Source organism: Platalea leucorodia (genome assembly GCF_965183815.1).
Source record: "Platalea leucorodia genome assembly, chromosome: Z".
In the NCBI taxonomy this organism is placed as follows: domain Eukaryota; kingdom Metazoa; phylum Chordata; class Aves; order Pelecaniformes; family Threskiornithidae; genus Platalea; species Platalea leucorodia.
Window position 1 is genome coordinate 49,761,835 of NC_138858.1, and position 72,089 is coordinate 49,833,923.

A 72,089-nucleotide genomic window follows, 5' to 3' on the forward strand; every position below is an offset into this window, starting at 1 on the left:
TTTACTCTGAAGGTGTTTACTTATTAGACATGGCTCTTTGAGTGGCTTAGCCAAGAATAGAATGGGAGCAATGCACTGCATCTTCATTTTATTTTTGTTTTCTCCCCTATTCCTTACAACACTTCTCGTACAGAAGCGTTTGTACTCACAGCCTTTTCCTTATGGCTGATGTCCCTATAAAAAGAAGATTAAAAAGAATTCTGATGCAGGTACATAAGCTCTATTGAAGAAGTGTGAGACTGACTGTTTTTAAACAATCAGAAAACACCTTAGATTTCAAGTCATAACAGGATTTATAGCACAAATGTTTTAACCAGAAGAGGAGTCTCTCTAACAACAACAAGCTGCTTCTTCTGTACTTGTTTTCCTGCTTTGAGTTCTGTCCTTGGGTTGACATATAAACTTGATGCAATAACACCATTAAAAAAAAAAAAAAAAGTAACTAAATGTTCATTTTGTTTTAAATCTGGCCCTGTATGTAAATCTTTCTCTCTCTAGGATATCTTTTTGCTTACATTCATGCTTTCTTTCTTTCCCATTCCTGCAGGTCTTCAGGGACAACCTTCAGCTGAAATGGAAAACTCAATCCTATAGACCTGTCGTCTTCTTTATTTTAGCTCATTTTATGATCAGAATACAAATTTAATCGGGAGCTCCCAAGAGTTCCAGTGGTGCCGGTTAGCTAGTGTGTATCTGCATATTTATTTTTCCTTCTGGATAAACAACAATGACAAGACATTGCTAAAAATGTATTGTCTCCTTTGAAATATTGGAACAGTAGCAGGAATTTAAATTCATACACTTGAATATCCATCTGTTAGAATATTCAATAACAATGTCTTTTTAGTCTGCAAAAGGTGCTATTAAAACGTCAGTATTTGTTACAGCTAGCCACTGTAGCAGTGCAGGTACTGCTCTCTCACTGCTGTGCTTTCGTTAGGTATTTTGGGGCAGCTCTGGGTACCTGAAAATCATGGGATACCTGGTGAGAGTGGGTAGAAGAGGGGATTAGAAAGATGTTGACTTGAGTGTTAGTCCCCTCTGCTACAACTGTGTACTTGTTCCTTTGAACAGGCTGTGATGGGTTTCCTTCTGCCAGCTGAAGTACATCCTTTGTTGAAAGACAAGGGATCTGAATTTCAAAAATAACATCCAGTTTCCCATCCTAGCTTGAAAACCAAATCCTCACTCCCCAGATATCTTCCTGTGGCTATCCTCACTGTTCTCAGTAACATGGCTATCAGTGTCTATTCCACAGATAAACAAACTGAGGCTCAGAGATGGAATTTGTCCAGTCAGATTGTAATTTATTTATAGAGATGCCCATAAAGCAAAGGAACACCACCAGCTCTTGGCAGTAATTTTTAGGTTAGAGTTGCAGTATTTTTTGTGCTCTAAGTTATTCCTTCCATTATCTAAAACTTCAAAGGCAACAATCTCTGAAAAAGTGAGCTAGCTTTTTTCCTGTTTGCAATAGCACTAATCTTATCTGGAGCACTGAAAAGGGCTGGAATCTTCCTCAGAGAAGATAAAATCTGGCTTGTGTGATTTAGCATTCCTTGATGTGTGCAGCCATTTGGATTTCATACTAGTGAGAAGCTCTGCCATAAATCATGGCTGTCTTTAGTCAAAAATAAGCAGATTCAGTTCAATGATTGCAGCACTTCTCATAAGCGAAGGTGTAGTTCCTGCAAGTTTGGTGTCCCAGGGGAGTTGCTGAACTTCAATCTGCAAGGTCAGCTATACTGTTGCAATGCAGGCTTGATTGGCTTTGATTACTGTGAACTCTTTTTCCCAAGCATATTGCAGTTGGTTTTTTTAATCTGTAAACTATTGGGGGTTTTTTGTTCATTTTTTTTTCACCCCTTTTTCTTCTGGAGAAATAAGGGGGAAATGGAGTATTCAACATGAAGAGAAAAAATGGTATTTCCTGCAATAAGTGTGCTTTACAGTAACTAGCTATACAGGCAGGCAGACTCAGAAATTAGAGCCTACCTGTTAGTCATTCTTGATTCTCATTGCAGGACGTCTTACATGGAGTCAGCACGTTCACAATGAACCAGAGCTTTTGAGCTTTTGCATTGTTCCAGCGAGGTCAAATTCAATTCCTCAGCAGTAATCTTGCACAAGGCTGTGCGCTGTGGGTGTCCTGCAGTGCCATTGCTGAGGATGGATCATTTCATAGGGTAGAAAGAGAGGCACAAATCAAACCTGTAGGTCTCTTTTCCCCCTCCCACCATATCAGGATCCTTATAGCCCTCAGCCCCTTTCAGTCCTTTGGGATAATCATTCAGTCAGGACTTATTCAATGTTTTTCATTGTATTTTTCTTACAAACTCCTTTGCATTTACTACTCAAGATAGTGGGAACTTTTGGATGAGCAGGCTTCCTGCAGGTTTTCTCCCCATCACTGTATAAATGTTTGTAATCTGGTGGGTGGTAGGAGAGGTTGTTGCTGTCGTTGTGATGGGGGTGGTGCTATCCTAGGAACACAGATCCTTTCACACAGATAGCTCTTAGATTTCACTTCCATGAGATCAGCATTATCAAACTGGACCTATATGATGGTGAAGTTTTCCTCCTGCAGAAATACTGTAGAGAGTATATTGTCTGCTTAACAGTGAAGTAAAATAATCAAAGATAGAACTATCAGTTCCACATAAATTCCACATAAGAGATTATTCCTTTTGTTTTGTTTTGTTTTTTGTTTTTTTGTTAGGAAACAAAGACAAACACACAATGAGTTGTAGCCATACACATGAGGGAAGTAGGTTTCATTCCCTTGTCTGCAGAGAAGGATGTTCTTCCAGAAGGTAACTCTTAATGGGATCTTAATTTAGGTGCTTTACACCAATTCCAGGGAGAGCTGTGCTTCTTTTGAACTCAGTCTCCCAAGTTATACTTAATTTAGGTTCTCGCATCAGCCTGTATGCACCAGATTGCCAATATTCACTCATGGTGACAACTTGAAGTAAAATTGGCTGAGAATTACACTGTAGTTCATGGACACACAGGAGCAATAAAATAAAAAAAAGTTCAAATCTCTTCAACACTTCAAACACAATGCAGAAAACCAAATGGCACACTTGTTACTTTATTTGTCTTCTCAGAGGAAAACTAAGTATTATATAAGTGCTGTGGGACCAACACTCCTCATTCCTGCTGATTGTGTGTTGTCTCTGTGGGATGGCAGACGTTTTCCTGTCCTGATGTGTTTAATGTAATTGTTCCAGGAAAAAGTTTTGATCCACTAATCAAAGGGAGATGTTATGTGTGCTACAGACTCCAGCTCCGTTCTTTTTTTTCAGTTTAAATGCAAAAAGATACAAACTGCAGCCTCATTAGAGAGCTGCTTGCATTTTATATTTTCACTGTCTGACATCTGTATTGGCTCAAATATCAGGGTATGTGGGATGAAGGAAAAAGGAAGGCTATTTCTCCCTGGTGGAGTTAACCAAACCAAAGTGGAGGAGTACCTGACTTCTCTCAGGTACTCTGGCAACAATCTGTGTTGAAACTTTTGCAGCCTTACACCCAGGCCAGTGCATCTGACTGCAAAAGGTTAACTGAAATCTCAAGTGTTTTGCAGAACTTTTCTCCAGTAAACATAGAAAACCTTTTATTTTTGTGGGGCTGGCATGAAGGAAAGAGAATGCTGTGGAACTGTAGCAGACTTTCTATACCGTGGAAAAGCTAAGCCAGACTCTGTGATGTGCAGAGCTCTCAGGTGCTGTAAGTCAGTGGTACTTGAATGAAGCTCAGCAGTTCTAAGAACTTGTTCCCTCAGTAGTATACACATTTCTCTTGAGCTCTGAGCACCCAACCCTCTTTTATGCACTGCTCTCTAGCACAGTGTAGTGAGTTTTGAAGTCTTCAGTAAATTATACCTGCTCACTTCAGACAAAGGACACTATCTACAATTTCATGAGACAAGGGTTCCACCAGCCCCATGCAAATGCAGTCCAGACCTGCAGTTACAGCAAGAAATGGCTTCAGTAGGCCTCCTAGTAGCACACCAGAAACCTTGCCAGTACATGTAGTCCTCTGCTGCATGGTGAATGTCACTAATATGAACCTGATTCCAGTATATATTGGATTTTTACTGTCATCCCGCTCTTTAAAATGCCACCAGTACCTTCCTATTACTCCAACTGTGACTAAAGCTAGCATCAGGGAGAAGAGTATTTTCATGTACAGCTGCCATGTCTCTAGCTAAAGAGCTTTTACCAGCTGGGTCACCACAGATGACTTTACCTTGGAGGCTCTTTATGCACATACTCCTTTTCATCTGCTTTGGCAACAGTCCTGCATTAATTGCAGAGTGGGTAGAAGGCAAGAACGGTTCGTGCTCTTCAGTTTTTAGAAGACCTTCGATTCCCCAGGCAAAAATGTAACAGGTCTTTATTACACAGCGGAGAAATTAATAATGCAGCTGAAACTTTGTAACTTTTCTAAGTCAGAAGAGTAGAGTGAGAGACTAATAGTTATTTAATGGCTGGTTTTCAGGGTTTATGACCCATATGCAATTATAAAATATGCCACTGTAATGAAATCATTGTATCTTTCTTACAAAGCAAGATTGGATTTTTCTTTTGAGTAACAGTTTAAGAAAGGGCTGATCTGATTGTGGTATGGATTAGAAGAATGGGACAGCTATCCATGCAATACTGTCACATGGACAAGAGGTGATAATGTGCCAAAGGGGGCAAAGCAATTGAGAAAACAGGCTTACAATAAAATCCCTTTTGTTTTCCTTCCCAATTAATTCTCTGCCTACGCAGAAGCTGGCCTTGGCCTCAACTCATGTAGTAATGGTACAAGAAAAGGGAGGCAGGGACGCAAATGTTCCAAATACATACTTTGATTGTTCATATACTGCATGCTGGTTAGCAGCATAAGACGACTTAGGGTTATAACTTCTCTTTTATCAAGAACCTTTTTTTATATGAAGACTGCAATTAAAGTTTTACCCATTTCTAGCACCTGCTTCAACCCAAGCTCCTTTCAGTAAGATCTGTTTGAGCTCCTGCAGTGGCTGGTAGCTCTCACCTGGTGAGGATTCCGTTATCTAGTTCATCTGTTTTTCAGACAACAGAAGACTTTGTGTCCTGGATTCCACATATTGCAATTTGGTAAACCATGGTTTTTCAATAGTAAATGCTGAATAGGTCTGCTGTTCTTATCCAGTGCTTTACAGAAGGTTGAAAAGTAATGTCTCAACATAGTGAATACAACACAATGTCATTGCCTCAGAGAGCTCTTTATTTTCTTGGCAGTGTGTGCTGATGCTAGACTAGTTCAATGACCTGTATGTTCCTGATGGACCTTCAGAATCCCAGCTTCCAGTTCTGTTTTTCTTACTATATTGGATGTGCATAAAACCAATAAAAAGCAGTGTATCTCAGTTTATTCAGTTTCTAGTTTGTATTTTAGCCTCTTTCTATGTACATAAACTAAAACACTGAATGAAAGAAGTATTTACTGGCACCCAGATCTTAAGTGGCAGCTCTTCTCTCCCATTTATCAACTCTGACTTTTCTAACAAGAACATCATCATTGATCAAACAAAAGGCAAACTGAATTTTCTTCCATGTCCCAGCTTATTTTAGAAATGTACGAAGTAAGCCCAGGTGAAGGAAAATGGTTGCATGTCACTTTTTAATCTACAAAGGATGATTATGTTTTCATTAGGAAAAAGAACAAACTTGCATATACTATTGTACATATTAATGAAAAGAAGGATACAGTATGCACTTCCTTATGCCATCAAAGCTTCTGTTGAGAATGGGATTCTAATATCTGTACAGAAAGGATTACGTCGTGTAGTATCTTAAACAGCACAGGTTGGACTCCATGACCCAGAAACTCTAACGATTTTTGTTTCACTGAGATGAATGGGAATTTTCTTGCATACTTGTAGCATGTTCACAAGGCCTATATTTGGCAAAAACTAGCTTGTATAACAACAGCAGCTCATATAGGAATATGAGAGTAACAGACAGTGTGGTGTACTCAGTTCACACACTGAGGGAGGGTTTGCCCAGATGGTGACTGTTGTCTGGATTAAACAGCACCTGGGGAATTACGAAGAGACCCCCGAAGCAAAGAAAGAGTCAACCTAAAAAGAAGTCTAGGAGAAGCATGAGAGGTTGCAGTGGTGGAAGGGACCTTGGTGTGGGAACAGATGCAGTTAAAGCTCAGGGTAATGCCACCTGAAGTCACCTGGGTGCCTCCCCACCTCTGCCTGCCCAGGCAGTGTACCTTCCTATGGGGTGCCTTGAGCAGCCTCTCCCACTGCCTGCCAGGTCTGAGTGCTGGGGGACCAAGAAGGACCCATGCTGGGGTGCTGGCTGGGACCTCGCATGGTGGCTCTACCCCAGGAGGGTGTGCAGCCAGGAATCTCAGGAGGGGTGCGCACCCGTAACCTGGGGGCTTCCCCAGAGGGGGCTGCAGGGGATTGCACATCTTGGGATTAGTTACAGAGGGGTGGTCAGAGATTTGGGGGTGTTTATCAGCATTTTCTAAAGGGCTTCTGATGTGGTTTATGGGTTGCATTGTTGACACTGATCTCAAATGGGTAGATCACTAATTGCCAGTTAATTACATGTTGTTAATAAATCAATAAACTGCTTCCATCCTGATTTGGTTTAACAACATGAACATTTTTTCCTTGTGATACAGGGTTTATTCAAGTAACTGAGCAGAACAAAGGCAGACACAAAAAGCCAGGAAGCCTTTTGGAAGTTGTATATGCATACACTATGTATAGCTGTAAACAAGCTAAATCATTGCAAATGCAGAAGTGATGTCTCTTTGGACATCAAAGGTTGTATGCCAGCGATTTTTGCTATAAGCACGTCTGAAAGTCTGAGTTCAAGGATGGAACCTTTCAAGGGAAGATGCCTGATATCTGCAAAATGCACTTTCTTATTGTGATGTCCTCCAGCACTTTCCTAAATCTATCACAACGTAACGGACTTTTGGATGGACTTGGCTGACAAAGCCAGTGACTTGCAATATGCAAAAAAATAACGAGGACATTTACAGTTCCCTTCCCTTCCCCTCCCCTCCCCTCCCTTCCCCTTCCCTTGCTCTCCTTCTGTGGCCTTAGGTGTTTACATACTGGTCTGCTTCCATACATGTTGTTGAAGGAAGAAGGATATGGTGGGTTTTATTCAAGGCATAAAATAGGTATGACAAAGTTTTTCTGGTAGCAGAAGCCTGAGGGGTCTGCTTAGGTACTTCTCAAGCAGCGTGTGACTAGGTTTTGGGTCAGGCTTCTGGCTGCCACAGCACTTGACAAGGATAAAGAGTCACTGTTTAAATTTGAGTTGTCTCTGATCACTCATCCTTTCTGGCATGTTCCATAGGTTTTTGTTTTGCTTATTTTCTGCCCACCTGTGTCCTCACTTGTACATTTTTATATTGTGTCTCTTTGGACCTGCCTAACAAAGCTTAATGAAGGAGATGATGATGGTAACATTATCAGTCAAGCATGCCAGATTATTTCTTTCTGGTCCTTTTCTTGCCTGTATCTTCCTCCTGGTTTTTATTCTTTACAGCTTCCGCTGCCTTAATGACATTAGCGTTTATTCTGTGAAAGGAAAAGCTTGTCTGATTCAACAGTACATTCATTTAGGATTTGGTTAAATGTTACACAAATGTACTTGTTTGGTGAAGAAGTATGAATAACAATGGCAGAAAACTGGCAACAAAATACTATGAGGGAGGTGGGGAGAAAACTGTGGTGCAATGCTTAATTAGGGAAAAAAAAAAAAAGGGGGAGGATGGGAGAATAATAGACATTGTAACCTCCTCCTTACTGGAAGTTGAAGTGGGCCCAGCCATGAGGAAGAGGGTACCATTGCTTGTGCGAGCAAGAATGCAGATGCAGTGCAGATGATTTACAAGTAAAAGGAAGCATAGATTAAAGGTAGAGAAAGTTTTTCTGGAAAAAACATGCATGTGCTGTTGAATGTACACAGCTTAGAAAGAACTTCTGTCTACATCCACAAACCTTATTTTTCCTAATCCATCATGGCTTCAACATCATTAACACTACAATGAAGAAAAAGGTTGTCAATAGTTAAAGCACTTAAGTATGCACGTCCAGCCAAAACCTCTGGATTTACTGGAGTGTTTTATGTTTCTTATGCTCCTATTGTTTGGTTTATCAAGGGGTAAACACGATTGCTTTTGAACAAGCAAACTGGCACTGTTGTTCATGTAGCAGTAATTTAATGACACAATGGTCTTGTAGTAGGGAAAAAATCCTAATCTTTAAATAAAAAGAACATCAAAGAACAAAAGCCTTAGACTGAAACCAAGGCAGAAATTTTAAGATAAACACTAAGAGAGTATTTCTTTTTGTAATAAAACTGAAGTGATACCATCCTTTTGTGAAAGGTTCATTCATGTCTTGATGTGTCTCTGAGTTATCAATGAAGAAATTTCCTTCTTCAGTATTCAACTATGAAAAATGCTGTCACCTATTAGATTAAAATAGTTCACATCTAATAGCAAATGCAGTTCTTGAAATGGAAATTCAATGCCCCTGTGTCATTCAAAGTATGGTTTCTCTGTTTTAGCCAGTGACTTCTTTGCTGAGCTATTTCAGAATTGGTATCATCACGCTGCAGCAACAACTTAGAAAGCAGTGGGATTGGTAGAAACAGGTGGTATGAACTTGGCTTACTGACTGCAAAGCTAGTCACCTGAGTGGAAATAACATAGAAGGAATACTGGCTTGCACAGGAGACTGTTCTGGTAAAACTGTATATAGAAAGCATCAGGGAAGCAAGGTATTGGTATTGCCTTTCTACAGTGCCATGGCAAACCACATGAAGCCCTGCTGAGTAATGAATACTAAAATTACCATTGACAGCAAGGCCTCTGACTATAGTCACGCTTCTGAAAATAAATAGAAATGTAATGGTTTTTCTTAATCATGTATTCTTCATCCCAGTGAGGCACTGTCTCCCAGAAATATTGTTTGGACAAGTCATTGAAGGGATTTTAAAAACGTCTATGTGCTATAATAATGTACTTGGCAACACATCAATAGATGATAATTAATTGTCTTTCACCTGTCAGCTTTTATTTCAGGGTTCTGAGCTAGTAGTATTAGTCTCGCTTCTTTTGCTGGCCAGAATTTTCTGTTAGAGGATTTTAATTTTAATTTTATTTTTGTCTTAGACACCTAAAAGAATGTGTCAGCCCAAATCCAAACAAATTCTTGGGCTGATCAATTTTCTTTTTTCCCTAAGTTTCACAAATTTCAGTATTACTGTAGTCCGTCAGAGTGGATACAAAATTGAAGAGGTAATACTGAAAAAAAGTTTCTGGGGTATTTCTGTTGTGATCCCAGATATCTGTCTTGAGAACTCTGAGAGACAACATTAATATTAATAGACTTAATAGAATAAAATAGAATTCTACATGACTTTGTGAATCTATGTCAGAACGGTGTTACATTTTATAACTGCAGAGAGATAGAAATCAAACTTCTGTACATATTCAAGTGGATTCTGTGGTACTCAGGGGTTTTGTCCTGCAGATTTCTAGAGAATTCTTTCAAAGAGAGATTTAGCTCCTTGATACTAAACTGAGCCCTGACTTCTCTTGTTTTATACCTTGGCATTAAATGTGGAACTCTTGTTAAAAAATGGCATCATGTCTTTAGGCACCTAACTTAAAACAAACAAAAACTTCATTCCTACACTGCATCCTTTTAGAGAATACTGCTATGGAGGTGGGTAGGGCAAGAAGAAAGTACCTATCACATGTTTTGAAGTATTTTGTGGCAGACATGCAGTAAATGTCTATGTTCCCCTCCTGTCCCCAGTGAAAAACACTGTATAAATCAATTTGCTTTCTGACAGCAGATCTGTTATGATGTAATGTATTATTTAAATAAATGCCAGGCAAGTGAAAAACATTCTATCTGCACTGAAATTTAGCAACACCGATCACTTTTTTTTTTTTTTAATGGTATGCTTTTATGATTTAATACTCACCATAGAGTGTGCTCCTGTACAGTAAGAAAGCTTCTTAACTGATCTTTTCCTATGGACATCAAAGACTGCTGGTCGAGAAAAAGAACTATACTTGGTTTATTTAGTCTTCCCCCCCCCCCCCCCCCCCAAGAGCTAGCTTTAGGTTTAGCTTTACAAAACTAAATGTTGATGCAATTTTACAAACACATGTTGTGGTCAACTAACAATGCATTATAGACTTAAAGGTTATTTATTTATAAATTATTGCAAATATTGAAACATATCCCAAGTTCTCTCCCATAACCATTGTGATCCCAATTGATGGGATCCTATGGCTGAAATAAACTTCTGGAATTTGTATCTTACCTGATGCTTGTTCTTTCTTGTTATCACCCTTAGAACAAACAAATGTATAACATGAAGAGTCCTTGTGCTGCACCTAAGTGCTGCCCTATCCTGTTTCTTGTTTTTGTTTTTGTTTTCGTTTTTGTTTTCAGTGCTCCAGTGATACGGAGTAGGTGAAGTTGCCAAATTAACATAGGATGCTGTTAGTGACTTAGTTTACTCTTCATAAACTGTTGAGGAACTGATTACTGCATCTGACAGTTAATCAAATGGCTGAGTGATATTTCCATAAGCTTGGAAAGGATTGTGTAATTACCTCAGTAGAGATTTTATATGCTGCACATGCCTCTGGCAGAATAGACTCTGTTATTGCCTTTTCAAATGAAATGCTACCTCTTCCCTTGGTTTCAATGGCAAAATAATACCTTGTGTAATCAGCTGACTAAGCACAGCAGTTCTATTGCAAACAAGTTCCATGGAGGATATTTAAAAGACTTGCTATAGATGCGTAACAATCTCTGGTTTATATTTCTGCAGTTTAAATGCATGAACAAGAAATGAAGAACTTGACTTGCTCTGTTGCCATTGCTTTGGAGAAAATTTGACTGTTACGGTAATCAATTTTTAATTACCCTTTTGGCACTATAATAACATGGTGATTAGTATTTCTGACAGAAACCTGGAAGACAATTATGCAACATGAATTATTCAGAAAAGTGAAGTTACTGTTTGAGAAACAAGTAATAGATCCAGGGTCTTCTCACCTGAAGGAAGATTGCAGGAACTTGGCTAGTGTATCCTGTAACTTAACTGTTGTACAGCTGTTTGAATCACGAATAACAAAACTTGTCTAAACAGTTCAAGTGTTTTGAAAATTTCTGTGGCTCTGACTTAGCTTTACTGCTTTGTGCAGTAAAAGCTGCTATTTGTGCTATCATCTAGAAAAGTTTGTATTAAAATATGAGGAAAGATTCCTAAAACTTGGTTAAAGTTTTCCTCATGATTTATATTCCGGTTACATGTAAAAAAAAAAAAATTAGCAAATTCAGTCCTTTTAGAGTGTCTTTCTTCTTAATTCTTTTCTCCTCAGTAAGGCAAAACTCTAATTTGTTAGTGGATTGTTCTTCCACAAAGCAGGTAACTTTCTGCCTTCTAGGGGACTGTTGAAATCAATTTGTCTTATGCTACCTTTACTTCGACATAAGGTGGTGTACACATGCAGTCACCATCACTCTCACTGATGCCATGTGTAGTTTATAAGAACAGTGATTGCTCCTTTTCTAACACAAGTATGGTTTTGTGTCTGCCTGTACAAGTAGTAGCATAGTGAGTTTGTACCCAATTTTAATTATAAAGCCATAATAGAAGCAACTATGAATCAACAAAATCTGAAATTTTCATTAATATTGACTTTCCTCAGCTATGGGTTTCAATGAACTAAGGTGTTATGGACCTAGAGACAGAGATGTGCATTTTGAATTGACAAGAGCTCCTGTGTAGGAGGAAATGTTGTCCAGATAACATGTACTGGGATGCAAGCAAGGGAATGGTGGCTTTCAGTCTGATATTTTAGGAAAGGTTTTGGTATCAGAACAGAGGATTGTGGACCAGAAAATGACACATAGAAATGATGTCTCTTAAACTTGGAGTATTTGCTGTGCATGTTCATATTTCACCTGTGTTGTGTCAAATGAAATCTCAGGGGACAAGCTGCTTTACTTCTCTAAACTTCCTGCCTGCCCCAAAGAAAAAGATAATTCCTGTTTCTCAAGCGTGTTAATTTCTTTACCCCTGTCACACAACGTATTGGATAACAGAACTTCCAACTAATTTTAAACACTTTTTTTTTTCCCTTCCGATTTTGTGAAAGTATGGAGTACTTTATAAGCAGCGTATATAGAAATGCATCAAGCGATATGGCAGCATCATAGGATCATAGAGTCATAGAATGGTTAAGGATGGAAAAGACCCTTAAGATCCTGTCCAGTCCTGAAGGGCAAAGCAGTCCAGGAAGGCTGAATGTTATTCAAGGAGGAAATCTCAAAGGCTCAGGAGCAGGCCGTCCCCATGTGCCGCAAGTCGAGCAAGCAGGGGAGAAGACCGGCCTGGCTGAACAGAGAGCTTTGGCTGGAACTCAGGAAAAAAAGGAGCGCTTACCGCTTTTGGAAGAAGGGGCAGGCGACTCAGGAGGACTACAAGGATGTTGTGAGGATATGCAGGGAGAAGATCAGAGAGGCAAAGGCCCAGCTGGAACTTAAACTGGCCACCGCTGTTAAAGATAACAAAAAATGTTTTTACAAATATATCAGTGACAAAAGGAGGGCCAGGGAGAATCTCCATCCTTTGTTGGATGCAGAAGGTAACCTTGCCACGAAGGATGAGGAGAAGGCAGAGGTACTTAATGCCTTCTTTGCCTCAGTCTTTAATAGTCAGACTGGTCATCCTCGGGTTTTTCAGGCCCCTGAGCTGGTAGATGGAGATAGGATGCAGAGTGAAGTCCCAGCTGTTGAAGAGGTGGCAGTCACTGACCTGCTCCTCCACCTGGATGTGCACAAGTCCATGGGGCCAGATGGGATCCACCCGAGGATAATGAGGGAGCTGGCAGAGGAGCTGGCCAAGCCACTCTCCATTATTTAGCAGCAGTCCTGGTCAACCAGGGAGGTCCCAGATGACTGGAAGCTAGCAAATGTGACACCCCTCTACAAGAAGGGTCAGAAGGAGGATCCGGGGAACTACAGGCCTGTCAGCCTGACCTCGGTGCCAGGAAAGGTCATGGAATAGATCATCTTGAGTGCCATTATGCAGCAAGTGCGGGACAATCGAGGGATCAGGCCCAGCTGGCATGGGTTTATGAAAGGGAGATCCTGTTTCACTGACCTGGTCTCCTTCTATGACAAGGTGACCCGCTTAGTGGATGAGGGGAAGGCTGTGGATGTCGTCTACTTGGACTTTAGTAAGGCCTTTGACACTGTCTCCCACAGCATTCTCCTGGAGAAGCTGGCTGCTCATGGCTTGGATAAGTGAACTCTGCGCTGGGTTAAAAACTGGCTGGACGGCCGAGCCCAGAGAGTGGTGGTGAATGGAGTCAAATCCAGGTGGCGGCCGGTCACAAGTGGTGTTCCCCAGGGCTCAGTGTTGGGGCCAGTCCTCTTCAATATCTTCATTGATGATCTGGATGAGAGGATTGAGTGCACCCTCAGTAAGTTTGCAGGCGACACCAAGTTGGGTGGAAGTGTCGATCTGCTGGAGGGCAGCAAGTCCCTGCAGAGGGACCTGGACAGGCTGGATCGTTGGGCCGGGGCCAACTGTATGAGATTCAACAAGGCTAAGTGCCAGGTCCTGCACTTTGGTCACAACAACCCCATGCAACGCTACAGGCTTGGGCAGGAGTGGCTGGAGAGCTGTCTGGCAGAAAAGGACCTGGGGGTGTTGGTTGACAGCTGCCTGAACATGAGCCCGCAGTCTGCTCAGGTGGCCAAGAAGGCCAATGGCATCCTGGCTTGTATCAGGAATAGTGTGGCCAGCAGGACCAGGGAGGTGATAGTGCCCCTGTACTCGGCACTGGTGAGGCTGCACCTCGAGTACTGTGTTCAGTTTTGGGCCCCTCACTACAAGAAGGACATTGAGGTGCTGGAGTGTGTCCAAAGAAGGGCAATGAAGCTGGTGAAGGGTCTAGTGCAAAAGTCTTATGAGGAGCAGCTGAGGGAACTGGGGTTGTTTAGCCTGGAGAAGAGGAGGCTGAGGGGAGACCTTATTGCTCTCTACAACTACCTGAAAGGAGGTTGTAGCGAGGTGGGGGTCAGTCTCTTCTCCCAAGTAACAAGCGATAGGATGAGAGGGAACAGCTTCAAGCTGCGCCAGGGGAAGTTTAGGTTGGATATTAGGAAAAACTTCTTCACCGAAAGGGTAGTCAGGTATCGGAACAGGCTGCCTAGGGAAGTGGTTGAGTCTCCATCCCTGGAGGTATTTAAAAGATGGGTAGACATGGTGCTTGAGGACATGGTTTAGCGGTGGACTTGGCAGTGCTAGGTTAATGGTTGGACTTGATGATCTTAAGGGTCTTTTCCAACCTTAATGATTCTGTGATTCTATGATTTTTTTTAATAGAGAAAAGAGTTGGTGGGATAGTTCAGTTATATGTGTTGCAGCAATAAAGACGCCCAACTTATTCCTAATTTATCTAACAGACTAGATCCCCACTCAGGAGTCCTTAATTTTGCATTTTGGTTATGCCCTTGAAAACTACTTCCTTTGCATTATTCTTACATGTTGAGCACCACTGAAAACACACTAAATGATGTTCACGGTACTGTGCTTCCTGTAACATTTAGTGTAAGAAGACTGTATGGTGTCTGGAAAAAAAAAAAGAAGATGCAGAAGACTCTTACGACAAAGAACCCTTCAGGGAAAAAAAAATTATGTGGCTAATACATCTGGTGAATGACAGAGTTTTCATGCACACACTGGAAAAATTTTGGTCAAAAAGAGTTATATCAAAGAAAATTATGACTTAGTTTTAAATTCTGCCACTGTTAAATATTCTAGCTTCCTGATATACAGCTAGGGTTTATTAGCAGTCTTGATAAAGCGCAATACCAACCCATTAAGTAAATGTGAGAGGCATGATTTTGCACAGTTGTTACACTGCAAAATCAGTGCTCAATCTCATTCTCAGTCCGTTTTGTAAATATGGAAACACTGGGATGTCAGAGGTCATTTAGGGATCTGCAGGCTGACTTGCTGATTCTGAGCATAATCGAAGAAGTAGGTTAAGTTTACTTAGCCCAAACAAGCTGAAGTCCTTGACGGAATGTGTGATTTAAATGTGATCCTTGTTTAAATGATGCAATGCAATGTGAAAAGTGTTTAGAATCAGGTTGGATGTTGAAATGAGACGACTACTAATGCATGAAGTTAGATGCTTGGAAGGGATTTTTTTTTTTTTTTTTTTTTTTATATTTTCACATAGTATATAAGCATAAAACTATACATAGAAATAATGGGATGAAAACACAAAATAAAATTTGGGCTGATTGACAGAAAACTTCTGACAATGAGATTTCTGAGACTACTGAACAGCCTCCTAAGGAAACCATCTGGCATTGGCAAGGAGATTGGCACAGTCTTTGGCAGGGTAACATCCATCACTTCTGAGCCTAATGACTCAATTTTGTTTCTTTTCTTTCACTAATAACATGGTGTTCTCCTGCAAATGTGAGTAATGTCTGGTCTCATTTACTGCCTTATGGTCAAATGAAAGTATATACAAGAACAGAGTCTGGTCATTTGATAGACATAAGAAATCATGGTTGACTTGAGACTCCATCATACAGAGGTATCTGAAAAACAATTTCTTAGGATGAAATTATCATCGGTGAAATTCTCATTTTTGGTAATGGGATAGACAGCTTTTGCCATCCAAGCACTGTGTGATGCCAGCACCAGGTGGTAGATTCCATGGCACAAACTTCCCAATTCTGTTGTATGGAGAAAAATGTTCAGAATCAGAAGCACATGCCTTTCTGGCTGGTGAATTCTGAGATTTTAATGACAATATGTGTTAGTATTCCTGTATGCACTACAGGCAAAGCTAGTTCTGGTTTAGCATAAACCTCTTACTTTGAGGACAAATAATGTAAAATACAAACTGAAATGAACATGACTTCATAGGCCAACAAACTTCCTGACTCTGTTAATTTTTGTAGTTAAGCAGACAACTTCTTTTAAATAGGTCCAGCAGTTCCATCTTAACAGTTTGACTATTATTCTATTAAATCAGATCACATGCCAGCTTACTGACATTAAAAAATACCAATTTCTCCCCTTTTCCCAGTGTTTCCTTATATATAACCTTGGACCCAGGTAGCAACTTAAATGGTCTCCATGATGTTTCCCATCTAGCTGATACTGTTTGAGAGCATTGCAATCCATGACATTATTACAGTAGACTTCTAGCAGTTTTATTGATCTGGTGTCTGCTGTGTTCAATGTTTCTCAAAACCAGCATGCAGCAGTTGGAGTCTGCACATTGTTGCAATGTCTTTACATTGTTAATGTCCTTCTCCACTAAAGTAATGTGCAATGCTGTGATGCTGATCCTCAGTTCTCAGACACTCATTTCATAACCAAACTAAATGTCAGACAGACAGTATAACATTTGTCCTAGCTGTCAAATCTCATTTTGTTTCCAGCAGCCACCCTAAGAGTGGCATAAGTGCTCTTAAATCCCAAGGATATAAGAGAGAATTCAAGCTCCTCAGAGGTCAATGGGCATTACTGTCATTGTTTATTTTATTTTCAGACCTTTAAATTGATTCATGAGGAATATAGATGAATGTAAATTAAATAAATAAAGGTAGAATTTTTTTCTTACTCAGTGCTTGTACTACCAGTTCTCAAAAGACTAAATCTGACACAAGCTGTGTTATTCAGGCTACACAAACAGTATCTTTAGAGTATGGTTTGTCTGAAGTTCAGTGTGTGTGAATTTATTTAAGCTTTACTTGCTATGCAACCTATCAGGTAAATAATTCCTCCCTAAATATACTGGCTCTATCTTGGCTGAGGATAAAGGACAGGTCTGAAATGGTGAAGTCTCAGCATGAGAATCTTTTACTACTTGACCTGAAACACATTTATTTAGGCAAGCTTAGATATTCACGTCTGTAAGATACGCAGAATAACTTTTGGTTAAGTGATGAAGGCCATGAAGTATGTGTATTTTAGTCTGATTGAGTGAGTTGTTATAGGAAACCAGAAAAAAAAAAAGTCTGCGATCTCAGGCAGAAATCCACATTTTTTCCCCCCACTTAATTCAGTCTTTGGACAAACATCATGTTCTTATATAAATTTGTACAATGTCCCAGTACAGTTGTTGCCTCTGGGCCTAGCTGTAATTTAAATAGCATACTAACTGATAAATCTTTGTTATCAGCTTGATTTACATCATAATAGGGAAAGTTGTCTCCTGCTCACTGACAGTGGATTTTTAAGGGTCAGTTATAAAGCCTTGTCCACTAAATTGTGAAATTTCTTCACCTAACCTTTAGCAAATATTCCTGGTTAAAATGTTCAGATGTATACAACAAATGAATTGTTCTCTGACCCTTTTAAAGTGGTTCTGAAAGTTAGCCAGAAAAAGGAAGAACAAAAGCCTACAGTCTGAAGTGTGATTTATATTTTCATGTTGCTAGCACACTTAGTCAAATGTCTTGATAAATAGTTCAGTGTATGGGTGGTTTCAGCATATTTTTGGCAGTTAATGTTTCATACATGAAACTCTTATTGTCTTTCTTAGGTAAGTAGATTGTGAACAATATTGGAAATTATACAGTTGGGTCTAGCTGGCAAAATGAGGAGTTATGCTGCCTTTCTTAGTCATCCCATTTGAACTGTCTGTTGAGCAGTTGAATATCTATTTACAGTGCTTCCTCTCTTTCAAAGTGCTGCCAGGTCTTTTTATCTGACATCTTTCAAACTACCCTACTTTGATTAGTTTCCATGCTTTCTCTGCACTGCAGCATGCAACTTTCATTAACAGGCATTTCTGGCATGAAAAGAAACTCCTGCTGTTAGGTGACTTGGAAAGCTTGTATAATGCTCAATTACATATGCTGAAACTTGGCTAGAAATGAAACCTTCATGTTCCTGTTATGTCAGCTCTGTTCTTCTAAAAATGGAAGATATTGTCCATCCAGCCACTTTACCCATTTCAAAATGAGCTTTCATGTATTCATGGAATCTTTTATAAAACCATTTTGCTTAGGGAGAATTCATCTCTGAACTGCAGGTCCACAAGTTCTCTGCTGGCCACTTAAATGCTACTGGAATGCTACGTACTGCACAAATGATGCAGAATCTCTACAGAAAGGTTAATTCTGCACCCTTCAAGTTGTGGTCATCTGAGCTTGCTTATGAACATACATTTTAATAAATTGTTGAGCTACAGGCTTTTGTTGCAGAGATTGCCTTAGCAAGGCAATACACAATACCTGTGCAACGTAACAGTTTAAAAGGATTTTTCATTTCAGCTGTGATTTGGTTGACAAAACAACACATCATTAAACATCATCTGACAGAAAAATATAATAATTTGTAGGATTTCAACATGCCTAAGAGTGATAAAGGGCTGTAGATACCTATCTTGTGGTCGTGAGCTCAGCTCAGGCTGAGTCTGAGCTGTTACCATATAAGGATCCTTTCCTGGTCTTTTCAGAAATGACTGAGTGGTTTTATGGCAAAAGTCAGATGTCTACTGGAAAATGTACCAAATCCTAGCAGTAGGGCCAAAGTGGACTGGGCGAAGAATAGGTCACCAAAACATAGTTCATGTTCTAGGTAGTGAAGGCAAAGTGTGCAGGTGTGCTTAATAAATAAAAAAATCTACTTACACAATAGTTGTGAGCCTCGAATTTGCCTAAATGAAGTTTTTGTTATAGTCCTCTCCCTTTTCTGGAGTGCTAAATAGTATCCAACTATAGTAATCTTCTTTCTTATTTCTTCTACATTTATTACTAGTTCTTCAATTTTATAATTCTTGTATAATGGAACGGGAACTCATTAAAAACTGCATGCTGAAATTTTAGGGGAAAATTAGCAATGAACTATGAAGGAAGAGGACAAAAATATGCTTGGAATTTCTATGTGAACTATGTAGCTTGAGAGTCTAGTGGAAAACATGATTGTTAATTTTGACTCTGACTTGACGAGAGGAAGACTAAAACTTTTTACTGTCATAAAAGTAAAAACCTGGTAAGGGCTAAAAACTATGGGTAGGTGTTCATCAGCTTTGCATTTCATGAAGTACTTAATTTTAAACAATGTTTTGTTGTACAGAAGTATGAATGGCAGAAAGGCAAAAGAAAGTATTCAGAGACAAAAAAAAATTGCAAGATGAACAGATGGGTAGCACTTGAAAGGAAATGGAAGAAGACATGGATACAGGAAGTATGTAAGATCAAAATGCAGGAGGAGCATTCTTAACAACCTGGAAAAACATGAAGACATGAGAAGAAAATGGAGAACAGATTGAAAGGGAAGAGTAACCTAAACATTTTTTAAAAGAAAAGTAAGATTCAGTGAGGCACTTAGTAAAGACAGAATTGCTCAAGAAAACAGCAAGCCTGAGGGTTGTAACTGAAAGCACCACTGTCAATTGCAGAAAACTGAAGGACTACCAACAATTTGTTGAAAACATACAAGGAATGTAGGCTAAAAAGGACTACCATTTTAACTGAGTGGGTAATCTGCCTTCTAAATCTCAGAAATTTGTAACTGCTTGCCATTTTAGCTGTCATAGGTGAGAGGGTTTTTTTGCCTTTGAGTTTGCTAATTCACCACGCATGTTTGTGTTTTGAACATCTTAAAATAGGTAGTTGAAGGACAGTAGCTTGAAACACTGTTAACAGAGGACACATGCATTGATTTCAATGTGTAAGAAAACATAAATTGTTGGATCAACAGTACAACATGCTTTACATTACCTCCTCTTGACTGTTTCCTCCTCCCTGAAGTAAACTTGAGCATATTTGGTCTTATAGAGGATGATGATACTCATAAAAACTAGACATGCTCTGCAGAGCAAAAATAACTGTGGCAGCAAACAGGAGGTTTGGAAGATGGACACAGGCAAAGGAAACCGTTGACATCCTCTCAGGGATGAGATGGCAGTTGCACACTACAAAGCGGTGCTCAAACTGGCCTGAACAACCAAATTCTCACTAATTTCTGGGGGACTGGGTGTGTGTTGCGTTTATCTAGTCACTGCTTATGGAGGGAAATAAGTGTAGGCATTTTGCATTTTGACAATGGGTATGTTGTATAAGATGGCAGAGTAAGGAGTAAGCAAGACCCTTGGGTAAAAGGCAATATTTGTTATTAAAAATAAAATACCAGATTGCATCTTAATGTTATCTTCACTGTTTTGGGAAATAACTGGAAAATCAAAGGGACTTATGAGACTCATCATTGTTAGCGATGACTGTGGCTTGTGTTAGTTTCTTTCACAATATAGATTTTGGCAAAGTCTGTCCCTCCTGCCATGGAAGAGACCCTTATGTAGGTACACAGTGCCTAGTCCACTTTTCTCACAGCTTCATACCTGTGATTGAAGTGGTGCTCGCTCTTGTCACAAGGTTCCACAAACTAATGCAGCTATTGCCACTGGGAGATGAGGTCCATCACCAGGGTTAACCCAGCTCTTTTGCCATGAGCAACCCTTCCACTTTGTGGGAACTTCCTCAGGAAGGGACTGGGGGTGTGAAAGACCTTCAGCAACTCTGTCGCTGCAAATGAGGAGGCTTTTTGCTTCCTAAGCACTTGTGTAGATGAGCATGCAGGCAGGGTAGCTTCATGGCTGAGTTTTTTGATTTTTACCAACAGGTGGAAGCAGAGAGCTCTTTAACTGTTCCCGGGTAGAGGCACAGGGGTTACAGATGTTTCCCCATCCTCATTTTGCTGGCTTTTAACCTGATACTAGCTTTTAGTCTTGACGATTATGTCTCACAGTAGTTGAAAACGCAAAACAGGAGCATATTAGTTGCAGAAACAGAGTAAATTACCACCTGTCTATATATACTTACAAGTAGAAGGAGCTCACATCTAAAACCCAGATTAATGCAGTTCTTAAAGTACTGTGTATTATACATATACCTAAATTAGTACAAAAAGACAAACGTGTAACCAAATAATCTGTAATGGATATTTAAAAAAATGTTTCATAACCAGCCTTTGTTGTAGTACAGGATCAAGGTTTGTGTTTTGGACAGACTGCTGGGGGTTTACAATTGTCCACAAAATGAATGACAGTTCTACAAGATTGAAGTAGCAATCCCTAGTCTTGATTTTTTTCAGTTCAGCATCAGATGTAAATGTTTGGTACTTAAAGGGTTTTTAAAAAGAGATCTTAAATTCTAGAATACCCCTACAGCTTCTCACAGTGGTCATATTCAAGATGTTTCTCACTTCAAAATAATGTTAATAACACTTAAATTCAAACCTGAAAAATAGGAATGTTTTTTTTCCCGTTACCTGCCTTACACTGGGGATATAATCTGTCCCTCTGATATTTCAGTCTATTGATGTGCATGACTCTACCAGATTCACAAAATTACCCTCATATATAAAAAGGCTCCTACACATAGAAGAACAATGTGTCCAAAGCTATCAAACACAAAGACACTATCCATAGCTCACAACATCCCTGGCCTGTAGATCACTGACAGATGCCAGTGTATACAGGGGCAGTGTCAGCATTTGACTCTCCTGCTGTTGTTCACCATCTGCACTTGCCCAGTGCTGGAGACTGTTCTGGCAGGGGTAGACTTTTGGTCTGAGCTGCTATGGGTCCTTCTGAGCAGACACGATTGTGAAATTGAGAATAGAAATGGCAGACGAATAACTAAATCTTCTCTTTACTACATATAGGCAGGCAAATGAGTTCTGTAATGCCTTTTGGCAACTGATATTGAAGGAATTAATTTGATAACAAATGCTTTTTGCTTATTAATGATCCCTGGCTAGAAAAATAAATTATGTATGTTCAGTCAAGCTTACAAACTAAATATTTAGTGTTGCTTTAGGTTTTATGAGCCGGGTGGAGTAGAAATTCCACCTTTGTAGTTAATATTTTCAGCCTATTATAAATCAAATGAAGGAAAAAATCTTAATATAAAAAATATAACAACTTTGTCAATAATTAAGCATGTGCATCACTTTGCTGCTTCTTTTAACTCAAGGAAGTTGCATGTTTAAGTTCTTGAAAGATCTGTCAGACTGGATGGTAGATAAAAGATATATAATGGAAACCTCGTATCCACTACAGAGTAAATGAACTTTATCTTTATGTTTTCATACAGATAGCTAATTCTTTTTATTGTTAGGCAGGAGTTACAAAGTGTTTTTTTCCTAATGTGATCTTTTCATGTTAAAGTATGCAAAAATGCATTCTGAAACCTGATGGACTGAACAAAACAAGAAAGAACCTTTGGGATTAAGGGTCATAAATTAATTCAAGAAAACATTGTGATTGTCCTTGAAGTAATTATATAACGGATGTAACAAGAATGGGAAGTGAAGCTGATTAAATGAAAACTGAATGTTAGGCACCACTACATTGATAAACATAGAACGATGCATAATTTTCCCAAGTTTTGCCTGTATGTTAGTTGAATTGCATCTTGCTAACATTTGAGTGTTCTTCTATTCTATTTTTCCATCATTATTCTTTTTATATGTACACATTACTCAACTATGAGAACAAAATCAGAAGTGTTTAAGAATCTGTGAACCACTGAACTGTATTCAGCTCAGCTGTAACTAGAGAACTGAGAACCTCAGTCCTCAGACCCTGAGGAAGTTTCATTACTGATAAAAGTGGAAGGGAGAAGACATCTTTTCCTAATCAACAAGATTAAAACAAACAAACAAACAAACAAAGTGCTAGAAAAAAAATGCCTGTTTCAGAAAGTCAAACCGCACAAAACCTTGATGCTCAACACTGCTGAAAACATCCTTCTCTCTGAAAGTATTGTTCTAATGTGTTTTTGTTTACCTCTGGTTCTGGGAAATGGGACGGAATGGAAATACATGCATTGTGGTGGAAGAAAACAGCTGAGGCTTTGTCTAGAACAGCACATGTCAAAACCAGTTATTTCCAGGTCATGAAACTCCTTAATATTCTGACCTTTTCATCCAGAGCTTACCAGCAAGCTGAAATGTTTTATTTTGTGAATTGAAAATATCAGAGAAATAGATTCCAGATTGTTGAAACAATTTGAATCAGTTCAGCCTGCACCTTTACTGAAACAGAAATGAACTTGAGCAAGTTTTATGCTTTGAGCATGTCCTGTTTGCCCTCCTGTCAGACAACATCTGCCAGATCACACCCTTGTGCTTTTCCCCAGAGGAAGGTCTCCGTGCATCTGTAGGCTTGTGGGACAAAAACTGGCACTTGTGGTTTAATAGTTAAACAGGTGGCAATATCAGCACGGAGATGTGTTTTTCCTCGTGGTAGAATTGCTATTCAGTGGAAATGGTTCTTCAGCAATGCAGGCACATACTGTAATTAACCGTAATGACTGCATAGAAAAGGAACCATTGCCTTTGCCTTTATTGTGAGAATGAAGTTTGGGGCCTTTCAGGGAAGCTACCATTAAATTTTATGAACTTGCAGAGTAATGGCACTTTAGAAACACCCTTTATGTATTAAGCAACAAACAAATGTGCATTAACAGTTGCTGGCTAAAAAGGCTGGAGAAAATAAGTGCTATCCTAGTTTTACAAGTGGGACTGAAATGCACAGTCTTGCCTAAGGCTGTACACTGATTCTGTGGTAGAGACAGCTCTTCCAGTCCAATGCTTTAATTACGGGAACAAATCTTCATTGCATCAAATGTGAGCTCACCTGAATCTCTTAAGAGGGAAGGAAGGGATTGATAGAAATGTAAAATGCATCAACTTTCTGATATTGTCTTTCTCTGGTAGTGGTGCAATCTCTGAAGAGCAGCTTTTTTTTATTTATTTTTGGTCAGTTTTTACCTGATGCATAAATAAAAAATTAAAACCAATTAACTCTTTTATCTCACTAAAGAGAAACATCCTGTGGCTGTTATTTTGTTTAGCCCAGTAGTTAAATACAGTTAAGGAATCACCAGCTGCAGTGAATAACCAAAAGAAGCTGGTATTGGTCTCACAGGAGTAAAACCTTACTCAGTGTTATGCAGTGAGCTTTTTCACTGAGTCTATAGGTTATAAAATACTAGTATTTCCTTTCCTAGTCTTTTGTAGAGGGCACTGGTTATATATGTCTCTCTGTGTGATTCTGATTGTTTTCTTGTTTGTGGATTTGCTTTACACTTAAGTCTTTTAAATGCATGTTGCTTGAAACAATATTCAGCTGTGTCAGGTATCTTATATGGTATTTTGAAGCCATTTTATTGCTGGGAGACATAGAATTGTTTGGACACTGAACTACCAATATTTGTCTTCAAACATTAGTATTTCAGTCATGAATCAGCCCATGTAGCTTTTTGTGAAGATGCTCAGAAGCACAAGTTCAGTAATCTAGCTGTTTATGTCCAAGAGAATATAATTCTTTTGGAAGGGCTTGCCACACTCAGAGTACTGGATGCGACCACTGCATGCTTAATTAAGATTGCTAAATCAAGTAAAGAGAGAGTAAATCCAGGGAAATTATTACTCTCTTGTAAATAAAGCATAATATGTTTTACTGGACAAGCATTTACTGAAGAGTTAGAAAATGCAACTAAATAACATCAACTGGGAACATTAATAGAGGAACATTCCATAAAGCAGATGGCATAATTCAGTAACTTATGCAGCACTGCGATTACACTTGAAGCACCAGCTGAAGTAAGGGTTGTCTGTAGTCCTCAGTTTTACACAGATATTTTTATGTTTGTGACCCTTCCTTGAATACCCAGTATTAGGTGTGTATTCTTTGTCAGGAGAAGATGTTGTGGTTGATCGTGGTTTTATAACAATGAATTTGCCAACATTATTTACAAAGCAAGACTACCTCTTTGCATACCACCCTCTTAGAGCATATTGTGCTAGCCCTTGAAGCCATGAGATTACATCATTGTTTATCTAAGAAAACTGTTTATAATCTCTCGTTTTTTTTTTTTTTTTTAAAGTCACTTTTCTGTCACAAAGGAGGATAGATTAATTGTTTGCAAAAAATGGTAGGTAGCAAAAGATTTGCTATTTTTTAAGACATGGTAAACCCCTTGATTTAGCTGTGCACTGAGAGTTTGATGGAAGCATAATGAATTCTTCTTGCCTAAAATTGCTCACAAAGGAATCTGACTCCATAATTCGGGCTTCTCCTGTGAGTAGATAGGGTGGAGGTAGAGCTTCTGGAGTAGTAATACAGACCTAGCCAAAAAAATAAACCTAGTTTTACTGTGCATACTTCCACTGAATTAGGGATTGTTTTCTCTCAGCTGCAAGTTATGAGAGGCATCTTTAGTTAGTCATAGGGTTGACTGTAGTGGTGACAGCACAATAAAATGCAACCAGATATTACTAGTAGGAAAGGCGCAGGATAGAATCTTTCATTTTGATTAATTCCACTGAGTAATCAATGAAATCACCATGAATGGTAGTGTTGCTTTGGGACCCTTTTCCAGCATTTCATACTGTGAAAATTGTTCTCTGTCAAAGGTTTTAGTGCTGATTTTTTTTCAGTTACCAAAATTTCCATTTGAATAAGAAATTTTTAAGCACCTAATCAGGCTTTCTTGTGAAAGAAGGAGATGGGAACTAAAGTGTGACTGTCATTCAGAAATAATAAACAAGCAACGCTGAGGATGTCTGCATTCAGACTTGGCCTTCTTGCATATCTGAGGCTTCAGAACAATTGGATAGATAATAATCTGATCTTCTTTGGAGCTGCTGAATATAATGAAATGTAGAATCCTCATAGCTGCTAGTTTTGCTTTAAATAAATCAAGTTTATATTTAGAAAGATAGGTCTAAGTATGTAGAACAGAATAAAAGGATTTTTATGTGCCCCAAAGGAGCATACTCCCTCGATGCTGAACAGGCACTAGAGGGAAACCCCACCTTTGCTAGCCATCGTGCAGATAGTGAGTTAGTTACTCAACAGAGCTGAAACATTTTTGAAGTTTTTCTTTTTTATATTTCTTGCTCCGTATTATAAAGGTAGATAAGCGGGAAAGATTGTCTGAGATGAAGGATACGTAGATTTATCTCTGCTTCCTTGGATTTAGAGTTCATTTACTTCTGAATTTGACCAGTAATTTTGCTTGGAGTGAAGAACTCTTCCAGAGAAGAGCTCTGCTGGTTCAGGCTCTTCCCTTGTGGTTCCGGGTGGGTTTGGTTGGGGTTTCTTTTGTTTGTTTTTTTGTGGTTTTTTTGTTTTTTTTGTTTACTAGGCTGGCATTTTTTTATAGAAATACCACAGGAAAGAAACACTTTGTCGGTCTCTGCTGTGGTCTATGATATAAACAGGTTAGCTGTTAGTGTGCATCTGTTCTCACCCCAGCCTTGGCACTTAACACTTGTAATATAATCTGTATTTGTTGTTTTACAGTGTGGTGTATTATGCTGTGTTAGCAGTAGGAAAAAACCAACAACAACACTGAAATGTTTAAATATCTAGTAGAGGGCTTTCTTCTTCCCCTTAAATAGACATAATACATCTGAGTGCTACATAGAATAATTTAACACTTTTCATGCTTCTGAAGCAGTGTTTGTTAGATTGTACTTGTCACCTACGTAACTGCCTGACATTTCTTCTAAAATAAGAAATGTGTTTAATTTGCTTTAAGAATGACTTCATTTTATTTTATATGTTGTTTATTAATTGAACTTGTTTTAAAGGGAAAGAGGCATCAGAGCTATCTATCATCTTTACTCTGACATGCCAGTTTCTGATGTGTCAGCATAGTTAATGTCAGTGGAAAGCCAGTGTATCTTCTGTACCATTCAAATGATGCTTTGCAGGGCGGTTGCCATAAATCCATATAATTTTTCCAGCTTTCAGTTCTTCAGTCACTTCCAGTTTTCATTATTGGTTCACTTCTAATAGAACTACTTCATTATTGTTTCTGCCTCTGTGCCTGTCCTTTCCCTTCATTTCCACACCAGCTTGTACCAGACAGGATAAGTACGCTGCTTGTGCATTATGTGTACTTTTCCACAAAACACATTGGAAAAATTTCAAATTTCGACCCTTGGTGTTTAGAGAAAGCCACGAGTCTTGCAGAGAGGGGGTCACTACAGAGTCCAGAATAGTTTCTGGAGCCAACTGGTCAGGGAAAAGGCAACTGACTATGTCAAACAGGAGCATATGGTCCTGTTATAAAGTTGACTGCAGTATAAGCTATAACCAGCTTATCAGGTCTAAGGGACCTGAACTTACATTCCGATGTCTAAGTGCCTGCAGGCCCAGCAGCATGTTGGTTGAGAAGGCTTCAGCTGAGCACAGCACATAAAGTTTTCCGTTATAAGCTAGCCAAAAAGGAATGGATGCATGTGGTGGGTGCTCTGTCAACTGAGGTGTCCCCTGAAGTTCTTGCATCCTCTTCGCATCTGTCCAAATTTAATTAATGAAGTCATTGCTAGCTATGCCAAGGGTGCAGAAAGAGCAATTAGATACTCTAGTTCTAGTTTCACTTGAAATTGAAAAATGAGTGTTGTCAAGAGGTTTGTTTGCTCTCCTAGAACTGGCCATAGTAAAAGATAGTTACATCTCCTACAGATGCAAAAGACTATGTACAAATTTAGCCTGCAGCAGGTCTTGATTTGTTTCATTATGTCATTTCAGAATGCCTATTTATTGTTCACTCTTGTAAACTACACCATATATTATTGTTCTCTTGATTTTGATGTGTTTTATCTACTGATAGTGTTGGAGAATGTCAACTGTATTTGTAAAAAATCTCCTTGAGAAGATATCATTATAGTGCTAATAAACCTATCATTGCACTTTTGCCACCCTTAATTTTCTTGCTGAAAAGTGTTTCTCGAGTCTTTATTGTTAACTCTGAGTAGTTGATGTGTTGCTGCAGACTGCATGCCTTTCTAATATACCTCTTGTGGTATTTGTGTGTCCTGGTTTCTCTATGGAAACACCTAGGGAAATAACACAAAAGTGTGTACAGCTATCATGTGGCACCTATAGAAGAGATTTGACTCTCTTCTTTGAGAAAGTATTAGCAGAGTTAGAAAAATATTCACAAGGAACACGCTGAAGCCAAATGTTTGTTGGCAATGTCTACCCTCCATATCAAATCAGTTTGAGCTTAATACATTCTTGGCTGTGCATGGTTTGTGTCAGACTCTCTTTTTGTCTCACCAAACTTAGATGAACCAATTGCAGTTCCCTCAAATGGACTGAGTTACTAAACATACCTTGCATGGCTCTTAAATTTCTCCACCTTCCTATAGATTATCAACAGCACATTGCCTGCTATATCTTATCTAGGCAAGGTGTTGGTTATTCTAATTTTGAAATTCAAGCAAACAGGTCATCAGGTTTCATAAGACCTGTGTCCCTTGATTGGAGGAACGGGGAGTGCTGAAGGAACTCAAATTCTCAGAGGATACAGAGGATGATGATTTAATTACACCTGAGAATGTGGACATAATTCACATGAACTGATTTAACATACATGCTGTGGGAGCTGAATAGTGTAGCTTGAAAAGTAGTAAGTAGCAGCAGCAAAGCACTTTGTGTGTGTGTGTGTGTGTGCGTGCACACATGTGTGCACACATTATGTTGTTATAAAACCCCTTCCAGTTCAGTGCATATCTTACCTCACTTAATGAACACCTGCAAGTCTCCATTTATTCTTTAGGATTCTTTACTATTAGACAGTATATTAGCTATATAAGCAGCTTATATATTTGAGGAATATTTGTATTGCTAGGTACGAAGTGCTAAGAAATAAGTCAGAAGAAAGCTTTTGAACGTTGTTCAGTACAACTTTCCCTTTTTCTTCTTCAACCTCCAAATGTTGTTTGATCTGAGCCAAGAACTAACCATACTTTTTTACTGAAGCCTTTCTGCTTCACATCAAAAGAAACACAGAAACCAGGCAACTGTACTAGGTACTGCTAGATACAGCTAGCTGTACTAGATACACTGATGCATTCTTTAACTCTTGGAAGCAGTGCTGGAATAATAAAACACAGCCAGCTCTGTAATCTCTAGACAAATTTTTAAACTTTTATGTGGAGCACCACCCCTCTCAGCAGTGTGTTTCACTCTGTCTTGCTGGCAGCATGCATGTGTGTGTGAGTGGTGTGTGTGTATAAAACATAAAAATTTATGAAGCCTTGGAGGATGACAATGGCCAAGCTGGTTAATACCATGTGGAGAAGACAGATTTCCTAAAGGTGTTCCCTGGTGTAAAATGGCTCAGTCAATCAACTGTGTTTACCTCAGGCCATATTACTGTCCACTGCTACAGTGACCTTGCAGATGACCATTACTTCAAACAAACCAGCAATATGACAACACTGATGGGTCACAACACAGAAATTACCACCATAACACTAAGTTAGTAGTTATCTATGAACTGCACTGGAGAAAAAAGTTTTGTTGTTACTTCCTTCCTGCCTCACAAAAATCAATTCAAATAGCTGTAGTACTTAGTTTCTAAAAGACAAAATGAGGTAAAAGACCTCTTATATTGAATGATGCATACCTTGTAGTGAAAAATGTTGAAAATTACATGTCATTTATGTAGCTTTGCTATGAATAGCAATATAAACTTCTCATTTTTATATAAAGTCAAGAAATCATCAGACATTTTAGAGCCAAACAAAAAATGAAAATCTGGCTGATTTTTACACTGAATATACATATTTATATGCATTTGTAATCAAGTATGTATTATGATACTGTATCATATAGGAAGTGCAGAACTGATGTTCCTACAGAAGCTGCAGGTCTGTCTCTGTTCTTGTGCCTGACTTTGGGATCCAAATTTCTTAGCAGCAGGCTGGTAATGATATATGAGAATTATATTCTTTCCAATAATCTTTGAGGTGACAAAATCACATGAAAACACATTTCTACAGAGGTGCACATGTACATGTACACATACACACAGGCACAGTCTGTGTGATCAAGCCAGCAAAGGGCTCACTAGTGCAATGCACGTGCAAAGGAGTAGTTAAGGTTCCTTTAAAAACTTGGTGTAGATGACTTTTTTTTTTTTTTTTGGTATAAAATGGTCTAATTCCCTTGAATTCAATGACCACATAATCCAGAAGATTAATCCTATTTTATGTAGAATTATGCAGAAAACGTTCCATGTAAAACACTTCCTGAATGGCATCATTGGTGGGTCTGTCTCTCATCAGGTCTTGGGGTATTTTCCATAAGGATAGTTTTTGTATCCTGGATGACATAAATGTAAGAAAGTTCCTGGTCCCAAACTCAGTAAGAACAAGAGGCAACAGCTGAATAAAGAAAACAGTGTGAGAAAAAGGTAGAGACAAAAAAGGAATTTTTAAAAAGAAGTCATATTAAGGCACAATGGTGGTGTAGACAGTAGGTCGGACTACAGCTTGCAGCCTTCCTATTTAGTTTCATTTTTATTTTTTCATTATACAATAGGTATCAGTGGTTTCATACCAGTCAATTTTTCCAGTCCTTTCCATGCAGGAGTTTCTCTTGCCCACTGTACTAAGCACCGTTAGCTCTACTGTGGCCTTCCAAAATTCTTTTACATAAGAGGTTTTGTAGAAAAGGTGTTTATGGAATGAAAAAATAAAAATCTGTGAACTAAACTGTACTTCATAAATAATAATTTTTAAATCTTTCTGCTTTGGGGGAAAAGTAATCACAAGTTATGCAGAGTTGAACTGGAATATAACAATAGGACACAAAACCTCTAGGGACAGACTATTTCAAGAGAGCTTTTGGATATCTATGCAAATCCTTACACAGCCAGAACAGCCACTGAGGATTTTGTATGTGACTTCCAAGACATCACCTCCTGTTTTAATCATACTTCACATCTGACTTAAACATCCTTAATCTGACACTCTTCTTCTTATCTCCATGGATTGAGATAGCAGCTTCTTTCGAGTGGGTCAACTCTGAGCAAAAAGTTTTCTGTTTTTAAAAAAGCAATTAAAAATAAATTATATTGGGTTTTGAGAAGAATGTTTCATTCCTTTGCCATTGAGATAAAACTTAAATTAAATTAGAAAGTGCTTTCTTGACTGCAATATCCTAGATAAAGCAGCCCCCTCATGAAAGACAAGAAATAAATTCTTTGTATTACATTTTACTTTTCTAGAGCTAGAAGCAATCTCTAAAGAATAAAAATAAAGGAATGGGAAATCATCTCAGAAAAATTAATTTTTTTTTTTTTAAAGAATCTGTCAAAACATCTACCTTGAAGAGATCACGTTTGCTTTTACAGCTTGTCCACTTTTCAAGAATGAAATTGATCAAATCTCAGTTATCCCCGAGTATCCAAGTTGTAGATCAATTGTGTTGTAAGGAAAGGTACTTCAGCCGTACGTTTGAGCTAGCTTGGATCTGGAAGAGAATTTGCTGATTTTGTGTAGTGCTATCCTAAATTGACTCAGACTTGTGCTAACTCACTTGCCTCTTTCTTTTCTGTTATGATCTTATTTTACTTCCTGGATAAGATAAAAGAACCTAGAACATAAACAGTATATGCCAGTTAGACTAGACCATCCCTTTAGGTTAGCATCTGTTACCCCTGGCTGCAGCTGCTAATTTTAGTGATTTCACAGTCTCATGAATCATGAACTCTAGTTCTATAAAGGCAATTTCTGTTCAGAGAAGTTGTTAAATTCTGTGTCTCTTCTTTATTCCAGTCTTCTTCATTTATTCACCTCCTTAGGGACAATATATGCTCATAATATTCCCTCAACAAAAAGTCATCAGGAGTGAGAAAGAGTGGAGAGGCAGCTCATTTCTCACTGGTGGACTATGCACTGCTGTGATTTCTGACACATACTGCATCATCAGAAGATGGGCAGGACCCAAATATCTCATAGCTATATAATAATCAGCTTCCAAAGAGTCCTAAGTCTTGGGAACAGCCCTAGAACTGGGCTTGTGTTTAGATGTAAGACCACAAGAGGTAGTTTGAAGTTACAAGTTCCATAGTCTACATTATTATTTTTGGCTGAAACAAGCACATGAAAACCTTGCATCCTATTTTTGCATCCTACACTTTCTTTTTAAGCTTTGAGATGCTGGTAGCTAAATTGTAGCTATTCCATCTATTAGAGATTTTTTTAGTCTTTTGAATCATTCTGTTGTAATTCCAACAGATCAAAAAAACAGTGTATGATATCTGGACCTGGGTTATGACCATGGTCCATCTCCCATCCTGAACACCACATGCAACTTTCCCTGCCACTATCTGAAAATGTAATATTCCAACAAACCCAAAGCAAGGCAACAGCATTGAAGAAAACTATGTAATACCTCTCTTCAGAAAGACTCAGAAAGGATTAAGAATCTTCTTGAAAAAGAGGTTATTTGGAGTCAGGTATGATAAAGAGATACAGAGTTAGTATCAGCCAGAAAGAGAACAAAAAATAATTAACTACGGGGTTTTTTTTGCAACACAGAAACTAGAAACCACCAAACAAAATCATCCAGTAAGAGGAATAAAAGAGGAAGACAGTATTCTCATAAGGCATAATTAAAAGGTGAAACTCATTACTATAGGATATTATGGATGACAAAAATACATTAGACAAATTAATGGCAGTCTAACAGACATTATTTAGCACAAAGATGTGAGTTCATTTAGTTCAGGGAAATCTGAAGCTGCCAGTAGTTGGAAGCTGGTAGGGTAACCCTAAGAAAGTGTCCCTGGGTGCTTGCTGTGCTCTTATATGCTTTCTGAGAGCATCCTAAGCCAGTGGTGGACTGCATACTGAGCTACATAAAATTTTTGTGTTGTGCAGCATAGCGATTTCTGTGTAAAAGAACACTTATTTTTGTAGTGCTTCTATTTGGCTAACAAGGAAGAATAAAAAAGCTAACTCTAAATAGAAGATGCCTTAGGGAGAAAGCTAAACATGATTCAGAAAACCATATGCAGTCAGTTTCTCCACAATTTCCCTACCCCCTGTACTGGAGAAATAATCTCCAGCAATAAATATAAGATGAAACAACAGCCTTTGTTACCAGAAAACATTTTATAAGCTGGTACCATAACACCATTCAGGTGAATGGCCTTTAGTTTTTCTAATGTTAACTCCTAATGTCAGTGGCACATTGGAAGGAAATTTAAAAGTGACAGGTGGTTAAGAGTACCTTTCTTTATTACGTGATAGAAGATATCAGTCACTTTATTCATGTATTGAGTGGTTGCTCAGGTATTTCTGAATAGCTGAGGTCTCTAGAATATCTCCAGTTGGGTCCTGTAAGTAGTTAGAGTTATTTTGAAGACAGGTACTCAAAGGTTTCATAGAAGAGTATTCTACTCTTGTTCCTATAGAGTCTTCAAAATTGGTGCCCAGAGCTCTGTCATTTCCGTTTGTAGCTCTCTCCTGCTCCCAGGCTGCAGTGGGTCAAGATTTTATTCTGCTTTGCAATGAGACAAGATTTCTTGGTTTTGGTTGATAAAAATCTAGTGAGGACATTTAAAAATACACACTTCGCTACACATAGAACAGAAAATTGTTTTAAACTGATTTGGGGTGACACATGTTTCACAATAGCTGTGTTCCAAGGTTTTTCTTGAATTCAAGAGTGACTTAATTGCTTTTATCTAGAAGTGTACATATGTGAAAACATGATATTATGTAACTTAAATTCTATATCTACAATGACTGTAGAGAGCAAGGAGAAAAAAATGTTATCAGCTTGTTTTCACTGTATAGTGTACAGCTCACCCCTCAGTGCAAGAGAGTCTTGATATAAAAATGCTTGTATAGCAAATGAATGCTATAAAATGAAAGATGGGCCATGGGAATTTGTTTCAGTATTAAAGCTGTAAAGCTTTAATGTCTTCACATAGGTGGTGGATTGCTCCCCCACATGTAATATTTTTGAGGATTAAAAATTATCCAAGAAGATAAGTAATCTTGAAAGCAAAATGAATGACTGTGGATGGAAAACAGAATATTTCTTTTAATGAACGCTTCCACTTTCCAATAAAGAAATATGCTGATAGCTCTTCTGGGTGATGTATTTCAACACTTTCATTTTATCGCTGCTCCTTGCACGAAACAAAGAAGTTCAATAACACAAGAGTTTTCATCTCTGCCTAGTGATTTGGAAACATCACAGGAGACTAAAACGTGGAGAATTTTCAGAGGCTGATAAAGAGTACAGTGCATTTAGGCACTGGATGCAAGAGCAGAATGCAGGAAACCTTACACTATAAAGTCAGCTCTCTCTTATGATCTCCCTGCAGAAGCTGATATGAAAGGAGGATTATAGCCTACTTTTACTGCAGATTGCTCTTGTAGCTGAAATTAAAAGCATACTTTGTGAAGACTGTGGTTCAAATTGTATGAAGGAGATAAGATGCAATAAATATATGTATATATATATATCGCTTTCTGAAAAGCAGTTATCTCTATGTATGTACACATATTAGTAAAATAGAAACTTAGAACCACCTTCTAAGGGTGTTGTTCACTTTCTACAGTAAGTGCCAGTATATGCATTTGAAGTGTTACAATGTCCCATTCCAGTCCTTTTCAATGTGTGCCTGAAAACTGCTCTACTTAAATTACTGTGAGGAATGAGTTGACATTCCCTTGGGCAATTGTTTCGTATTTTGTATTTGCAGTGCAAATTTTGGTTAATGAAAGCTCTTCATTTAATGTTCGGGAGGAGACTGTGAAGAGCCTGTTGACCAGGTGGAGTTCTCACACAATGGAGGGCCCATCTTTGGGTCAGAATTTCGAATACTCTCTCCAGAAAGCCAAGTATGAATCTAGCATATCTCAAGAGACAAAATCCTAAGGCACAGCTAATAAGCTTTGGATCCTTTTGCCTTTCAGGTGCTTGCCTGGATATAGTCCGGCCCAAGACTGTTTAGATTTTTTTTCCCTTCTGCAAGAATGGTTGTAAGTAACTTTAGATATGGTTCAAATTCCCACAGGCATGCCTTGCACCAGTCGACAGATATAGCAAAGGCCAGAATCTGCACTGTCTTTAGGGTCTGAATTATCCATTTCTCACACCTTGTGGTTGAAGTATACAGTGCATGTAGGATAACTGATAATTTACTACTGCCTTGTAAGTAAACGCAGAATGGGGATAATAAGCCAAGAAATATATTTTAAAGGGCTAAATAGAAGGTTTTCAAAGTTGGAGTTTTGAATATATATGCATATGGCATTTTTTATAATATTTAACAATTTTGTGATGCTTTATTCATATATACCTATGATTGATAGAAACATTTATGTCATGCATATATGGTCAGAACTCTAACCTTAAAAACCTGCTTTTTAATATATATATTAAAATATATATATATAATATAAAATATATATTTATACTTTTATTTTGTATGTATTTTATAGGTATAAATTTTAGGCCATCTGACCACGAGATCTTTGTCCTCTGTATGTGAATCAACTTACAACAGCCAAAATGATGATATGAATAAGTTCAACATTTACCAAGACCTTCTGTAGCTTTTTTACTGCTGAAACTATTCAGAAAAACCTATAGTTACTTTTAGTTACTTTGAAATTGAAGGGGTTTTTAGGCTGTATGACTCACTAAGATGCATTTTTGCCCAGCTTCACATGCAAAAGCAGATACCACCTTTGCAAAAGATTACATCCATGGCTACAGTTCCATGGTTTGTTTAGATACATGTGAATTTTTATGTTTTGGTACCAGAATCAGGAAGACATTTATATTTAATCATCTACTGCAAAATTTTCCTTAAAGTAAGATAATTTCCCTGAGAGCAAAGGATATTTCATATAAATTCCTAGCTAGGAAGTCGAATGTTCATGGGTTAGCTCTAGCTGACAAAAAACTCCTTTTAAATTTATTAGACTCACCTACTGGCTACAAAAATAACAATTCATGATCCTGCAATTTCAGTGAAAGTATAAGAGTACTTCAGACAAAGACCTGGATATAGCAACAGCAACTGGATACTGGCTTGTCTAATCCCTTACCATATTTAAAGCTTAGCCTTAGCTATCTGCTGCAGATCTGCAATGAAAGCATTTGAGATTACAACCAATCTGAATGGATGTGAAATGGGTTGACCCTGAAAATCTCTGCTTAATCTTTTCTTAGCTTTCATCAACAAATCAGTTCCTGTTATGCAATAAGCCTTCAGAGTTATCAACTAGGATTTCAGCTGGTGACTGCAAATGTGCCATATGGGAAAAAATTATTATTTAGTGTCCAGTTCTTAGGCAGTACTATATATGTCACGCGTATGGTTTCCTTTTTTGTATTGTACTGACATATAACATGTAATTCTGAGTCTCTGTTTTTTACAACAGGAGGTTTTTTGTCTTTTTTTTTTTTTTTTTTTTTTTTTTTTTTTTATATGTCCAACAGTTTTTCTGTATTCCCCTTCTGGAGCACTCCCCTTGCATATTTTTATATTTGCTTTTCTTTTCCATGTTCAGAGCAACCTAATATCTGGTATAAAAAAAACCAGCACAAAATAAAGCTTGAAAAAGTGAAGAAATAATCTTTCCATTAAAAAAAATCACAGACTTGTGCTTTCACTGGACTGTCCAATAGTTATATAAAATATTCTCTGAAAAATTTTCCAATAAGTTTATACATATTGATTGTAGTGGAATGTTTGAAGATTTTTTTCCTACTTGGTAGAATTGTTATTTTTTTCCTTCTGCAAATGTAGCATGTGGGTTTGCTTGTTTACATTTTTGGTAACACTGTATTAGATAGTCACTATAAAATAGCAATTCTTAGCTAAATTTTGGGCTGTATAACTAGGCATACAGCTCTTGATTACAGAAATCTGCTGCCAGCATGACCTTACCCATTGATTTTGGCAGAATCAGTTCCCTGTTATAGAGACACTGTCTATCATCACGAGTGCATATAGATGAGCTTTATTTTTTAAATAGAAGTATAGTAAGTAACAGAAGGCTAACAGCACTGTGTTTTCAGTAGGAAAACAGGAATTGAGCAAAAGCATTATGCAAAATCTTAAAAAAAAAAAAAAAAAAAAAAAATCTTATTGGGTACCCCCAGGGAAGGAGGAATTTGGAAAAGAAGGAATCTGTCTTTCTGCCAAGAGATTATGTCATATTCAGTAGTCATCTTGATCACCTCCCTAAACTCTGAGCCTTCTTGTAAGAGATTTCTGCCAGTCTGGGCTAATAGCAACTTGTTTAGTGGTGTAACAGAGGTTACCTACTGTATACAGGTATAAACAGAAGAACATGGTGTCTTTGTTGATAGATACACAACCACATCCTTCTGCAGTTGGCAGGCTGATGAACTTCAAACCTTCCTAGATGAAAAAAATTATCATTAAGCAGCCTTTCCTGATGGTAGGTTATGTAGGAACAAATAAGCAAGCTACATGGAGAGCATATTGAAGATTAACCTAGAAAGTAGTTTTATTTAAATGAAGACTCTCTTCTGAAACAATGGGGTGCAACATTATTATGAACTAGCAGAAAGTTATCAAGGTATTTGCTTGACATATAGCAGAGTGCATGGTGTGCAAGCTGAGGTATGATCTTTTCTGCTTTGCAAGGTGTTGTGTATTATGGCCTGCCCTTAGTTGCTAGTTAGAGATTTTTGCATTTTCAGTAGCCTAGATGACAATTACTGGCCATTGATTTGTCTATCCTGGACATTGATATGTCCAGAGAAATGTCTGTTCTCAACTGTCAGAAGGCTATTGAATGTATTTCCTGAATATCTTCCATGTTGGTTTATGTAATATATATTTGTGAAGTACTATGGAAAAATTTTTTTTTGTTTGAGAATGTTAAAGATGTGATGAAAATGTCCAGGGATTTCTTGAAAAGAATATTAATTTACATCCTGTGCTACCTACTTGAACTGTTAAGTCACAGCAGTGAAAATAACTGTTAGGTTGCTGCTCATATCTCCTTAACAAGTCTTTCACAATATGGTGAGAAAGACTCCTTAAAGTGGAAGGTTTACTTTGCCATAACCAGACTATCGGCTGTCATTTAAAAATTTAAGTTCTGGACATTAATGGTTTGACAGAAAAGTTGAAAATGTGAACTGAGCTTAGATGACAAATTAGAAAAGTTTGAACCTTGTAATTAAAAATAAACAACAATAAAAATACATATTATCATGCATGTATGCAGACAGATCACCTTATTCTTTCCTCCTCTACCCTGATTTTGCATTGCCTATTTAAATAAGTCCAAGGACTCTTTATTAATGGGTTTGTCCAGCAGAGCATGTATGTGTCACTACAATACAATTATACCCTGTAGCATCTGTATGCACATCTCTTTGATCAATCTATTGTAAATATTATATGAACTACAACTTTTCCTTGTTTTGCTAACAAAGATTCACATTATTTTTCAGTTAACTACAAATTCTCTCTCTGGACAGTAATAAGATGTGCCATTTTTCACTGTCTTGTTCAATTTCCCCTGTTTTATTGAAAGACACAGATCCTTCTGATGCTTCTCTGTAAATCACAGTTGTATTGTAGTTATATTCTCTTGGAGGTATGGGATGTGTTAATGGAAGTATTCCTCAGCTAAATCAATAAACTCAAAAAAACCTATACATGGACTATTTTGAGGATTTTCCCCATTGCTCTTACTACCTTTGATTTATATTTCTGGGCAGGATTCAGTAGAAAGTCAGATGAGTTTAGGTAAGTAGCCCTGTTTTAAGTGATCTTTTTCCTTTTTTTTCTTTTTTTCATTTTTTCTTTTTTAAAAAGGAAAATGCATGTTTATATATCTCACCATCGTCAAGAAATATTCTTGTGGTCTTTCTATATGATGAAAATCAGGGAATGAGTTTAAGATTTGTTTATAACTGTAAATCATTCAGTTTTCTATTTAATATCTTTCAGAATGTAGAGATGCGTACGTTTTCCTAGTTCAGCTGAAAGTGAAATGTATTAATCATAACAAGTTACTGGACAGAATTTTGTATTGCTTAATGCCGTTACAATTTCTCCATATGGATAGTAAAATAACATGGAAAAGATCTTCTGTTTGCTTCCTTTCAGAAAAAGTTGAGATGCTAAGTTTTTGCTACACATCTAATACACTGGAATTCCTCAGTTAAATCCCATGTGATGCTTGAAAAAAATCTGTGTGATGTCTCAGATGTACATCCAAAAGTATCTTTGATTCTTTTTCTCTGTCCAATTAGAAATGCTTTCAGGTTCTGTTCTGTTTGATGTCAGGAAAACAGTTGTAACATTTTGTAAAAGAATATTCCAAACAAATGCAGTTCTGAAAGGTTTTGGTTGGTTATGTCTGCCTGTGGATTAACTTCTACTTAACACAAAGTTGTTTAGAATTGGTTTGTATCCATAAACCAAACTGCAGGCTTCAGTGTCAAATCTCTCAAGTCAGTAGGACCTGACACAAGAGGACCATGAAAAAAACATTAAGTCCACACATAAATAGGCAGCAAGCCAGGTCCTCAAGGCTGCTATTTATAGAAGTCTTAACTGCGAGATTTTTTTCCAGATCAAAGTCCTTGTAAAATAATAGTAATTTTTTCAGACTTCATCACTGCTCCGAATTTCCGTAGCAGTGGCATCGTTAACTTCTGCTGATGTATATATGAGACAGAAGCATGACCAGTAAAATGTAACCCTGTTCTTGCAAGCCATTCCACTTGCATTAGTACTGACATAAGACGCTATTAGTGTTTTAAAAGTGGCAAGTGATCAAAAGACTGCACAAGCAAAAAGTAACTTTCACTGCTTTTTATCTCAGCGAGTGAAATAACTCTCAAGGGAAAACCATGTTTTGAGGACACAGAAGATTTCACTCCTGTTTTCTCACCCCCCCTCACACTCCCAAATGTTGGGTCTTTTCAACTGTTCTTTAACAAGTACTAAAAAAAAAGGATATTCCCAAAGCCATAGGCAAAAGGCTTCTGTTGATGGAGGGGCTGGAATTTGAGATGCCCGTTTCTTGACACTACTGACCCTTTGGCATGTTGGTGCATCCAAGAGCCAGCCCTTGGAAATGAAAACTGCTGATGAATCAGTTTTTTTTTTCTTGGGGAATATCTAGAATTTAAGGAAGAGAGAAAGAAAGGAAATGTTGTCTCCAGCATTTATTAAAAATCTAATACCTAATATCGCAAATGTAATTTATCTGGTATTGCCCACTTTTCTTAACGATCTTTGAAGACTAATATCTGCGTTTAATTCTTAATGTAATTTTTAAAGAATGTAATACAATTTTTTTGTTATTTTAGGTATCCTGGATTAGACTTTCAGAGCAGTATTAATAATGGAAAGAACTCATATTTAAAAGGCTGGGTAGATGGTACAAAATCTAGGGATATGACAAGTGTACTCCAGATTAACAGTGCATGTGTTCTGTGGGAGAGAAATTTAAAGATCTCAATTGGACAGCAGTTCAAGAGAACTGCTAAGCTTTCAGCAAGCCACTAGCATGTGAAAACTAAATGCCTTTGTGGGACCTCTGTGTTTTCCATGTATGTAGTGACTGAGCTGTATAGCACTGAGCTGATTTAGAAACCACTGATTTTTGATCCTTTTCATTTAACCACAACATCTGTAAGACCTTCTTCCTTTATCTTTTTTGTGTTCAAACAAACAAAAAGTTCTGTACTGTAGTTAAAAAAAAAAGTTGGTCCTAGGCAGACGATATAGTACATGTTTACTTGCAGTTATTCCTTGAAAACAAATAATGATGATCACCTAAAAAGACACAATATAGTCTGTTTGTGATAATAAACTCTTGTGAGAACCGTGAGTAAATTCAGTTTTGTGAGGAAGGAACATTGCATCTTGTTGATATGCACAACGCTCTTTCCGAAGGAAGTACCTCTGTTGATTGAGAGAGAGTGTATGGTTCCAAGCAGAGCACAGACTAGCTGAACCACTGCCTGGGGGCATGGAACAACCTAGTCACCTGCCTGTGGTTATACTACGGCAGCTGAAGGCAGTGCTGTGGTGCCTTCCATTACATCCATAATCCCTCCAAGTAAAATTCAGCCTTGGGAGAGACCCAAAAAACGCAGACTTCCTTATCACTTGAGTATCCTACACAAGTACTTAAAACATAGGATGTCCACAGGCAGCAATGGTTAACGTCCACAAAAAACTGTGAGATTTTTCCAGTGAAATCTCATTCTGGAATGGTGCAGTGAACAGTGGCTTCTGTGACCTGTTTTGCTGGTTTTTGGGTAAGTGCGTGCAAATTCCCTGTGAACTCTAGATGGGAGTTCTTCAGTGGACTTTGGCTGGATAAAGGAAGAACTATTGAATGGACTGATTAGCTGTAATCCAGGAAAAAAATGAACCAAAAAACTCCTAGCCAAGCTTACAAATGCCTGACTTCTTACTCCTGAGGAAGCACTACTCAGGCCTACAGGATATATCAGGCAGTATGAACAGGTATAAATTGGTATGGGCCAGAACTGGACCAACATGTGACTTCCCTGCAGTTACAGTAGTTTGAGCGTGCACACCAACAAGTTCATAAAGCAATGACCTTTAAGCCTTGCAGCCTTGAGCTCAGAACCAACCTTAAGCTGGCTGAAACACACTGTGCATGCTACTGTCTGAATCTGCAGCTGGGGACTGCTTCCCATATCACTTTACATGCGTAGCAAGTAGATTTGTGCATGATTTCCAAGTATCTGCACTGTGTGTTCTTCCTGCTAGGTGACCAGTTATATTCTAAACTTGCTCTGTCATTCTCATGACTGGCAGTCTGATCCTGGCATATTGATCAGAGCTCAGCCTCTCTGATATCATAAGGTCATTCTGCAGAAGACTGGAAGAAAACACAAGCTCCTGGGTTCTCTATTCAGTGACATCAGAGAGACAATCCCATGCCTACAGTCCCCGCAGGTACATCGTTTCCCTGCACACAGACAAACTGAGCCCAAGATCACCATTTATCTTCCTCTGGTAATTGCCAGCTGCATCTCTAATGGGTGAAGAAGCCAGAGTCAGGAGAGCATGAAGCTCCTGCAGGAAAGGTCATGGAGCACAAGATTTTGTGCAGTTGTTGGACCTCGGACAGAACAGTCGTGAAAGAAAGTCTCTGCAGATCACAGACCTAATCCATGCTACTGTTTGACTATTCTGTTAATATTCTTTTACCCAGCTATTCCTCCTCTTGCTCTTCCTTTCTTCCTTCCCAATGTCTGATGATTTGCTTATGGTGGTGTGTTATCATCTGGATGCTTCACTACCAGTGCTGCAGAGGGAGCTCAGAAAGGTAACTTATCACAGAATCAAGGCTTATTACAGATGCTGAAAATAATTTTATTGATCAATATAATAACTCAATAGACTCTAAGTTTGTAATATTAGTAAAGCAGATTATTACATGAAGATTAAAACAGCAACCTCCTAAAATACTTTACAAGCTCTCACGACTCCCCTCCATCGTTCATACTTCATAGATGTGCAGGGGTAGAAAAGTTCAGAGTTTATTTGTCAGGTTTATTTGTAAGTCTGTTTCGGAGTCAGGAGAGCTGTTTCTGAATCCTTATCATCAGCAGCAAAAAATACTGTTATTTGAAGGCAAATGACTTTCTAATGAAGCCGAAGCCAGCTTCTGAGAGCCTGACACTTGCAACCACTGTTTGAGTTACAATAGCTGTAGAGCAGCCCATAATTTAATGCTAAGGGATTCCATCACAAAATGAAAGTAATCCAGAATGAATCTTGAGAGATTAACTGACAGCTTGAATGAGGAAAGATGGCATTTGCAGTCTACAAAAGCTTAAGATGAAAAAAATGTAGTATGATAGCATTTCAGAATACAAAAATGTTGCTATGGCAACTGTGTCCTCTTCATGGGCTCTTCTTTCTAAGAAATGCTGTATGTGGGTGCATGCTACAAAATTGTGTGTATGATCTAGAGAACAGAGAGGAATTTTAATCACGATTCACAAGCAAACTGGCTGCAAAAACAATCTTTTGTACAAAGATGTGGGTGGTTTTGAACAGTTGCTTAAGCTTCTAATGAAACAGATGTCACAAAAGATTTCTCCATAAGCTTTTTAAGTACCAGTCTAACGATAAGTGATTTTCTTTTGTTCTGAAATACTTTTCTTGAAGTATTAAAAATAAATCCTTTGTCTTGGTTCCACAGGGGACTACTGCTGGCTGTAAACAAACTAGGAGGTGACTTGTTATTTTCTGAATAATAGGGCAGCATATGAGTTGATAGGGAGTATGAGGCAAGAAAAAACTCTGCCTCAAAACCACATCTTTAAAGTTTGCTTTTCACATTGTCTTGGTCTACAAGGTGGAAATCTTGAAACATGCGACTGGTGGAAACATGTGATGACATCGAGAGAAACAACACTATGCTAAACAGCCTAAGGCAATACAGACTTGTGCCAGCATTTCTGGGTCAGTATGGGTACACATATGTTTGCAAACACGAAGAACTCAATAGTATGCCAGGGATTCAGAGTCCTGTAAGAATATAATCAAACAGCAGAGATACTCACAAAAAAAAAAAGAAATTACATGAAATGAAATGAAATTAAATTAAATAAAACCTAACACTTTGCTGTAGATTTCGATTTTTAAAACCAGTATGCTTATTCTAAGTCCCATTTTAAAGACACAATTCCCTAACTTGGTTCACCAATGAACTTATTACCAGATTTTAGAAATGAAATTGTGTTTTTTCTGCTCCCTTACCACATAACACATGCCTAGCCATGCAGCTTCACATCTGTTCAGGGTTTTGCCCCAAACAGATGCCGGTGCTAGATGGTCTGGGAGCAAAATTCCATATACGTATATTTCTATACATGTATGTTAGGTTATGTGATAAAGCTTGTCTGAACACCCACCAAGGAGCACAGAGAGGCAATGGTGGTGGTGCGGCACTCAAACAATACTACTACTGAGCTGCTCCCAGGCCCATCTCAGGAACCATCAGCCCTTTACAAGCCCATCCACACAAGCCCAGAGGAGCACTGGGCCACAACAGCAGGTGGAAACCCAAATTACAGACCCCGCACCTTCTATAGGCCCCTCCCAGACTCTCCCAGGAGACCCTGCCTCCCCCACCCCCCCCCAGCATGAAACCCACCACCACCAGTCACTGGGAGCCCCCAGGTCACATTGGGTTGCTGCCCAGGGCTGAGGGACACATGGGATGCAAGGGAAGAGCATTTTGGGATTGCATAGGATTTACTATGGGATGTTTAGGGAAGGAGAGGGGAGCAGCATAAGGCCCTTGGTGCTGCCCATGTTTGTGTGAGTGCTCTTGGTGTCTGTGTGATCCATGTGGCTGGATGCGTGTATAGGTATGTATGTGGTGTTTGTGTGTGTTCCTTGTGCGTCTGCCTGCTGGGAACGTGTCTGCAGCCTCACTGCTGATTGGACTTGGGGATGTGAAGCTGAGCAGCCTCGCCTCTCCTAGGTTCCTGGATCCAGCAGGATATAATTTTCCTCTAACAGTATATATACAGAATATGTAAATACACACATACATGCAGGGTAACCCAGTATAAGCATGTGTTAATGATAATTGCAGTACAGGGAGCAGTTAGTGCTAGATTACATAGTGTGCTCTCACCTGCACCACAGAGGCTGGGTTGTTACACCTGATCATCCTATATCTCCCGAAGATATTATTTCACGAGTAACAGAGATACTGCTTCAGTCTGTATTAGCAAAATGCTTCTTGGTCATTAGATGATTTCTCACAGAGAATTTCACTGACACATCCTTGATAATGAGGAAAACACTAACAGACCATCAAACTGCTCACAACATTTCATGTGAAGGAAAGGGAGGCAGTGGGATGCAGGCTACGTGGGTCAGCAGTGTTAAGGAGAGAGTCCTCCAACTACAATGATTTCTTTTCATTGGAAATATCAGTCATTTGAACCAAGTAAGCATCACTGATTTTATGCTTATGTTGATTTTATTTATTTTGTGCTGATCTTTCAATTTTGTTGTCAAATGAAAACAGATTTTTTCATGCATGCTGTTTTGGATGTGTGTTAATTTTAGAATATTTTCAATAAAATATTTTCAAAAATGTTTTGAGACACTGGGGAAAGAATGATTTCAGTATTTCCAAAAGTAGTTAACATTTTCAAATAAATAGTTCCAGCATAGCTGAATTTTTAATTGGCAGTCATTTCTGTTTTGTCATATGAACCTGTTTTAAATTTGGAGACAATGGGGCATGTTCATATTCAGAATGAGAGAGCCAGAGAAGCAAGCAAGCTTCAGGGAGGAACTGAATCACAGGAAGACAAAAGCAGGCAGAAGAGAAGGACGTTGGTCTGGTCTAACAACACATGATACAACAGGTGGTTTAGATGGAAGTGCAGAGAGGAATACCTTAGGAAGATGAAGCAACAATAAAGCAAGTTGTGTAAGGTAGTCATATATCATTTGCTTAATTCAGCTATGGTTGGAATAATGTGAAAGCCTTCCAAAGAGGGCGGAGGGGGAAAAGAAGTGCAAATGGAGGAGCAGCAGAGTAAATGAGCATATCTGAGAAAATCAGGGCAGAAGTACTGTTGCTGGTGAATCATGAACAACCCTTCAAGGTAAAGACAAAAGGTATCTGCGGAAGGATGGAGGAAAGATGCTTTGTAATGCATAGCTGTCCCAGATGGACAGCATCATGAATATTGAAGATTTGGACTAAAAAATGTTATGGAATAAAATAGTGGGAGCTGTACAGAAGAGACTATGTTAAGCTGATGAGTAGACACAGCTAGTAGATGCAGCTAGATGGGACTACTATGGGCAATCAATGGGACAAAGGGTGGGAGAGGCAACAGCTACACCTCTGTAGTCACCAGGAGACTAACCACAGCACAAGGTCGACCTATTGCACCTTCACCTCCAAGCTCATGCAGTCTGTGGAGGCAGTATGGGAAAACAGGGCACCATGTTTAGCAGTGGCTGCAAAATGTATGCTTCCAGTGTGACTATTTTTCACCCATATTTAAAACCTCTGTAGGAAACTGTTACAGTTTGGAATAAGCTTAAGGAAAAAAAAATCCACACTATTTGCACTGCAAGTAGGCTTCTTTGACTTGTTTCACCTTGGCTTTCATTTTCAGCTTAAAATCCCTCTTTTGTTATGTATGTATTTATGCTGCCTATGAGCAAATTATTACAATAATACAGCAGATAAGAAAATGACATGTCACTATATCCCTTTGTATGTGAAAATAGTTTAAGTTCCACTGAAACAGAAGTTATATATATAGATATATACGAATATTTTGACAGCAGCAAAGAATGAATGAAAAGGTATACTTTTATATTTAAATGCACACATACTGATGGGTTTTCACAAAGCTGGGTACATTAATCTGGTGGTAATGAGGATTATATTTCAGTAAAATGTCAAACACTATTAACCTCTAAGGATAAAAGTATTCTGGAATTCAGTTAAGAATAATTATTTATCCTAGTGTTTGCCTTTTATCTTTTGCTTCAACTCAGTTTCTGTAACAAATGTCTCTTAACTGTCGTCTATTATTAACCTTGCACTATGTTAACTTAATTTGTATGCAATCTTTGTTTCTATGGACAATTTGTGGAACAAGTCCAGGTTTTCTCTGTGTTAAGTTAGTTTTTGGTTTGGTCCAGCCTCAAAGCAGAGTAACAAAAATGGATTGTGAAAGTCTTTAGCCCATGCACTCAAATAATAATTAGTCTGTTCATGGAAGTACTATTATGACATGAAATTAATAGCAAGGAGAGCTATCACAGATAGTAGTAACGAAAATAAATTTTAATGTGTGATAACTGTTTTGTGATTCAGAGGGTCCATTAGCAGATATATTGTAATTATACAACAACAACCATTTAAAAAAAAAAAAAATCTGATCTGTCTTGCAATGGTTTGGATTGTAAATCAGATACTTTCTTGTATGTTTTCTCTTGTGTAGTGTTGACTATATTTGAGGATTTGTTTTGGTGTTTGTTTGTTTGCTTGTTTGTTTGTTTGTTTCTGGGTCTGCATTATAGTCTCATAGCCAAAACTGGATTCTGACTTTCTGAAGTTTGAACATTTTCCTCCCTGAATTTTGTGTGAAATTGGGAACTGGCTATAAAATTAAGATCAAGATAGGATTTCAGACTCTTTTTGCTTTCTACCTTCATTGTCACTAAACTCCATATTGAAATGCATTTATAGGGCTTTATGACTGGGCTCTCTTTGGAAAAAAATGTGTTTTCAGGCTTCAGTTTTGTGATTGTCTGAAGCCACATATGAAGAAGTGCCTCTCCATGCAGAAGTGTGTGGTGCGTAGAACCTGTATACATTTTCAGTCTGGTTTGTGCTTCTGTGATTAATTTCTTCAGCAAAACGTCTATCAGGTCCACAGGATCATTTACGAGCTTGAAAATATTCACAGGCAAGTCTTTCTACAATCACATCAGTTTGTAGGAAAAGTATTTTGAAATGTAAGAGTCTTGTTCTTCTGACTCCTTCATTCATTCAAAACCTTTGTACCTTGTAGAGATAATCAGAATTTGGATGGTTTTCTGTCCTAGTCAATGTCTGATGTGTCTTAGAAAGGCAAACATGTTTCACTGCATGTAGATGCCCGTTTTAGTTTCTTAGAAAAGAAAAAAAGTCATCAAATTTCCTCTGTGAATGTCTGCTGAATGACGTGGAAAAGGACAACAGAACAACAAAGCCTACAGTGGAGCAAGTAAGCCATAGGGAAGTCTCTGGGGCTTGCTGTTTCCCCCCACCTCCACTGGGCTGGAGCACAGCCATCAGTAGGGAGGGGTGGCATGGAGTCAGACCTATCTTGAGTTATTTCTGTAGACTTGAAGAACAGCATGGACTAGAACAATAAATTCAGAGCTAAAATTTCTCTGGTGATAACAACTTGCAGGAAAGCAGCTATGGGAGAACAGTAATAAATGGAAGACCTAAAAGGGAGATAAATCATCTGTCTGTAAGTAACTGGATATGTGTTTCCCAGATAAGGCCTAGTCTGAATGACCATGGGCTGTTTCAGAAGATAAGGGAATCTAGCAAACTGAATGCCTTGGCTGATTTGCTGAAAAAGCCATCGCATCCTCTACATGGGTCTATGAATGCAATGAGAATAAAAAATAGGATTATAGTGAGAGGTGAGTACGTAAAGGTAAAGGTAAATATATACAATCACTGTCTCATAAGTTAGAACATCGCTTATCATCAGAGACAATGGCTTAGTAGTCAGGTAGCTCTTTTGGGATGCCTAGCATCAGCATGGTGGAAACAAGCCAGAACCACAGACCTGATTCATTGCTGAAGGCAAGCGGGTGTGGGTCAGACTACAGACTCAGGTAACAGTTTTGTACGTTGCCATCATGAAAAGGTAAAACAGGGAGCAATAACTGCAAGGCAAGTGGGAGTTATTTCAGTACAGTATTCAAAGTAGTGCCCTTGAACATTTCTTTTCAGAGTCACAGACGGAAATTGCAGTGTATAGCTGCAGCTAACCTGGAAAAAGAGACCGTTACTGAAAGCACCAGTGTAAAGCATCTGGCAGACGCAAACTTCAGACTGATGGATTTGTGGAAATTTCTGGATTTATATCATGTTATCACATACTTTTCAAATTGCAAAATATGTTCATGTTTTAACACTACCTTTTAAAATCAGCCTCCTAAAAGATGTGTGAAAACAGAAATCCTTATCAACCTACAGCGAATCCCTGTCATTGATGTATGACTGACTGAACTTGGAAACATCGATTCTGGAGGTGAATCTGTGAAGAAGGGATCCCTGGATCAGGCATGTCAATATGCTCTGTCATGAATTAGGCTCACAGGCCAGACTATATATGTTGGACACATGTTAACTGGAGTATGCATGCTGGTGGAGGTGGAATGGCAATGTCACTTGCAGAAGGAGAACAACATTTTTACATACACATAGACTCTCTACCAGGACCTCTGCAGTTTTGCTCAGCCTGTTTGCGTGACCTGGGACCTGCTGTGCATTCTCAGCTGCCTGTATCTGCACATGAAGTATTACATTCAAGATACTGTGAGAGATGTGGCAGTCAGACAGAGGCATGAGACCAAATTATTATGCCAAGCTATAAAGGTTGTGTAGATTTACTCCTACATAACTGTTAATGTGGCATAGGATATTCTTATCCTGGCAGCAATGGACTTGCCTAGGTGTGCATTTTGGATGAGCCCCTCTTACGGTTAACATTTTTAGCACCCACTGACTCTGGCCGGGCCCATTTAATAGCTTTCATTTCTATACATACATGCAATCCATGATGCTGCTGAGAGGTCAGGGTAATACCTCATACCTACACCCCTCCTTAATGCATAAAAGGATACAGTCCATAAATGCCTTTGACTAGCTTATTTCAGGAGATGCGCAGGTTTCTTGTACCTCTCTGGGGAGGAGAGAGAACAGAAGAAGCAACAGAAAAAACTCCTGAAGACATTTGCTTTATGGTTTGCAGTGCTCTGCAGGCAAGACTGGGTTTGCATCCTGGATCAATGTCTCTTCCTACTCAGTGCCAAGAGGCTCACTAACACGCAGTGCAGCTGCACTGCACAGCACTACACTGTTTTCCCAAACTACAGAAACAAAGCCTTTGCTGCAATTCAAGCCTAAGGAAAGCAAAACTATACATGGAAGAGGACCAAGAGAAATGCACTTTTTTGATATTAATTACTCAATTAAAATACCTTTTAAAATACTTGCTCTCAGTGTTACACACAAATTCTCAGGTATCAACTGCAGGTTACTCATGTAATTATTTTATTCTAACAGTCTTGTTAACAAAAGACATTGCATTCTGTAGATTCTTCCCACAGAACAGCTAACTCATGCTAGATCATTGACCTGGAGACTTTGTCATGTATCCATTTCAAAATAGAAGGGTTGTCTATATGTGTATATGCATAAGCAAATATATATGCATATTTTTTTCCTGTTTTCCCGAGTGTAAAATTAACTATTGTCACTTTTCTGACTTACTGACTTACATAACATTTCTCCAGTTCTATGACTGCCTGGTTGATGCTCTCCAGCTTATCCCCTGAGATTTACTCTGTTAAATATAGCCTGAAGGTAAATTGGAGTGTCATTATGGGTCCTTAAATGGTGATTCTTTAGTGTCTTTAATTGACAAAGATTGCTTGTTAAGCCATATTGTTCTTATAACCTCAAAATAACTGTCAAGAAAGTAAAAAATATTGGAGAACAAGTTGTGCAGGCTACTGTGCTGGCAAAGGTCATTACTAATGACTTAACTATATGAAATACTGAGAAAGAGCATTTATCTGGTATCCAATGGGAAAGCACTGCACTTAAGGAGTGTATTCATCCTGATTGGGGTATTTAGGCTGCAGACCAAAACAATAAAAGCCTCTGGAATAGAAAAGTTTCTGGAACTTGTTAGATAATTGCTGGACAAATGTTAGTATGGGAATTAAAATGTTAACTCAGTTTATTCCATTAACATGGCCTATTGGAAATGCCAAGGGACAACGGGGGCTGAGTTATACCAGGTTCTTTTGAAAGCACATCAGAAGATAAATGTTGCTAATGTGCTGTTTTATGAATATTATATCTTACCATCCTGAGGGCAGTTTGAGATAGCTGGGTTTAATTTATGCTGGGCTTGGTGCTCAGTGATTTACCCCACCTCAGCTGAAATAAAAGTAAGTTACCATTGACATACATTTTTATGACTCAGCCCACAACCACATGCTTATTTCTGCCCTCACTATCTGGAGCATCTGTTTACAGTGATCAGCATTTAACCAGTGTGGACATGTGGACACTAAAGTGAACAGTCCCTTAATATTTCCTGATCCATCTAGAGACTAGAAGTCTTGTCTTTTTTTTTTTTTTTTTTTTTTTTAGCATATATTTAGTTTTTTCTAAAATAAGATAATTCAAATTGTTCTTGGATTGTTTGAATCTGCAGATGATTTAGTCTTTACATATCTCTAAAAATGCCTTTCCCAGAACACTTTCTCTCTCAGTAGTCTAATATTTAAACTTTAATTGAAACTAACCTTCTGATTAATTACATTCTTTCTTTTTTTTACTTGCTTAGGCTTTTCTGCAATTATAGCTCTTACCCTGATTCGTTGTACTTCTCTCTCTTTTTCCTAGCCTTCTGTAATTCCTCTGTTAGAAGGTCATTGTCTGTGTGTAGAGGTAAAATAAATTTTGGTGGGGTTTTTAAAGAGGTGTATGCAACTAGACCACCCAGGCTTTCAGTGGGAGCATGTGCATTTGGAGTGGTGCACAGAAGGAAGGACGCACCCATGCCATCTTTGCCAGCAATGATGTTCATGCCATTTCTTGGTCCTAGATGTGTGCTGTGGACATACAGAGCACTAAGTGCATCCACACCACACATGGTGTGTTCTCGTTGGTGTCCCAAGTGCACAGCCCCAGCCTGCTTCCACTCAGAGCAAAACCGCTTGAAGCTTACCCCTTGAGCACTCCAGGGCATTCCATAAGACTCCAAGTACAGACATAAAGAAAATTCACACCAAAAGGAACAGCCCCTCTCATGCACTGACTTGGTAATAGAGATAGATCCAGCTGGGTGTCTAGGACGAGAGACACAGAAGACTTTAGGTACCTAAACAACTGGGACCAATTTTAGGAGCTATTTTCAGGATTAATGAAGACATACAAACCATACCCTGTTACTGACTGAATGCTAAAGGCTGGAAGAGTACACAGAGAAGCATCATCTGTGCTGGCTCAGCTCTTCTACGCTTTCCTGGGCATCTGCATTTGGCTGATGCTGGCAACTAGATCTTGGCGATCAGATCCATCAACCTTTGGGTTGATCCAGCATGGCTGCAGCTCTGTTTTGATGAATACTTTCATCTGCATTCAGAAATGTTGTTGCTAGAGGAAGAGATAAGTTAGCAATGAAAGTGGTTTTTTTTTTCCCCACATATAATTAATTAAATGTAGTCTGACTGTTTATTTATTGTAAATAATATGTAGACTTGAAAGCAGGATTCAAAACCCATGACTTTTCATTCCCAGCTGAGTGCCCCAAACAGCAGATTTCCATATTATTCATTCTTGCTTGTTTTTCTTTTGGCCTCATGAATTTTAACTTCTGTCTTGTGCTATGCCACAGCTTCAACAAGAAAGGGTGAGTATCCCTGTAGGTTTTGACTATCCCAAACCCTGGAAATCACAGTGTTGTAGAGAGGGGGTGGTTTAGATTTAAATCCCCTCAAACTAAGGAAGTCAAGAACAATTTCTATCTTCTAGCTGATTGCTTTTACAATTAGTTTGTTGGGAAAGAGGCATGTGCTATCACCAGCAGCTGTTTTTTTTTTTTTTTTTCCAAAGGCCTAAACTTCATTCTGTCTTTCAAAAGATTTCTTTTCTAATGTTTCAGAAAAAAATACACTCCCCCACACCCTTCACCCATTTTGTTAATCCTAAATGATTGATCTGCAGTGGATGGAGATGCCTTTGTACAAGCTGATTCAGATGACTAAGCTCTGGAAAGGATTAGGAGTTCATCTCTAAATGATAATTTTATTGTTTCCTTGAAAACAAGTATACCACGGCTTTGTGGGCCAGAGAGGGACTAATATGGTTGGGATTTCAGTCCTCTGTAATAGCCATAGCACTGTACATCTTGGGGAACGGAGGCGGGGCTGCCTTGTATTGTCTTTTGTATTTTGTATTTGCAGTTTTGCGAAAGAGATCTTAGAATATTGCTCAGTCCTAGGGAACTGAAAAACGGTCAAATGGATGCCTATGCTAAATAGCACAACTCTTTTGGAATAGCATGATTTTTTACTTAAAACATGCCTTATTTGGGGGAAGGAAGGAGTAGGTGGGTGACTGAAGAGCTATAATGGATAGAAGAGCTGTGGCAGGCTTTGGAAGAGATATTGGATACAAGCAACTGTTTTTGGGGAATGGAGATTACTGACTGAAACTGCCACTGAGTTACCTGCAATACAGGAGAAATGCATATTGTTTTAAAGTGCTGTATCTAAAACTGCTGCAGTCCTTTTTTAACATTTTGCCATGCTGCCCACTGAATTAGTAGAAGGACATGTTAATAATCTACCATCTACAGCTCTAATATGTCACATCTAGGGATGTGATTCTATTTTGCTTTGCAAGCAGAATAACCTCAATTATCTTGGAAAGTGCACTGTAGCAAACTTTCTGAGCCCTGCAGGCACCTCCTACCTTTTTTTAGTCCATTTGACATTATATGCATTCTGGGATTTAGATGTAAGCCTCTCAAAGATAACAAGTACAATGTAAACAAGGTGCAGATTCTTAACTTCTGGAGTTTGATCAGAACAGATTTACACAACCACAAAATCATCAGTTTGTTAGTGAATTAAAAAAAAAACAGCACCAGAGAACTGCTGTTTGTTTTTTCCCTTCCTCCTATAAAGGCTCATAAAACCTCATCTCAGCTCAGAATTTCACACACAGAATCACTTTTATATTTGCCCAAAATCTTTATTAGTGTTTTGGATATGCACCCAAAAGTTCCTCTTCCAGTTTTGCCAGAATATAGAGAATTTATGCTTGCTTTTCCTCATGTGTACACTTTGTCCAGCTGAAGTCAATGGTCTTACAATAATGTTTTAAAAATCAGTGTAAGGGCATGATCCAGTAATCTTTGAAGCTGGTGGAAATTTTCTCACATATTTGGTGATCTTTGGATTGTGACAAAAGTGAGAAGTGCCCTCTCTGTTGGCCTAATCAACTTTCTGCAGGGACTGGGTACTTGAGCATTTGGAGCTCATCTTAGCATTAGGGACTTTGTGACAGAAAGAAATGAGGAAAAAGCTTAACACTTCATGCTCTGGATCACATGCAGTCTCACTCGGTGTCAGATACTGTATATGTTTTCTAGACTTCTAAAGTTTTGGTGAAAGAGTATAAATTATCAAAGAGTCACCACTATCTAGAGTACTGTGTTTGCAAGTGGTATTGGCCTTCGATACCGGCACTATTGTACACCTCACAATGCTCCCAACTAGAAACCCATGCTCCCAGGGGCAATTACTGCATGACAGGTAGGTCTATATTATTGTCCCCATTTTCAGATTTTTCTTATTGCTTCCAGAAAGGAGAAAACAAGAGAGAATATATCAGGGCAACTCCTTCTAGCATGGTATGCAGGCGGCTTGCTAAGTCCTTGTTTGTATGCACACTCGAGAGAAGCAGCTATCTGTGCCGGGCTGTGGGTCCGCTGAACTGGTCTCACCTCAGCACAGCACAGTGCCAGTGGTTGCAGTGGGTGGGTGCCCATTGCACTGACCACTCCATGGTGGGTGCCCACTGCCCTGTGGTTTGGCAGCATCTCGTTGCACATTGGCACCTCTGGCTCCCTCTAACTTGTCCTGGGGCTCCTCAAAACATTTGTGGCTGTGGTTTTTGGTACGAAGGGCTGAACTCGAACAAGTACTGGGGGTGTTACGCTTCCAATGCACTCATAGGGTTTGATTTATTGAAAAATAAATAAAGTGGAAGCTAGTCTTGCTATTGTTCAGCTCTAGGAGCCAAAGGCAAGAGTAAGTGTGAGCGTTGCAGTCTCAAAGTCGTTCTTTTGGTTTGGCATCTATTATTCCTGCAAGAGTTGCTATCTGTTGTTTATGTTGTTTACTCACAAGTTCCAAAGCAATTATTTTCAGTACATTGATCTGGTAAAAAGCAAAGAAGAAAAGTCATGCGATTATAGCTCTCGTAAACTGTACAGTAGATAGGCAGAGGAGAATTTTGTTTTGCTTTAGATTCTTCTGTGGACTGAAATTGATGATGGCATGGAAGATAGGGACCATCAGCAAGAAATGTTTCTTTTTACTCTGCTTGATGAACATTTTGGAGAGATACAGAACAGTATGTGGTGAAAAGTTTTTTCTACTGCCATATGATCAGGCAGTAGTTTTAATACTGTTTCATATTTTGGCAAAATTGTCTTTCAAATTAATATCAAACATGGGATTGTGTTTATGTTTCTGCTGCTTTCTTTGGATTTTTGTGCTCAAAAAAGGCTACAGAAATTATTGTTAACTTTTTCATTAAAAAGGCCCTAAAACTAGAAATGTATTATACTTTTAATTTGGCTTCCACCAAGAAAGTTAAAAACATGTTAGTTCTGAATTATTAAAAAACGGTTCATTAGCAATTTCAATTTTAAAACTGTCAATTTGAAAATGGTTTGCAATATGAAAATAACAATGATGCTTCTTAGACACATTAGTGACTTTTTTTTTTTACTGGATTGTCACATGAAGATGAGCAATCTATGTGTAATACTTTCTTTAATTTTCTTAATTGCCCTCATGTCATTGAAAAATAATTTAAGAAGATAATTAATCTTTTGAAAAAATCACACTCTGATTCAGCAAAATAATTAAATAGTGAACCTGTTCAAATGCATGTAGCTGAACTGAACTCTAAATAAATATACAGTACCTCCTTAATATCTTCCTAGTGCAATTGATATTGACTATACTGTGACAATAAAGGTGACAGTGCTGTTGTGTTGTGCATGTAAATTATTCTCAGCTTGCAAAAGAGACGACCAAGGTCATCCCGTAGGTTTATGCAAAATCTAATTTTGAATACCATTTTTCTACCTGAGAAATAATCTCTCCAGAAGACACGATTGATTTGTCTTCTGGTTGTCTTTGGTTACTTACTCTGTGCGAATGATTTCTCATTTGCATTTACTGTGCCTCCAGTATATTGAGGGTGGGGTGGGGGTAGAGCTACTGTGATAGCTCCTTTTGAGCAAATATCCAGTTTATTCAGAATTCCTTGTTGTCTTTAGTCTGTTAGTAGAGCATCTGATGAGCAATAACAAGTCATTGTAGTTGGTTCCTTCCATAGCTGAGCTTTTGCCTGCATGGTTGCTTGACTAGTTTGGCTAAGATCAGCCTTTCCAAAATCAGGGACAATTCCACGGCAGTTTGTCAAGTGGCCGGCACCATACATTCATCCTTCTCCTCCATGGTGATAAGCCTCTTAGCAAAATCTTGGATGGATTGGTGTTACAAACATACAGAAACCACCATTAAACCCGTAATCATCCACATTTGACTGAGGATAAGTCTACTCTGCAGTGAAAGGTGTGACTGCAGTTTCAAGCCAGCTAGCTCAGATGCCAACAATCTCATAGCTGGATTCGCCTGTAGTGTGGGGTAAGCTATCCATTTGGACAAATATCTGACCAGGTCCTACCGCCTGCAATGAATTCGATACCACTGCTGCTGAAAGTTAGCTAGCGTATAATTGCACAAAGAGCAGTCATCCTTTTGTCTGCTCTGGAGACCAAGCCTCCTTGTCTTCAGCCAGCAGTACTCACTGTGATGGTGTTGACGGATTGAAAAAAAACCAGACAGACAGTATTTCTCTGCTAGTGCTGTTAACTCAAACTGGACATAGAAAGCAGAGCCAATACACTGGCTTTTTGTGGCAGCTGGAATCAAAGTGTTACTTGTCTTTATTCCTGTCTTCTTTGATGCCTCAAGCCATGAAGCATTACAGTCTCACAAAGTAGCCCCAGATTGGCTATTCTCAAGCAGCAGGAAGATAAAAGAGGCACTTGAGTTGATATTTCTGTTATGCTTATCAAGTGGGGATTCACTAGACACAGTTTATTCATGGGAACCATGGGATCATTTAGCGCTAAAATAAAAAAAAGAGTGAACCAGCTACAATGCTGTTGTCAGCATCTTATCTTTATAAGGTAGTTGTACTATCTCTTCTGCCTATGGCAGACCACTATGCCTTCTTTTTTCCCTGGTTTCCTGTCTTGCCCAACAGCTGTGTAACATTTTTGAGGGTCATTTTCCACTGGACAAGCTTCCAAATTAATAGTTCTTTGGACCATGTCCTGTCTTTTCCTCTTTTTTGTATAGCATAGCACCAATCCCTGCCTGAGGTGTTCTTTCATCATAACAACAAAAGACTAATGCAATAACTTTGTGAGGTTAAGTAGGAACTAGTAAGTCACTGACTCATATCTCATAAACAATACTGCAAATTCCAAACCCCATCATTAGTTATGAATTTTCATGGTAGAGGACTGAGTCCTGCAGATCTCTTATCATGACAAAACATTTGTCAGGAGAGTTATATAACTTGCATTAAGCCAATGATACACTTGAAAGAAAGAAAAACAGGTTCTGAGGTTTATAAACCTTTAACCAGTTCTACAAAAACATTGCTCCTATTCTGTTGGTAGAACTGTGCAATATTCTGCTATATTCCTGAAGGCTGCTTAGGTTCTTATATGTAAATAATAATAATAACAATAATAACAATAACAACAACAACAATAATAATAACTTTTATTATTATTCAGTGTACTGATTTTAATTATTATAGTTATAATTATTATATAGAATATAAATTATAGTATATTATTATAATTATATCACAATGTAATGTATATATTATATATTTTATGGTATATAATATATTGTTATAATATGAATTATTATAATTATATTATTAATAATTATTATTATTCAGATTGTACTGATTCTAACTTATTAAGTGGTTTGAAATAAAGCAGTTGGTTGAAAAGTAAAACTATTCCTTTTAAACTCTTAAAGAATATTCTCCAGCACTGATATATTGATTTCACAAATTATAAATAAAATATAACTTATTTTTACAGACTCTTCTTTAAATTTTTGCATTAGTGTATTCTTCTTTTCTAGGTGTCTTTTATATATTCATTACATCTCATAACGTGTCTTGTCTCAACAGATGGTGTTGTTGAATGCACAGTCAAATTTTTTTAGCACCTGTGAGAACAGGGAAAAACATACTGTCCCAAGATACCGATAACACACACTGGTATTAAGAACCAGTATATGAAATTAAATGGATACAGATGCTTCTTTGGTTTTAAATCAAAAATTCATTCTATGAGATTTTGAACCCAGATTATCACTTATATAAAAGCCATGACTGTGACTGTGAAACAATCCTGCCAGACACTGATGATTGATGGATTAGACTAATGAAGAAAATGATGGTGTGAGCAAACATGCTTTATTTCTTACTTGCAGATAGGCAGGTACATAGACATGGTGAGCTATTTTGCCTCAGTTGACAACTGACATGTCATTAAGCTGTGGTAACTTAGTTACTTTCAATTATTTGCTGATAAAGTTTGTGCAGAAGCAGCTTGCTTTAGAGGAAAACAGGACCTGAACAACCGAGTATTCACAGGAGACTTCTAGTTCTCCAGGCTGACCTTATATAGATAGACCCACTGAAATCATTAACATTGTCTTCATAGACGAGTTTTGCGGAACTGCAACCAGAAAAAAAACATGTTTCACATGTTTGAGTTTTCAGCATGCACCTCACATATGGTTATTTCCTTTTTTTCTGTGACTGTCAGGTTCTGGATTGACCTTGAATACAATTTTATTTAATCCGCTCCTAAGCAGACATCTGACCTAATTGTGGGCACTCATCCATGCTAGTGGAGGACTTGGTGAAGAAGAACTCATGCAATTCATCAAAAACCCAGATATTGACAGAAGATAGCTTCTTTAGTAGAAGAGTTTTACAATCTCTCAAAAGTCTTGGAGATACCAGGTTATAATAGGACAGAGTTTGTCCAGAATATCATAAGGTTCTCTCTGAGCTTTGTTGAATTTAGTCAAGACTTAACTGGAAAACTTCTGATTCAGGAGAAAAAAGTCTGACATTAGGGATCCTTCACGTTAGCAGAATTTATATGGGCCTTGGGATTTTTACAAAGATGTTTTGTTTTATAATGCGTATGCATTGTAGTCTACTATCTTTTTCCTTATCTGGTTAGTAAGACAAATTTGACTTGCAACCATGGTAAAGTATAATTTGGGGAGCTCGCTCAGTGATTGTTTTTACACACCACTGATTATAGAATCCCTCCACTCACATCACACTGCTTTCTGGAGTTAGTCACTTGTGAAGTTGTAATGGCCTGTACCTTAAGGAAATTTATCTTCTCAAATGCAAATAGTTACGTCTAGTTTCAAAGTACAATCTTACACTTTCACATTATTTATTTATAGAACATGTGTGGGACTAATATAGAAGAGAAATCAACTCCACAGTTTCAAAGACTACTATATGTGTGGGCTGGCCCATGGTAGGATTTACCATTGGTATTAACCGTAAAAACACTGTCTACTAAAACAAAATAAAATAAAATTGTCTACTAAAATAGCAACAATCTGAAACAGAATGTCACCGCAACAATCGCTTCTATTTTGAAGACTTCTGAATATTATTTTTGTAGCTTATAATAGAATCTACCAGTGTGTTTAAGGGAGATGATAACAATGAATAACTTCAGATGTGGGTGAGTTATGTTTCTTGTGGAGGCAGTGGGGAGAGAGGCTCCTCAGCAGGCAGTTGGCAGCCCTGGGCTTCTTGGACATAGCCTTTCCGAAGACTCCCTACCTCCCCAGCCCAGCAACAGCAAAATCAGAATTATTCCTCCATCTGGCTACTGTAAGTGTGCACTCATAAAACATCATCTTTTCTCCAATGTGGGGAGAAGGACATAACAAAAGCAACTGGGAGGCTGAAGACAGCCTGTGGAGTCCTCAAATACGACCTGTGCCCACCCTCAGGTTTGTCACATTTGAAATGTGGACCATGGAGACAATGATGTCTCCTGGCAAGAACCCATCTGCTGTGTTTTTCTCTCCATCACCTATTGGAGCTGCAAAGTGAGGTCCTATTCTCAAAATTAATCTAGGGACGGAAGACCTTAAGTGTCATGAAAACTGAAAGGATCTGAGAATTGTATCTTTTTTAATCCTTGTAGATTTATGAATATAAAATATAAATCCTATGATTTACAGAATGTGTGAAGATGCAATGAACATTTCTGTAATAAAACTTCATGCTCCTAAATATGATATGAGAAATATTCCTTCTGCATGAAAACAGTTTCTCAAAAGAAATGAATTTGGTTATGCTCCAATAAATAGATCATAAATCCAGAAATGAGAATCCAAGGTGACAGGATTAGTGGAGTGGTAATACCAGAATCCTGTTATCATACATTATATAACATAATAGAATGCAATCTAAATTTTCCAATATGAACTTAAAGAGCCTAATTTCTCTGTGCAGATAGCATTGTTCAAAACTTTTTATACCACATCAGAATATCTCTTTAACATACTAATCACCACATCTACATTTCTGTGTATCCCTTACAGTATTTCTTTGTTTTTATACCACAATCCCATCAAACATTTTCAAGCAATCTTACAGGAAAAGTTAGACCTAACTGTAACTTTTATGCAGAATCAGCTTTAAAATATCCATTATTGTTTGGCAGAAGTTCTTGTTAATATTAATTGCAACACTATGTTTGCAGTTTTAAATGGTACATTTTCATCCTAACAAATGTATTTTAATAGCTTGTTTAGCAAGAGATTTTTAGAAAAAATGGTTGAAAGAGAAATGTTTTTCTTCTCCCTAAAAACATTTTACCAATTTTCCAGTTACAAATCATGATTTTAAGTCAAAATTGAAACATTTTCATAAAGCATATAAGCACATACATAAACACTCCCGTTCAGGCTAGGTTTAGAGCTGTATCTGTGAGGATTGTTGGGCTATGGTTTAAGTTTATGGTATGGACAGCAACCACTTTGCAATGTTTAAGGCAAAAAGAATGAGGCCTATGAGAAGCGTTTGTGTTTATTCTAATAAAGGATGCACTTATCACTGTGAAAAGGAGGCTCCATTGGCACATTCATTGGAGGATCCATTCTGGAAGTGCCAGAATGTTTACCTGCCTTTCTGTGCCCAGGGCTGGAAGGAATTAGTAGGGTAAGAATAAAACTGAGGCAGAGCTGTAGCTACATTTGGCTTCGGACCAGGAAAGGCCCATGAACCATCTTTGCAGATCAGCTCTGGTGCACTTACCAAGTGAGGCTTCGGGCTAAGGCAGCATCATTTTTAAGTCCATAGCTGGAGAGGTTAGTAGATCAGAAATAAGGTACTAATGTGAGGGTGTGGATCAGGGGAGTCCTGAGGAACCACATTTAAGGCAAAATCCAAAAAAGTTCACTACCTATTAAACTAGCTTTGACCATCACTACAGACATCTTTTCCCTTTGTAGATTAAATACCATCCATAGACTTTTTAAGTAGCTGTTAATTTGTGTGTCATATATGCTATGTAGGTGGAAGTTCTGATTCTAGAAACCTTACTCTGGTGAACAACTTATATAATTAAGGCGAGTTTGAACTTGTTTTTTTACACCAGAGAATACCCTAACATTATTATTACAACAATATAGAACACCTCAAATTGACTGCCTTTTCCCCCATGTTTCGCCCCAATGACTATGATGGGGTGTTTTTCTCCTTTACAATATCATTAACCAGTCCTACGAACTGGGTACTAGCTGGTTTTCTAACCAGAACACTAAAGATTGTGTAGTGACCTCTGCAGAGAGTGATGTACAGTGCTCAGGTTTGCTCTGTCATGCCTGCAGGCATATTCATTGTACATCTAGAGGTACGACTGATAATGCATTTAGCCAGTTATAGAACAGTCGATTCTCTAGTGTTGATAATAAAGATTGTGCCTAACTGATACATAGATACAGAGAACAGAGCTATACTAAATTCAGCTGATCAAGATTGCCTCCGTTGAGAATAAAGAAGTCTTTGCAACATTACATTCCATCAGTTTTTCTAAAATCTTAATGAAAATGTTTAAGTGAACAGAAACACAACTTTCCTTCCTTTTTCTTGCTCCATGCATTAGATTAGGTTTTATATTTTATGGGGAGATGTCAATGCATCTAGTTTTACATGTCAGTGAGATGAAAGATTATAATGAGTCACTTCTTTCCATCAGTGGATGGAAAGCAATTTCAACGGACAACAGGTTTTAGAAGTAATCTCTGTGGTTTTAGGTTTTGCTTGTCGCTAAAAAAGAACAGCACTATAAGCAGTAACTACAGGGTTTAGGAGACACCAGAAGATTCAACAGAGCTGGGAACAAAGCATCCTGGTGGAAGAATTAGTAGTTTAGGCTGTCTGTAGGGTTGGAGAAGGTAGGTAAGGGAAGTGTGAGTGGAATAAGAGTTTCTTTCCCAAACTGTCTATCTTTTAAATCTCACGTAATGAAAAATTATTCCTGCTTAGGGCTTATCTCAATTAGTTTTTTACATGGACAACATAGTTTGAAGTGCCAGATAATTTGAAGGGAAGATAATTTGAAGATCTGAATTGAACCTTAAAAAGAGCTAGAGATCTTCACACACGGTAGCAAAATGGTTAAGCTGCCTACAGAGATGTAAAGCGTTTCACTTCGGATACTTAATTCCAGTTTCTCTCTGTAACTCTGCAATAACATTTATTTGATTATATGTTTTGACTGTAAATCTTTACAAAGATTAAGTTTACCAGAAATATTCTTTGGCATGATTCATTGTCATTTCTGTAAATGACATCCACATAAAATTTTATCCGTATTTCTGACACATTAAATTCTGATCCAGCAGCCACCTCTTCCCTCTTATATGGACTTTGAGACCTTGTAGGATTTGTAGGGACAAACTGAATTACAGGATAGGTTGAAGTTTCCTTTTCCTCAGAAAATAGTTACTATTCAAATAACAATTTGTGCACTTGCTTAGCTTTGAACATAAAAGTAGTAATATGGTTGTGACCAGGTTAAGTACCTACAGTTATGTATATATTGACCATAATGACAAGGATATTTTTATTCCATTTTGACAGACATAAATAACAAAAAAATCCTCAAAAATCAAATGAAACCCATCAACCTATTCAGGACTGGATTGTGGTACTCTTACTCATAGCAATTTTGTTTTGACTGCTTGGAGGGAACCATGTGGCTCAATCTGAATAAACATGGCATGGCCAGAAATAAGAGCTGACTTTGAAGGTATTTTAGTCAGCTGTTAGAACTTCTTATTTTTTCCCTAAGAAAACAAAAGTTTAAATAACATAAGCTCCCTGGAAATACAGTTTATTGTATATTTTCCAAGTGGAATGGAAATGAACCACAGGAATCACAACACATAGGCTTTTAGCCTCAGTACTTAAGAAGATTTAGCCTAAGCTCTGCTATGGCTGATATAAGTAGCATATACCAGAATGCACATATGCATGTGCAGATATGCATGTGTGATTTAGATGTGTATTTGGAGCCAGAAATATCTCATCCACCAAAGAGGGCTATTAGATTTTTAAATCAAATTTTAAACGAATTTCAGTCACCACGATTATTTGTATCGATCTTGGAATTGTGAACTAAAAAAGGTTATTGCTGAAAAAGTTACTGTACTGGCTTCATATTTAAAAAGTATATATATTCCTCTAATAATGACCATATTAATCCCTTGTGGAGGCATCAACCTTCTTCTCAGCCTGCTTATAGGCCTGCAAAAGGCATTGACTGTTACAAAGCCAGGACCCAGTAAGAAAGGAAATTTTTACTGTGGCACTTGAACCAGTAAGGATTCCTGTTCAGGGATGTTAGGGAGAGGACATCCCCTCTCTCTGTTTTGACCTGAGCAGTTATGTAGGTGGAGCTACCAGGCCACCGCTGCAACTGGGAGGCACGCAGAGATGCCCACCTGTGTTCTGCTCTGCATTAACTGCCCCAGCTGCTAAATGGGACAGAGCTAGTGAAAAGTAGTCTTGAATTTACAGCTGGGAGAGCTGAAGCTGTCAATAAAAAGACTCCCTGCACCCTCTTTTCAATATCTCTGTGAACTTACTCTGCAAGGCTCACACCTCCAGAGGATATCCATCCCACTAAATCCCAAGATGCCACCTAAACACTCTGCCTAAAGTTTTTGCACAAGAAATAATTTCCTGTTCCCTGAACCTCTCATGAATTTCTCTTTGCACTGCTAATTATTGTTACTCCAGTACCTGACCGCAGAGAAATGTGCTGAATGTCTCCCAGTGTCCAGCACAGACCCATGGCTCATGATTCATTGTACTTCCAGGTCAAATTCATTGTACTTCAAGGTCAAACCTTTCTTAGATACCCCTAGAAACTGTTTTACAATAGTAGTTAAAAATGCTCTGCTCAAATAACCACATGTTCTGCCTGTGAATATTTAAGGAGGGATTTTTAGAGTTCACAGCTTTCAAATTCATCTCTTTAAAAGAAATATTTATGGGAGGGATCACCTTCAAATGGTGGCTGTAGCTAATGGATACTGGGACTGGGAATCAAACCTTCAGAAATTCACCATTCTTTGCCTTTTTTCCCCCAAGTCTTCACTGATATTCCCGCTGGAGATGACAGCTTCCCAGGGTTTATGGCATGTGGGGATGTAGGAGGTTTTAAACCACCTACAGTTGCATTGAGTGACTACAATATGGATATCTCTGTCTACTGAGGAAGATGACAGAATTTCATCCAAAGAAAGTATGTTTGCAAGTAATATACTGGGGAGATCATTGGTTGTAACTTACCATAAAGGCTACAGATATAAACACAACTTTCTCTGTGTATTATTCTATGTATTTCTTCATGTCTAAGCAAAGTAAATTTTCAAGAATACAGTCCCATTTTTTTCTTTAAAACTTTATGAAAATACGAAAGCAACATACAGTACATTCAATCTACCTATAATTTTTTGAAAGATTGTGTGCACACATTAGCATGCCAGCAAATATATGAATGTATGTTCAAATGATCCTTCTCCCCATTTATTTGAATTTTGCCAAAGGATTGGACAAAACTGCAGAGAAGTTTAAGAAAAAGTACTTTGTTTCTGAGAACTTGGGATGACTGAAAACATGGGCATAATCAAATGGACAATGAGGGAAAAGAAAATGGAACATAGCTCAATAGACCAGTTTAGTCTGTGGCTTGCCATTTTCTTTCTTTGTAATTTTGAAATTTCTTGGTAGTGACCTACAGTAATTCCAACTTATTAATATTTCTACAGTGGAAAGATTGGAGATTCCAACAAAATCAGAGAACAAATTCAGTGGAGGTAAGAGGTGATTAGGGTCCGCACCTCCAGACTGGAATGGACATGGGTTTGTAGCCTCATTGACAATACTCTGTCCTCAGAAGGTGGTAATTCTCACTGTGGCCCATTAGGTATTTTATGCCTATCAGTCAGGCAATGGGTAAAATACAGAATACTAGAACCATAGAATTATAGAGTATCTCAAGTTGGAAGGGACCCATAAGGATCATCAAGCCCAACTCCTGGCACCTCATAGGACTACCTACAACTAAACCATATGACTAAGAGCATCGTCCAGACGCTCCTTGAACTCTGACAGGTGTGGTGCCGTGATAACTACCCTGGAGACCATGTTCCAGTGACCGACCACCCTCTCAGTGAAGAACTTTTTCTTAATGTCCGATCTGAATTTCCCCTGATGCAGCTTCTTTCCATTTCCTCATGTCCTATCACTGGTCACTAGAGAGAGGAGATCAGCTCCTCACCTTCTACTGCTCCCCTTGAGAAAGCTGTAGACTGCCATGAGGTCACCCCTCAGCTCTCTCTTCTCCAAGCTGAACAAACCAAGTGACCTCAGCTGCTCCTCTTAAGTCTTGCCCTTGAGACCTTTCACCATCTTCGTCACCCTCCTCTGGACACACTGTAATAGTTTGATGTCCTTCTTGTACTGAGGCGCCCACAGCTGCACACAGTACTCGAGGTGGGGCCACACCAGTGCAGTGTAGAGTGGGACAATCACCTCCCTCAGCTGGCTGGCTATGCTGTGCTTGATGCACCCCAGGACACGGTTGGCCCTTTTGGCTGCCGGGGCACACTGTTGACTCACATTCAACTTGCCATCAACCCAGACCCCTAGCTCTCTTTCCATGGGTCTGCTCTCCAGCCTCTTGTCCCCCAATTTGTATGTATAACCAAGATTATCCCATCCCATGTGGAGAATTCAGCACTTGCTGTTAAATTTCATATGGTTGGTGATTGCCCAGCTCTCTAGTCTATCCTGATCTCTAAGTAAGGCCTCTTGACCCTTGAGGGAGTCCATCATCAGCCAACTTACTTAACGTACATTCAGTTCCTGCATCCAGATCATTTACAAAAACATTGAAGAACACTGGCCCTAAAATTGAGCCCTGGGGAACCCCACTGGTGACTGGCTGCCAGCCTGATGTAACCCCATTTACTAAAACTCTTTGAGCCAGACCCATCAGCCAATTATTTACCCAACATATTGAGGACTTGTCTAGCTGTATGCTGGACCTCATACAACTGGCCTTGGCTCATTGATCCAGCCTGTCCAGATCCCTCTGCAGGGCCTTCCTACCCTCAGGCAGATCAACAATCCCAGCCAGCTTGATGTCATCTGCAAACTCACTGAGGGAGCACTCGATCCCCTCATCCAGATCGTTGATAAAGATATTAAACAGAACTGGCCTCAGTACTGAGCCCTGGGGAACACCACTTGTTACCGCTTGAAAGAACTCAATAATTAAAACTACATACTAGAAGTAAGTACGAACAGTCGCCATCTATTTTTTTTTTCCTTTTAGTTGTTGTGAAAAGGACCAAAAAAAGCATATTACAGTCCAAGTTTTGTGAATCTAGGATAATCTAGCAAAAATCTTGTCTTTAGGGACAGATCACTAATGACAGTGCAGTGCATCAAAATTCCTCTCTGTTCATTATCATTAAAATCTGTTTTTATAGCCATGCTTTATCTAACCTTATGTGCCCAATAGGATGATAATTAATTTTGACTAAAATTCTCAGTTAATTAGCATGAAGTGCAATTACATCTGTTATGTCATCCAGGTTTCTGTTCTCCTCAGAAAACATTTAATGATGATCATTTGCAATATTATTCAGGTAATTTTTTAAAATGGAGTCAAATGCAAATTTTATATTCCCTGCAGTTTTATGGATGAAACAGGCCTTTGTTTTTCCATAATTATTAATACATTAAAGCCCAGAATATGATACTTGCCAAATGATCAGTTGGAATTCTATTCTTTTTATAATATAGATGAAAATTATTCCTATTTTTCTTTTCTTACTTCCTGCAGAAGACTTAATCTATATTGACTATATCGTTCAATCCAGAGATATGACCTCATCTGCAGATTGGACTGAAAATGGTGAGTGAAAAAATCTCCATCCTGACACCCATTTTCTGATATGCTGTAAAGCTTTGAATCAGGTCACTTTGCATACATGTCCCTTTACTACTTTTCAGTGCTCTTCCTTGTAGAAATATAAGCTCTTTTAAGCAGGTCCTACTTTTGTGCACAGCACGATGGAGTCCTCATATCCACTGGGGACTTTGAAAGAAAAATATTAGACAAATACTTAGATTAAACTGGAGCCAGAGTGGCTGTTAGCGTGATATGATCTGTGACTAATCTCTAAATAGTTTGAATTTTGCATCATCGTGCTGCAGGATTGTTAACATTATGTGGGTAGCAGTAGGACTGAAGACAAACTGAGAGGCTGGCTTCTGTGGTCAATTCTGACAGCTGTGGCAGACAGTGACTAGTAGAAATTTTTGTTTTAATGCTTAGCCAATAATTTTATTAAAATATGACCTGTTTATTCTGTGGTTTTGCTGAGTGGAGAACACCTCCCTATTGAGGCAAAAGGAGAACAGCAATGAGAATAGGATATGGCAGCCAGATTACCGAGGAAAGGAAGAGCTTGAGGCACATCAGCTGAAGCCAGTTTGGATTTAGTTGAGATATTTCAAAGCCAGCTTTTAATTTATTTTTTTTTTTAAATTTGAATGTAAGAAAAACTTTTTTTTTTTTTTAATTTTCATAACATTTTTACATAGGCAGAACTTTGCAAAGAAGGTCAGAAGAGGGACAACCTATTTGCCTGACATTATTTTTCAATAAATGTACAAGCTGGAGAGCAGGAGACATTCTGACACCTAGCAGGGGTGCCTGGAATGGAGCTAATGTGGGGTCTTTGTTGTTTCTTTTTTAACAAACAACTAAATCTGCTGTATGGTATGTGCTGTATTTAAAGGAAAAGTTGCACTTAAGAGTTTTGGTGCAAGCAGTGCTATGACAGGAAACACTGAGAAATTTCTGGCCAAATTTGCCCAGATTCCTGCTGCAGCATCTTCTGTTCTGCCTCTTATTCCCTGAGCTCTCTGTCCTTTGTGTTGTAGAAGTGGAAGAAATAACTGTTATGACCATGATCAGATGCAGTGTCTAACAAGTAAGGGATATCCTGCCCTCTAATGCCACTAATTCTGACCTTAACCATCAATGTAGATTCAGTCACAAATTGTTCCACTTAAAAAGTGGTGCACACTTCAAAAAAATATGTTAAACAGCGTCCACGAGAGATCTGCAGTCTGTGGCCTGTAATCAGTCTTACTAACAAGATCTCAAAGGTCTCAAATAATTAAAAAATCTTGGTTGGCGCTGCAGCAACCTGATTGTTCTCCCCTCCTGCTGCTAATGTCCGGTGGTGAAGCCCCACCAGAAAGAAGTGTAAGAAATGCTACCAAAGAATCAGTAATCTGCAATAATAGCGGCTAACTCTGCTTAGAGCAAATTTAGATACGCTAAAATCTACCATCTACCTAGACTAGTGCCAAAGTCATCATTACCACAGCTGTCACAGTGGGTAATCAAAAGAGAAATGCTAATGTTGTCAAAGTCCCGCTTCCAAGGGACATCCAACCCTTACTTGTTACTTGTTCACATGACATCAGGATATGGCTTTGTCATGAAGAATTCCTCTCTCCCTCAAGATTACTAGGAATTAAATTGCTTCTATAAGCATGTAGCACATGCAGCTCATCTACATGGCGCTCTGCATTCTCCAAAGCCCACCAGAAACATTCCAGTCGCTATTGTTTTCCTTTGAACTCTGGTTCTAGGTTGTTTATGAATTGCAAGCTTATTTAACAAATTAATCCACTGGGATGTCAGGCCAAAATCCTAAAAACAAGAGGGCAAAAAATAATTTTAAAAGGATTATTTTTTTAGGTTTTTATGTATAATTATAAATAATTCCATATACCTGGAAGATGAAAAATCACTAGAAGACTATTTGAAGTACACTGACTAAATATTTGAGCCTAAGGCTTTGATATTCATTACCATTAAGAAAAATTTCATTGCTCTTTAGTTTAAGAAGGTTTTTTTTAAAACTTGCAAGTAACCTGAGGTTTATTATGTCACTTGGTCTTCTTTCCTCTTTTTGAAAATGAAATATAAAGCTTTTCTAAGCTCAAACTGTGTTGCCAAATATCACAAAATGAGAAGTACTCTTAGCACTTTTAAGAAGCAGGTAACAAGATAGGAATACACAGCACTTTTTGTGGAATATGACTGTTCTACGGGTACTGGCAGGGTAGCAGTTATGTGCCTGTGGGTTCAGGCATGTTTGCATGCAACCTCTCTGCTTTCTATAGCATGATAACATTCATCTTTTCTGCATAAAGCCTGAAAGTCAGAATTAAGTGAGTGTGTTACACCCAAGGGGAACAAAGGTGAACCAAAATTGGGCAAAATCAAGAGAACCCTACATACAGCACGGACCAAGCACCCTAACCCACTTTGCTGTATACTACCGTTGAATGGGGCAGCTCCCAGGCAAAAATGTTTGGATTTTTCTTTAGCAAACAGTTTTTGCCAATCAGGTTATTTTTTTTCCCATTTGGTCCCATACCTTATATCCCCAACAGTGAGAGAAGTTTTAGACCATCACAGATTATTTTTTTTTTTGTTACTGCTTACATGCAGTGTTGATTAAGCATACAGTGTTTGCCAAGTAAGTGCAAAGGTTGTGGAGAAACAAGGCAGTGCTGCATTTAAGGTTTTTCTTTTCCTTCTTTTTTTCCTTCAGAAAAACAATTTTATAATTTCAAAGAGACATTCCTCAGAGCAAATATTTTTGCCTAATGGTAGTACGTGATGTTGAGAGGACACTTGCCAACTGCAATATTTACAAAGCTTTTATTGTGTAACCTTAATCACAGGTTAAGTGCATTTTTAGTTCCTAGGATGGGTAATAAATATAATGCAATCAAAATACTCTTTGCAGTGGTTGTTTTCCATTAGTGAAAAATGCTACATTTCCATTAATTATGAATAACAATAATAATACATAAGCCCAATGATACATGTCATTTAGAAAGCTCTTTTGGGTAAGTGTACTGCCTGTTTTCTGTTGTTGCTTTCATGTAGAATGTCTCTGGTATGGCTGTTAAAAAATAATCCAGTTCACTTTTGTAAATCAGAATGTAACATTTGTGAGTGTTTTACTGCTTGATGAAAGCAGAAGGTAATGACCCTTGTACTCACTAACATGCAGCATGCTGCTGGTTGTTTCTAGCTATCAGGAGGAATCTGTAGGAACGCAGGTATCTTGGCATAAATCAGAGCAGATACATGATTACTTTGCTTTATGCTGAGAGAGAAACGCATCCTCTCCCAGCAAGTGTGACGCTCTCAGCGGTACCTGCAGAATGTGTAGCCCTGATCCCATGGTTGCAAACAGTCCTGCATGTCTCCCCCTTGCTTGCATCAGCTTATCCCTGTCTTGGGCAGCCACAACTGCTGAGAGGCTTTAAGGCAGCTCTGGACTCTGGCCACCTTGCCATGGGGTGGCAGCAGGACAAACACTGGTGCCTATACCCTGTGCAATGCAGGCAGGCTGCACCCCGTGGCCCCCCAATGCCCCTGTGATCCATCACCGCATGCCATCCCTCCCAGGCAGTCCTCGCAGCACACCTCTCTGTCCCCTCCAAACACGTGTCCCAGCACATCCCCCCAGCTCAGCAAGCTGTTGCACATGAAGAAGAGGAGCAGTTTAGCAGTACAAAGGTTCTCTAGCCCAGGCAGCCCCTGCCAGGATCTCCTCTGCTCCCTGCCACACCAGTCCGTCTGACTCCACCACACCTGGGACAGCGTACAAGCCGACAGGAGATTACCGCAGGTTAAAACCTACACGTATAATAAGCATATAAGGGAAAAAATCTGGCTTTGGTATCCCACAAATTACTTTTGAAGCTAGGCCAAGAGAAGTGCTCCTGCAGACAAGGCTGGGAACCCAGCTAGCTGCAGGAGGCTGACCATGCACAGAGAGGTGCAAACTGCTTGGCCCAGTGGTGAAGCAAGACACCAGAAGTGGGGGCCTCTCTCTCTGAAGCTGCCATTGAGGGGTGACCACCTGCTCACCTGCAACAGCCCTGCTCTGGGTTTTGCAGAGGCAGCTGGTGTCTGCGGCACTGCCTTGCTGCGCCTCCTCTCCTCTGCTTCAGCATCTCATGGCTGAGCTGGACCAGGAGCTACCACACTACCTGAAGTGCCTTTCCCCCATCCTGCCTTGGAAAGGAGTCACAACTCAGACCAGAAACTATTCTGGATCTAGGGGGACTTATGTAAAAGAGGCCTGGCCCCTCCTGGCCCCCAGGTGGAGCACGCATGGCTCAGGCACATGGGAAAGCTAGCAGGATGCAAGACCTGTCCTGTCCTCAGGTGAGTCTGTGAAGAAATGAAAACTCACTCTTCATTCACAGGAACTGTGTATACAATACCATAGTGTCTTCAGGTGCTTCTGCTGCAGCCCTTGCAAGGCAAGGCTACAATTTACAGCAATTCATCTCCATATGCATATTTATTCTCTTGCAGCCCCTGTCCAGAAGCATCACTGTGACAGAAGCTCCTGACAGCCTAATCCATAAACTGCAGCTGATATTGCCCTGTGAGGAGGCAGAAGTTCAGGTTTGGAGCTGGTGGCCTGACCCCCTCAGGAGGAAGGGAGGACACAAGCAAGAGGAAGAAAGAACAAATCTACTTGCTGTGTGTTTCTATTGATGACGGCATTCTCCTGCTGCCTGTCTCCTCCTCACCCTGGCATACTAAACTGGAATTTCTCAGAGGTGTCTTCATTTAGATCAGAGACACAGAGTCAATGATTTCATGGGGGAAGTTATAATGAATGGGGCACTTTTACACCCTTCATGCGAAAGGGCATGAAGAAATTTGGACAATAGCAAAAAAACCACAGTGTGAAGCTGTGCATTAAGTTTGATATGCCTGTGTTTGCATTTCTTTTGTGTTTAAGTGCTTTGTGTTTTAGTGTCATGAAT